Source organism: Vigna angularis, chromosome 11 (assembly GCF_016808095.1).
Source record: "Vigna angularis cultivar LongXiaoDou No.4 chromosome 11, ASM1680809v1, whole genome shotgun sequence".
NCBI classification, from domain to species: Eukaryota; Viridiplantae; Streptophyta; class Magnoliopsida; order Fabales; family Fabaceae; genus Vigna; species Vigna angularis.
The window spans coordinates 4,450,910-4,522,998 of NC_068980.1; the positions used below are offsets into that span (position 1 = coordinate 4,450,910).

The window sequence follows — 72,089 nt, forward strand, 5'->3', positions numbered from 1 at the left end:
CCACAAGACAATGAATATAATTTTTTTTGTCGAAAGTTATATTTTTTTTACCATTTTACATTATTTTTGCCTCCCTAAGCATAATCTGTAAAGACAGTGTTGCTACACTTTTTTCTTTTAAATTCACATATATATGGATGTGAATTATACTATGTAAATGGGTCAAATTTAATGTTACAAATTTAAGCTAATTTTTATCAAGACTCTCTTTTATTAAATTTATAAATAATAGACCTAAATGTATATAAATTTTAATCATTTAATCCTTTTATAAATATCTTTAATTGGTAGATATTTTATTTTTAAATTTTATTCTGATAAAAGACACTTTGAGAAAACTTGTTTCTATAGCCAATATTAATAAAATTTTCAATTATAATAAAGATTGGTTAATTTCACTCCTGTATAAACTGAGGAGGGAGTATTGATGTGTTAATATATACTTTTTTTTTTCTGTGTTATAAAGAACTTGTTGATATATATTAGTCTGAGAGGTAAGAATCTTCAATGAGAGGTGTCATGATAAGCATTATAATTAACAGAGACTGTCATGTATATAAAAAAATCTTAAAACAATATTACTTTATTGATAAAAAATAAAAATAAAATTAAAAAAGTGTCATTGAAAATTATTTGAACAGTTACATTTATAAAAATATAATTTAGAAATATTTTATCACATTACAATTTTTTTTTTCTCTCAACATGCAAACGAAGATAAAGAAAGAAGACAAGAAATTATGCTGGAGACCAGATCGATGATGTGGGCCACATGAACGAATTTATAGAGAAAAGTGAAGCAATAACAGCAACTCGCTCAAGAGTTTATCTATTAAATAAGTATATAATTTTTTAAGTAAGATATATATACATATATAGACTTCACATTCTTTATAAACAAAAAGTTACTAAAGCAATGGGATAATTTTAAATTTATTTATAAAATAATTATTTTATTTTTAAATAACTTTCATTTTGATGTTTTAAAAGTTATTTGTCATATTTATGAAGTTTTGGTTTTTTTATTCTTATGTCATTTTTTCGTGTTTATTAACTACTATCTAAATAACAATAAAATTGTTGTATTTAGGTATAGTTTATTAAAAAAAAAAACTTTAAAAAGTATCTGTGTGGACTTATTTATTTATTTATTTATATCACTCAATAATCATTAATTTTCAGTTTTTATTTTGTACTAAATCAAACACGGGTGAAAGAGAGAGTTGGTGTGAATGCTTATTGAAATCGATCGAATTTAAGAATCATAATCGTATCTAAATTAAGCAACTGTGTAAAATATCTATTAAAATTATTTACATGGAAATAATGATATGTAAAATATGTATTAAATTGTGGTTATAATTATAATTTTTAAAGTTTACTTCATGTTGTAATATTAAAAATTGAAAACTCTTATCATTTATCATTGTCCTCTAACATTCTCATGTTTCAACTTTTGAGCCATAGACACAGATACATCACTCTCTCTCTCTCTCACACATACACAGAGAATGGTTTTGTGTTGTGGGCTCCCATTCCCATTCCCAACAGGTTAAGCCTCACGGACACCATCATCATCACAACGCCACCTTCTCTCTCTTCCTTCTTTCTCTTCAGATTCAAATTTCTTATTACATTATATATATAATGAGAATTTCTTATATATTTAAATAATACATATACACAGACACAATAGTATCTGTGTTTACGTTAATGTAATATAATATAATCCAATTATGAATTAATATTTTCATGGTTGCATGTAAAGAGTCACCTATAATCTGAAATTAATGAACCTAACTTTGTTTCTATTCAACTTAAGTAAATACATATTTTATGTAGAAAGGTAGTACACGTACTCAGATGTAATTAATAGTTTCTATATAAATATTAATTTTCTTACAAAAAATTATCACCAAATTATAATTTATTTTTTATTTATAAAAAGGAAGAACCGCGGGGAAACAAGAAAACAATTAACTAATGAATAAAACAATATGAGAAACATGTATAAGCCACAGGGTGCAAGCATAGAATATTTACCGTATTTGATAACAAGATTCCAACTCATAAATATCTTCATAAAATACATGTTTAATTATATTATCACGTGGAGCAATTTGTTAGCCACAGGGTGCAAGCATAGAGCATCTGTCATTTATTTATTTATTTAAAGATCTAAACTTTTACCATATTTAGCCATGTGGAGAAGTTAAATGATTAGTGCATGCTATAACATAAATATCTAAACGAACTGCTGAGATGACACTTTAACTAACATAAATTAACTATGATGTATATTTAGTAAAAAAAAAGGTAATTGATATTTTAACGAGAGAAAAGCTAGTAGTTAAATATGTGAAATTTAAGAAGGTTTTCCAATAACATTAGCAGTGTAGGAAATGGCAGGGTGAAGAAGCAAAGCTTCGTGAAGGAACAAAATATATATAGATAGTTGTATATGAGATTGAAATGAATAAACGGTTGGTAAAAAGTTGACTTTTAAGTGTAATAATCTTATAAGATGAAGTTTTCATGTACATTTATATATATTATATATTATTATGAAATGATTTAATTTGTAATAATAGTGAAATAAGAAAAGGAAGGTGGTTTAATTTGACTTGGTAGATTAACAGTGTTAGTTTGATGAGTAGATAGTAGGTACTGGTTTTGCTAGCTAATGGGTATTGGTATATATGGTGAACGAAAGCGAGAGACAGAGAAAGTGGTCCAGCTTAGTCTATGGCTGACTGACACCCTCAGCAGCCGTGTTGATAAGGAGAGAAATCAGATTCAATTAATTTTAACATATTCACTCCCAAACTATTCCTTATTCTCTCTTCTCTTTCACATTTCTCCAACATTTCTCCTCTCACCGCAATTCACATGTACGTCAAACAACCATTTTTCATTTCTTCTCATCTATATGCGTGTACCTTTTCTTGTCTCAAATCGTGAAATTAAATCAATTTATTGTCTTTTAACTTCTTCCTTGTTATGCCACTTTGTTTTGCAGTGCCTGCGTCACCGCTGCTTCAAAACTTTTGAGCTAGCTTGTACTTTCGGAATTTGCGAGGTTGCTTGTTTAGGACACTTCAAAATTCTCTTCGGTTTCAAACATGATGTCTGGTGAAGCAATAACTGTCCCTTCCAACCTCAGAGATTCCTCGGTTCAAGTTCACGACCCAATCTCAAACCCTAATCCTAACCCTAATCCAAACTCTTCGGTTAAGAGAAAAAGAAGCCTACCCGGAACACCAGGCAAGTTATTATCCAAGTCCTTCTCTTATGTCAATCAATCAATCAATCTCCGTCTTTGTCTTGTATATGTTATTTTTTTCTTATATAATTCACAAAAATTATATTAATTAATTCTGGATTAGTAAATTAATGGACCAATATAGCAGATCCGAATGCCGAAGTGATTGCTCTGTCGCCAAAGTCGCTGATGGCCACGAACCGGTTCATATGCGAAGTGTGCAACAAGGGTTTTCAGAGAGACCAGAACCTGCAGCTGCATCGGCGAGGGCACAATCTGCCGTGGAAGCTGCGGCAAAGATCAAAGGAAGAGGTGAGGAAGAAGGTGTACGTGTGTCCCGAGAAGAGTTGCGTGCACCATGACCCTTGCAGAGCCTTGGGAGACCTCACTGGGATAAAGAAACACTTCAGCAGAAAGCACGGTGAGAAGAAGTGGAAGTGCGAAAAGTGCTCCAAGAAATACGCTGTTCAATCTGACTGGAAAGCCCATAACAAGATTTGTGGGACTAGACAGTACAAATGTGACTGTGGCACAATATTCTCCAGGTATCTACTATCACTGTTAACACATGCTTCATCATATCAACCTCATTCTATTAATTACTTCATGTATGTCTCCACTTGATTTGATGCATGTTTAATTATTATATGATAATCTCATCAGTTCATCTATTTATGAGATGAAATAATTCTTGAATTTAATATGGCCAATTCTTGAATTTAATGTATGTTGGGACGTTTATTAAATGCAATTAATGTTTTGAGCTGAGAAGTGGAGAATGTTGAGGAATGATGTAAATGGTGTAGGGAATTAATTATTGTAGTTGTTTGACAAATCAGGAAGGACAGCTTTGTAACGCATAGAGCCTTTTGTGACGCTATGGTGGAACAAAGTGGGAGACTTCCGGCAATTTTATCAAACCTCGGAAACGATATTTTGATGAACGCGCAAGGCCCGAGATTAATGCCTCAGGGACTACAACTACACGGGTTTCATTCAGAGTTTGGTGGGCCAGGTTCAGAATCATACATGGGAAATTTTGCTGATGCTGAGCATGTTGAACATAAGCTAAGGTTGCCGATATGGCTAGACCAGACAAATCTTCAACTCAACCATCCTCTTGGCGTTGTTCCAGGCAATTCAAGTGTATTCTCAACCGGAACAACTTTGCCGGAAACAAACAACATGTTCGGGATATCGTCGTCACAGGCACAGTGGACAAATTACCGATACCCCGAAGCATCTTTTAGAAGTGCCAGTGTTTCTGTGCCTCATGGACTGAAGCTAGAGCAAGAAGAAAACAAAGGGGAGTTGTCGCATAGCGTGAGCTCTTTGTACCCAAGTCACATGGAATCTATCAGGATGGGTGGTAATTCACCTTTCGACAACTCTAACTTTGGCCTGTTAGACCCGAACATGTCAAGCACGTCAACCAACAATGTGGTCGAAATTCAGAAGATATTCAAGCAAGGAAACGAGGCTGAAAACTTCAGTCTCATGGTGAGTTCCCAGGCAAGAAGCAACATGGAAAGTGGGTTCTCCTTGAGTTGCAGGAAGAGTTTGGAGCATATGGTGATGCCTGGCATCGAAGAGTGGGAAAGTGGAGAAGCAGAAATAATGGAGAAGCAAGTACATTCAAGTTCAAACACTGAAACGAAAGATTTCATGGGTGTGGGAGATGGGTCAGTGATGAACCTGCAAAGGCAGTTCCTTGGACACTACTGATGGAGTTGGGTTGATTGCATGATGATGATGATTTCGAGCATTAGAGTTTAGAATGAACAGAAGATATGTACCTCAAAGTGACGATAACAAGGAGCTGATACCGACCAGCGAGTGATTGGGTGGGCATGCACAGTGAACAGGGAGCTATCACGTGATGAAATCGATATCATAAAGGCATCCCGTGAAGGATGTGGGGGCCATTGCGTTTTCGAACAGACAATATATATTCTCTCTATTCTATGCTACCTAGCTTCTTCTATTGTATATTCTAAGTAACAATTTCATTTCCCTCTTTCTCTTTAAGTTTCATACATTCTGCATATCCTACCGAGTAATGCTGTGTACTATAGGGCAAACAATAATAAGTAGACACACGTACACACACACTCTTTTTCCTCCCTCAATGTTATCTTGCTCAAACACTACCACTTTCAACTCTCTTTTTACTTTAAAACCAATCTTACAAAATCTTTTATGGTCATCAAATTTCTATTTTACAGGTTTTGGAAACAGTTGCGATATAATATGTGTATAAAATAACGAACACTGTTACGATTTTTTTACCACTACAGTGTTTTAAAAATAAAACACAGGTCTTGTTACGTGTTTTTACGACGATGCAACTTTAGCAGCTACAGCATCTGTTGTCCATGACCTACTTTTTATTTGTTTTCTGTGACCTTTGGGAGGCTGTGAACTACTTCCCCCCTCAAATAAAATACTCACAAAGAGGCAAAAGCTTTCTTTCCAGCTATTTCATTTTTGTTGTTTTTCACACACAAATATATTATCTGATGTACAAAAGCGTGACCACTGATTCAACTATTAAACGAAGTCATGTGTACACTACTTTTCGTATTTAAGCAGGACCATATATATATATATATATATATATATATATATATATATATATATATATATATATATATATATATATATATATATATATTAAAATTGTGGTCACATATTATTACAATAAAAGTTAAATTTGAAAGAAACGTATGTTTCTTAATTAATAAACTAATTAGTCAAGATTATGATGATATATGCATGCAAAACTTTGTAAAGAAACAAAATGTAACAATTAAAGCTTTTTGGTTGCAATTCTTGTAATTTATTTAAAGCTATTATAAATATAGCAAATATATCTATTATGGAAATTAGACCACAATTTTAGACCTATAGAGTAAAATTTTATTTTCAAGGACTTGAACATGAGATAAAGAAAATTTTGTATGACCGTCATCTCCTTCATTTGATGATTTAAGAGGGGAGACGATTCTGATACACTTTCATTTTCCCAAAGCTCTCCATGACAAAGTTTTTCACGTAATCTCTGACATTTCAACCAGTAATAGAATTTGCTTACCTTATTGATTTTTCTTTTCTTGTTTTGTTTTTTTCGTAGACAATACTTGATCTGAATAATAACCAGTCAATTATGTATATCTGAAAGGTATACATAATTTCGAGTAAATAAAACTCTTCTAAAAAAGAAAATTAAAAAAATAAACTTAGGTAAGTAGCTTATAGATAACATATTATGAATAGTCAAGTTTAATTTAGAGAATATATTATTGAGTGTCAACTTTATTAGCATTTGATTTGATTCGAAAGAGAATCGCCAAGTCATAAAATATTATGACCTAAACATAAAATAAATACATTTCTGTTTTCGGTTTGTTTTCTGGAATAGTTTAACTATTCTATTGTTGAAATTCTTTTAAAACATTATTACTTACAAGAAATTCCTTTTTATGATCGTTAATTTCTTGAAAGCTTTCTTATAACTATTATATCATTGTTAATTTCTTGAAAACTTTCATATGACTATTATATCTTTAAAAGATGAATGGTGAGAATAAAATGTAATGTGTGTAAATTCTTTTTTATTATCGTTAATTTCTTGAAAGCTTTTATAGAATTATTATATCATCGTTAATTTCTTGAAAGCTTTCATATGATTATTATACTTTTAAAAGATGAATGGTGAGAATAGAATGTAATGTGTGTAAATTCCTTTTTATCATTGTTAATTTCTTGAAAACTTTCATATGACTATTATATCTTTAAAAGATGAACGGTGAAAATAGAATGTAATGTGTGTAAATTCTTTTTTATCATCGTTAATTTCTTGAAAGCTTTCATATGACTATTATATCTTTAAAAGATGAATGGTGAGAATAGAATAGAATGTAATGTAATGTGTGTGTGAATAGAATGTAGGTTGATAAGTCCTAAATGATTCGGAGTCAACTCTTGTTTCATAAATACGAAGTTGATTTTTTTTGCACGTCTTCAAGTTTATGTAGAGTGATAATTCTCTTTAAAAACATTTTTTTATGTCTTCAAGAACATGAAGCGAGTCCTTATCCTAATGGTGTCTCATTATTATAAATGCATGGTGGATAAATTGTATCACAGATTGCAAATGAAACAAGGACAAAAGATAATATAAAAATAGTATACATATACCTATAAGATGAATAAAACTATAATTCAACAATTAATTAATCTTCCTCAGTACTTTATTGCCCTTTATTCCATGAATATATATGTGGTTGCATCAATGACTATAAATGTCTAGTACAATAATTAATTTTATTAGAGTTTGCAGACAAAATGAGGGTACGTGGTTTCTTGAAAATGTTTGTCCACTTGTCATATTTCATATTTTCTGCTCATCTCTCAATCTCCAATTTAAGAAATATAATTTCAATTAAAAAGTTCAAAATGTGGTTCTTGAATAATGGATCATTATAACCGATTCCAATTTTGTTCAGTGATAAGTTTGACTTAAAGCTTTAAAACTATTTTTTATTTATATATCACATTATTTAATATTTTTTTTATAATGCTATAATGGATTAGAGGAATTCATGGTTCTATTTCATAGGTTTCACAATTTTTTTTGAATTAACTTTTTATTTATTTTTGTTCTAACCACAATTCCAAATTTTGATTGACATAAGACACTACAAAAATTACGTATTTTAGAAGGGGGGGTTTTACCGAGGGTTTTGAAAACCTTGGATAATCTCTAGAGGCGATTTCCAGACTATCATTCATTTCCACTCAATGCTCAATAAAAACAAATGTTAACACCACCACTACCAAATTTATACACATTATGTATCATTCTGAATCTATTTTTAGAAGAACATGTAAAAAAAATTCAAAATATCTCAGTTTGAAAATGGATTCCTAACAAAAATGTGAACGAATGGCTTCAACATTTTTACCTCTAAGCCTAAAAAGTGAGCATGTATCCACATTATCATGAGAAGAATAACTAATTCCACTAGGTTTGTACAATTTTTGCAATTAAACATAAAATAGAAAAAAAAACCTTTAGAAACAAATTAATATAAACAAAATCACTACAACAAAAAAAATTAAAAAAATAAATAATTATTAAAATTATAAAAAAAATAACCACAAAAAATATTAAATTACGGACAAGCTTTTATCAATAAAAACAAAATTTACCAATAAAACATAATTTACTGATATTTTATCGACATGTTTTAGAATTTTAATTAGTGATAAATATTTTTCAATAATGAATCTATGGATAGAATGTTTTAGTAAATAATAATATTTATTATTGATGAAAATATCCATTAATAATGGTTATGTCAATAATATTTATTGATAATTTATAATGTTTATTATCGAAGCATATTTTTGTTTGTAAATTTTGTTGATAAAATGAATGTTAAAATTGTTGTTTTTGGTTTTAACAATGTTGTTGATAAATCCATTAATAACTAAGTTTTTTAAATATTATTAGTAAATTCATTGGTAGTTGATTGTTTTGATGATTTATCGATAATTCACTTCTTATAAAATTTGTTCGTAAATTCATAAAAAAATGTATTTTTTATAAAGTTAGTTCATGTTACTAAATTTATTGATAAAATGGACACTATATTTTTTAATTAAATTTGATAAAATATTTGTATAAATTAATTAGAAATGAGTGAGAAGAAGATAAAAAGGAGGAGAAGGAGGAGGTACTAGCAATAGTCACGGAGATGACAACAACTGTAATGGCGATGACAACAGTGAAGTAGTGACGCGCCAACGACAAAGGAGAAGAAGAAGAAGGAGGAGGAAGAACCAAAAGTTCTATTGATGACAAATTGAGCAATGATAGTACACACTAGTGATAACAATAGTGGAAAATATGGATAAGGAGGAAGAAGAGAAAAAGAAGAAGAAAAGAGAAAAAAGAATAAGAAAGAATGAAAATATTAAATCGTGATATGTATACTAAATTTTGATGATTATTGACTAACTTTAGATTTATGTAATTTCATTATTTTTTGTAGTTATTATAGTCTTAAAATAAATTTATATATTATAGAAAACAATAACAAAAAATGAGGTGGTGATGGATGATAAAAACATGTTCACTTCTGTGGAGGGGCACAATTGAGAGAAGAAAACAATGTGACGTGAAATGATAACGGTCAAGTTGAGATAATGGTGAGAGTGAGTTGCTTGGTTTTTTTATGTGTCACATAGGTTTTCTTTTCATAAAAAGTCTTGGAGGGAACAATAATGATAATGTATGGGTAGAACTTGATATAGAAATAATGGATGAAAGGTGGTGCATCCATGGCTGATGGTTTAGAGGTCAATTCACAGAACCGTTTGGATATTATTTAAAGGAGACATATCTTTTACTTGCTTTTCGGGTTGTTACACAGCTATATGCGTGCATCATATATATGAAATCATTTTTCAAAATTACTCATATTTTTCATATCCTCTTATATACAAATATTTTTAATAATATTTTATTTTAAAGTATGTAACTCAACCTAAATATAATACTTTATCATTGAAAAAATTACTATATGATTAAAAATATAGATAGATCGAGTAATTTGCTTCAATAAGGAGAAAATGGTTATATGGAACTAAGGGGCATTGTGCATAGAAAGTTTAATCAGCTTTAATTTCACTTTTTTAAATAACATAATAATTACTATAATGTTGTATTATTTATCAAAAGTATTAGATATGTTTTTTATTTTCAAATTATTTTTGCAAGTTGGTTTCATTCTTAAATTACAATATATATATATATATATATATATATATATATATATATATATATATATATATATATATATATATATATATATATGTGTGTGTGTGTGTGTGTATATATATATACATACATATATATATATATATATATATATATATATATATATATATTTATTGTATTTTATAGAAATTATGTATAATATGCTTTTTAATATTTATTGTTGCATTATAATTTATAGTGAAACTTTGTTTTGTCATATGATAAAATATATGATAAACATCCAAGTGCCACTATTTAAAAATTTGTTTTACATTATTTTATATTTAGTTTAGAAGAAACACATAATTTTTTTAAAATAGTTTAATAGCAAAAAATATATTTAACGTTATATTATATCACCTAATGGTAACTAATCAATTTATCTAAGTAAATTAGAATTGAAAAATAGAAATCGCGGTTATATATATATATATATATATATATATATATATATATATATATATATATATATATATATATATATATATATATATATATATATATATATATATATATATATATATATATATATATATATATATATATATATATATAGAGAGAGAGAGAGAGAGAGAGAGAGAGAGAGAGAGAGAGAGAGAGAGAGAGAGAGAGAGAGAGAGAGAGAGAGAGATACTGTGCTGATATTTTTTTAATATGTTAAATCTTTCTTTGCGTAGTTCAATTAAGATAATTTTATTAAAGAGTTAATAGTTGAAATAAAATTTGTAAGCTTCCTGAATAATTTATGTATTTTTATTTTAAAACAAATTCCTTCTAAGACATGTTCAATAATTTAAAGGTTGTGTATATATAATTAATTTTGAAGTGCCAAACTTATTCATAAAAAAAGGATGAAATATAAATTAATATTAGAGTATTTTTCAATAATTGTTATAGTTATTAATCTAATATTTTAGAGAGATGAAATAAGGAAGATATTAGAGTTAGCAAACATAAGAATTTGTTTTGGCTACTAAGAAAAAGCAGACAAACATAAGAAGAAAAAGACAAAGCTTAGAAGTAAGAAAGTAGTATGGCACTCGTTTTATTTGAACAAATACATAGCAGTTAGTTCTTCAATTGGTTGGTATATTCAGACACATCACCTTCCTATATACCCAGAAACCTCAAAAAGACAACACCAAGAACAAGAGCCACCACCCAACTTCCTCTTATACCAATTCTCATACCTCCAGAGGTCACAGTGGGAACAACCTGCGTTGACGATGCAGACGATTCTTCGGAGGACGGCGGCTTCACCTTCGCCGGTTCAGGGGCCCTCGCCGTCTCAGTAACCGGCGCCGGCGGCAGAGTTGGTGCAGCAACGATTGTCTTTTTCTTAGTGGGGAAAAACTCGGAAGGAAGAAGCACCTTACCTACCTTATAAACAGCAAGATGCTTATCCATGTATACGATCCCATTGATGGTGGTGTTAACTTGTCCCGTGGAGATGTTAACGCTGCCCCCGTAACTTATCACGTCGAGCTCCACCTTCCCGGGCTTGTTTCCGGCGAGGGTTCGAACGGGGTTGGTGAGGGTGTCGAAGCTGGCGCTGGAGATGAAGTCCGGGAGGACGTGGAACTGAACGAGCTTCAGTTTCTGGCCGTCGGAGAGCGTGTTGAGGAAGCCCGGTGGGAGCTCCGAGAAGGCGCCGTCTTCGGGTGCGAGAATGGTTAAGCCACCGGATTTTATGGTTATGAGTTGGGAGTTGAGTTGGTTGATCAGTTGCGTGGTTTTCATGAGGCGGAGGAAGATGTTGAAGGAGTTCGTTTGTGTTAGAATTGATGCTATGTCGGTGGCGCCGGGATTGTTGTCGGTGGGAGGCGGCTGGGGTAGGGTGGGAGTCAAGGGTTTTGTTGGGGCGGCGGCCGGCGCGGTGGTGGGAGATAGAGCTGTTAGAGCGGTTGCATGCAAGAGGAGAAAGAGAAGTGCAATGGGAAAAGGAGAGTGTTTTGTCATTTTGGAAAAATTAAGGTTGTGGGGGTGTTAGTTGGGTGGCTCTAATGATGAGTGTATGTTTGGTTTTTTGATGTGTTGGAGAGATGAAAGGAAGGGGATATATATATATATTGAGGATTTTTGTGAGTTGTATTGTTGTGTTGGGATATAATTAAGGTGTTGGATCATTTGAGATGAACAAGACGTGAGAGTTGGATGCATGTGTATGGTTTATGTTGGAAGAGATTAAGGTAAGGTGTCATTGAGGATTGAAACAAGGGAGCACTTTTCTATTTGTTTTGTTTTGGTTGAGAAGGCCAATAAATTATATGGGAGTTAATTAGATGCGTATATTGCTTCTAATTTAGAAAGCTTTATAAAAATCTAAACAACCCTTTTATTTAGTTCTTGTAGTGAAGAAAATCCAGAGTTTATTTGGTCTCTTTATCCTCGTGTAATCTTAACAAATGTGTCTAAATATCATTATTTACAATTAAGATAAATGTGGAATGATAAAACAAAGTTGAAAATACAAGTACATACAAATAATGTTTAGGTATTTTTTAAGATGTTATTGTATATTTTTAGTTACGTGTTAGTTTTAAATGATAAATTATTATATCTAAAAAAAGAAATTATACATTGAATATTTCACAAGAAATGATTGACTAACTTAATTTATTGACACAACTATGAGCCTTAATATCAAACTTTAGATCTCATAAATATCAAAGATTGATTAATGTTGGAAGTCCACTTAATTTAGAGTACAAACCTTACTTTACAAGCCGGTTTTGTGGGGTTGAGTAGAATTAAATCCACTTCTTAATATGGTATCAGAGTTAGGTTAGAGTCTATCTTAGCGATATTTGTTGTTTGTTGACATATTACTTCATCCGTTATCGGGTTGTTATCCACTAGTACAGTAAGGGGAAATGACATCGGTTAATTTTGCTTTTAGGCATCGTTTATGCAACTGAGGCATATACGGACGAGGTAAAAAGGGTAGGCTTTATGCCTCGGTTCTAAATCGGGTTAAAATGAGATAGGATTATGCCTCGGTTCTTAGATAACCGAGGCCATAGCGTGTTTTTTTTTATTTTTTCGGTATGCATTTGGATTATCTCCTTGTTTCACCCTAAGAAGGATTTCTGACTGAGTTAGACAAACATTGCAGTCCCTGAAATAATCTGATGTATTTTCTCCCTCTTCGTTGCATTGAAGAGAAGGAATACTTCTTGGATTTGCCAAGAGTCTTCTTGCCACCACTTCTCTCTCTTCGTTGCATAGTCCAAGCAAAAGGGTTATTGAATTTTCCTTCCCTTTCACAGAACCAAATCTCAGAAGATCAATAAGAAGTAGCACCAATGCTCTACTATTTCTTATCTCTACCAATCCCTCAAAGCAACCAAGGAGTGAAGCAAGCACTGCAAGTGCATCATCTGTTATGCCAGCCTTGTCATCCATCAGCAATTCTACCAGCACAACAACTACACCAGCCTTAACAAAATCACTCCCAAAATAACACAGAAAAAAAGTAACTTTTTAGCTTTTGTAAGAATCAAAGGCTTTTGGGTTTTGATGCAATGAGCATTGCGGAGGTTGTTATCACCAACTCTGAGAACGATTTGGGGAAGAAGGAAGGCTTCTGCAAGGCCAAACCAGAACAGACAGAAGAAAAGATGAAGGTTGATGCCTCCCCTTCTCGTAGAAACGCCACCGCTGCAGGACATCCTCGCCCCGACTTCGCCACGGCCTCGTCGCCACCTCTTCGTGCCTCGCCAACGCCATCGCTGCAGGACACCCTCGCCGCGACCTCGCCACGACCTCGCTGCCACCTTGCCGCCACCTCACCGCAGTCTCACTACGGTCTCACTGTGACCTCGCCGCCACCTCGCTGCAACCTCGCCGCCACCTCACTACGACCTCGCTAATCATCTCCATCTTCTCTGTCAACCACAACCACCGTGAGCGCCTCCACAGAAACCAACCGAGAATCGCGCTCTGAGTATCTATTCAGCAAGCCACCATGACCAATGCTCTTCCGGTGCGTCACCATTCATCATCTCCATCCACCATCGTCGTCGCTGCCAAGGAACTCCGTTCAACTCTTAGATCGGCGAACCTCCCATCATCTCCAAGGCACCATCTTCTCTGCTCGCCAAACACCTTAGATCGGCGAGCCTCCCATCATCGCCGCCGTTGTACTCGTCTCCACCATCGCGCCTCCCCTCTGCTTTCGACGCTGGCCACCATCGTCATCTCGCCGGAGCGCAAGCTGCTGCAATGGAGGAAAGAACCTCCTCGCGCCGTGGCTGTCAAGTGGGAGAAGGGAGATTGCTCTCTTTGTTTCTGCTAGAGGAAAGAAAACCGCATAAAAGCTTCGTGTAAAAGCTTCGTTTTAGAAATGAACAGTAGGGTAGATCAGAGTAGGCCAGGTGCGAGTGAAAAAGAGGAGATTTGACCGAGGTAATATGCCTCGGTTCCACCTTTAACCGAGGTAATAGGCCAAAACACAGTTTTGCAGAGGCGTAGGTGACTTTTTGGTAGAGTATTAGGCATTGGTTGTATTTTGAACCGAGGTAATATGTGCTATACGCTTCGGTTCTCACTGAACCGAGGCATATAAGTTCGTCAAAACTACAAAATTGCCACCGCTTTCTGATAGGCTTCGGTTTTCCTTAGACAAAAGTCTATTGGACGAGTTAAAAAGCATAATTTTTACTAGTGATCGGACCACCTATTATCGGGTCGCTATCGAACCACTCATTACGCTCGAGATATATATACCTCGACGTGAGAGGAGTGTTAGAAGTTCCACATCGACTAGAGATAAAGTCAATTTAGAGTATATAAAAGGGTGCAAACCTCACTTTACAAGTTGATTTGGGATTGATTTAGGCTTACAGTCTATTTCTTAAAAATTAGAAAATTAAATTATATTATATTAAAATACATTAAATGATTTTGTGAAAAATATTTCTTATATGGTAACAAGAATCATACTAAAGTAGTAGATATTATGTCTAAGTATAACTTAACTTTTTATGAAAACAAGAAAAAAAATGTTACAACAACATCTAGGAAGTATAATATGATTTTCTATTTCCAAAGTCTGTCAAGTGATATATGTAGGGTGAATCATTTATCATCTTAGGTATTGTTTACTTTGAAGTCTAAGGTTCTATCACAATTTTATCTACAAAAAACATCTCGTATGGTAAAAAGATGAACAATTATTTAAATTTATCATATATTTCAACTTCTAAAAGACGTGAGACTATTGAATGTAATAAAAAAATCTTTTTTACATAAAAAAGATTAAACACATTGAAGTTAATTGTTGTTTTATTTGAAAAGAAATACCATATATGAAAATATTTATTAACTCAAGTAATTAATTAACAAATATTTTTATTAAATTTTTAAGGAACCTATAATTAATTCTATTTGTAATATGTTTAATAAATACTTATGTGCATTAGCTTAAAAAGAATCTTAGATATTGTTAAAATATCATTAAATATTATTAATTATAATATTATATATTAATTTTAAATGTGAGGGATTTATGTCCATCTCTTTATATTTTTTTATTTATAAAATCTTATATCTTCAACATATATTAAGGAATCATCCTATTATTTTTTTTAACAAATATAATTGTGGTTTGTTTTGTGGATTGTCTCATGTGTCACGGACAGTATAAGGATTTTTTCTTTATGACTGTCCTCGTGCACTGGATCGCAGTATGTAACTCTGAATAAAATATGAAATTCAGATGTGGTAATTTTGTGCAAAGAAAGAAAGGAAACAAATAGAGGTTGCAGTGGAGCCCTCATACATGTTGGAAACAAATAACTATTCTATAAATTGGGCACGCAATAATTTGACACTATGGGCCATTACAATGAAATGGAGATACAGTTTATAAAATACATAAAATTCAATGATTCATACATAAAGTAAACGACACATTTTTTTATTAGATAGATCAGAATATCTTTGTTTAATAACAATATAATTAAATTTTAAGTTATGATAAATGTAAGTGTTTTTAATTAAATTTTAATTTTAATTTATTTTATCAAGTACTTAATTAAAATTTTTGTATTTTTTTGTTGATTCATTTTTACGGGAATATGACTCTTATTTTTCATTATCATCTTACTTACTTTTGACTACATAAATTTATTAAGAAATGTGAAATTAAATTGTTAATATAAAAGTGATATTATAATTCATTAATGTAAAATAACAAATGTTTAATTGAAAACATGTTGAATAATAAAAATAGTGTTGTCTTAAAAAAAACATACAAATCTCATTATCTAATATATTTTTAATGTATACAAGTTAATGAAAAGATTGAAAATAGTAAAACAATACTCAATTGAAAAATATAAAAAAAAAATAAGTATTCAATCGGCAAAATTTTTAATAAAAATTAATAAAAAATATTTAAATTTATTAAGACTTAAAATCTAATTAAACCTTTGATAATATTTCTTTTATTATCTAAAAAAGTATGTTTTTATCTGTTAAAAAATATTTAGCACTTGAATAGATTTGGAAGAGAGTGATTAACGGGATTTGAGAGGATTTGAAGATAAATTTTTATGGATTTGGAGATAAGTAAGGGATTTGAGAGAATTTGAAGATAAATTTTTATGGATTTGGAGATAAGTAAGAGTGAATTTGGAAGTAAAGTTTGTGAGAATTAGTGTAGGATTTGATTAACGTGACAGATTAAAAAAATTTATTTCCAAATTCATTCTTATCTACCTCCAAATTCACTCAAATAAATAATAACAAAAATTAAATTATCTGAAATCGCCTCCATCAATCTATTGAAATGATCGAGGCATTTAAAATAAACACTAAGAGTAATTTTCTGTATTTAAGAATCAATTTAAAATTTTATGACAACTGTCAGTGGTCATGATAGGATTGTTGATTTGGGTAAGCATGGTAAAAAATAAAACATATGTTGGACTACATTAATTTTGCTGCAACTTTAAGTGAATAGATTTTAATTCATCAATATTAAGTTTACCACTTCTAATTCCGAGATTAAAGTCTAAATCTAATCAAATTTAAGTTAAACATCCAACACACTTATAAAATCTAATCAATATCTTTGTTTAATAACAATATAACATGAGAGCCGAACGAGTAAAGAGAAAGAAGTACCTTCAAAATCGAATACATGTTTCACCACGGAGTGAGTACAAAAAAAGAAAAATAAAAATGAAAAAGAAGAAAATAATCGAAAAGTGCTACAAAAAGTTCACGATTCCCCTTGAATCCAACCAATGACAAAAAAGCAGGTGGAAATTAAGAAAGCACGACAACATCGGAGCCCAAGTAACGTGGTTGGCGTAGGTGTCACGGTGACAGTGAGAATACTGCTGCTGCTGCAACTGCAAGGGAGAACCAGATTTTGAGTTTCAAATTGGTAGCAGCAGAGTGGGAATCAGCAGAAGCAGGACCATCTGTAGATGTCTTAGCAGAAGAAGCCTTAGCCTTTGCAGGTGCAGGAGCAGGTGGTGGAGGCTTGGGAACGAAGAAGTCCCTGGGAAGAAGAACCTTGTCCACTTGATAAATGGCAAGCTGGTGATCGGAGTACACACTTCCACCGACTGTGGTGTTAACAACGCCGGTTGTCAAGTTCACTTGGTTCCCGGAACTTGTGATGTTCAACGCCAACCTATCAGGGTCATCACCGGCCTGTGTTCTGACGGGGTTGCTCAGAGTGTCGAAGTTTGAGATGGAAACGAACGTGGGCAGGACGTGGAATTGGATGAGCTCGTTCTTCTGTTGGTCGTTGAGGGAGTTGAGGAAGCCAGGTTTGAGGCTTTGGAAGGAATTGTCGTTTGGTGCAAACAGTGTTAAGCCGTTGTTTGAGTTGAGGAGCTGGGCGTTGATCTGGGTTGAGACCTGCGTTGTGGTGAGAAGACGGATTAGGGTGGTGAAGCCTCCTGCCTTTTTGAGGATTCTGATGATGTCTGTGGGGGCTGAGGATGGTGATGGTGCTGGGGTTTGAGCTGAAACGGTGGTGGTGTAGCAGAGAAGCATTAGAAGTGAGAGAGAGAGGAGATGGTGTTTCTTCATCTTCGTTTTCATCATCATCATGATCACCATCTTTTGTGTTATGAGAATGAGTGAGTGAGATTTGAATGTGTGAATGGAAGAGTGGTCCTTGGTGTGGGAGTGAGGGAAGGAGTGTGGAATTTATTGAGGTGTTCATAAGGATGAGGTTAAAATTAGGTGGAATGTTTGGTTAGCATTTAGCAAAGCTTTGGTGTTAGATTATAAGGTTGGACATTATTGAAAGGTGGTGTGTGTGTGTCAATGGAGAGGCTATTAGCCACTTGGATTTTGCTTGGAAATGCAGGAAAAACAGTAGAATCTCAAGTGGGGTGTGGGGGCAAAAAAAGATGGCCATGATTGCTTTGCGTTGGCTTGTAAGTTGGAAATTCTTCTGAAACAGGTAAGAGAATCAAAGTGTTTGCTGATATCTTAAGGAACAAGTCCCTAATTTATTTATTTATTTATTTATTTATTTTTCCAGTTTTAGCAAGTTTGATGATGAATTGGGTTGGGTGAGTTTGATGCATTGCTACTTGCTCGGTGTTCAATGCCTGTGGGTCATTGCGTTATTTGTTTTAGCTCATGAAATTTTCTCCTTGTCCTATGCATACAAAGAAGGAAATGGTAGTTATTTTACCCCTTCTCTCTGCAACTTTTTCTTTTATTACAACATATGATCAAGTGTGGATACTTTGACATCATGGCCATCGGCCCATAAACCAATGAGACAAAGTTTAATGAGGTTTGAAAGGTTGAAAACTTATGTTAAAATTAGCAACTGCTATTTGCTTTGATACCTAAAACTAACACCACCAACACTCATTTTGACTTCATCTCTTCACCATTCCACTATGGAAATTTAAGTCGCCAGTGGTTATTTGATTAAGATACTGATAGGTTTAAAGTTACATCTTTAATCATTTATAAAATATAAATCATCTTGGTCAGACGTCAGCAAACTGTGCTTAAAGGCTTGATTTGAGTTGACACCAATTTCAATCTTATGTTCTTGAAGAACAATAGTGAAGAGAGAGAGAAAAAAAACAAGTAAATTTTAGCAGTTTTCATTATGAATGATTTATGAGATAGAAATAATGTATCTCTGCAGAGCAAATCATATCTCATTATATAGGAACAGGAAATTATCTGAATCCCACTTTGCTAGAGAGATGAAAGAGGGATCACTCTTGAGCTGCACTCCATTTTAATTGGAAAAGGGGATTCACATATGATTGCGAGTCTCAGAAATTTAAGTGTTAGCGTAACTGCACCAAGTACAAAGATGAAAACTTATAACTTTTTACAGAGCAGAGAACCTCTTTTTTTTTTTGAGGAATCAAACCAGAAAACATAAGTTTTAACGAACAGAGTTTTTGTCATCTGACATGCCTGCTTCACTTGCTTAATGCTTACACCATGAATTACTTAAAAGAAAGAAAGTACTCCATCAATTCAATTGGTGGGCAAAAAGTGTGGTCCCAGACAATTAGATAAAAAATTTAACTCTTCTGAGATGTTTTTCTATTAAATAAAATCATCTGAAACTAAAATGAGCTTCTTGTTGAAATTTTACATAATGTTTCGTGTTTCGGTATAATTGTTGGGACCGAGACGCGAACCTGATGAACGACGTCTTCACCTTCTCGCATGCAGTTATTTTTATATTTTTCACTTGCACAGGGTTCTTCGGGGAGAATGGAGTGGTACCTGCGAAGGCACTCCAACACTCAAGTCAGAAAAAAGAATGACAGAACCTTATTGGTTCAATAATCAAATTAATATTTTCTCTCTCTTTTCTCAATTATCAAAAACGTATCTCTTTCCTTTAGGTTTTTCGTATTTAACCTAGAAGTAAGATGAATCGTTTACCTAAAAATCCGGTTAGTTGGACAATCCAGTCACTTGATCGTGATCCTCGTCTTTGATACTTGGTTGGTTAGTTCCGTAACTTGCGCTATCATGGTTAGACATTTGTAACCGCTTCTTCCTTAGTTTATCCGGGTTAATTGACCCGTCTGAATAAAACTGACCGAGCGTCTGTTGACTCTTAGCTTGATTGGGTTAATTTGACCTGGTCGTTTGGTTTAAGTAACGGACGATCGCTATTAAGACGATCGATATTAGGGGCGGCATTGATGAGCGTATGGTATGACCATTATCTCGCTGACATTATCTTCTATGATATCGCGATCGTTCTGTCTAGGAGGTTGACGATCGTTCGAAAGTGATCGTTTGACTATTCGTTAATATCTGGCATGTTTACTATTGCTAGCGGTCCGGATAAAAGCGATCGTTCAGTCGGTAGTTCGGTTTATTATTAACAATCGCTCGACTCAGATATTCTATCATACATTTCGGATATAATGTTTTGGATGTTTCTAATCAACGAGTATTTATCAAAGACACTCTACTCAAATCCATAATCTAACTAATTGAAGATTATAGTAAAATTTCAAATTTGTAATAAATATCATCAATTATCATCTTATTTTTAGCTATATTTATAAATATTGAGTTCGACTTAATATTACTAAAATTGTAATAAGATCCATTATCTTAATAATAGAACTTACTAATAAACTTAATTAAACACTATCTTTAAGGTTAATTAAAACTACGATTACCCGACTTTCCTGTTTTCGTGGATAACCGTCCATTGATGCGAGATCGTACAGTCATATAATAGCCAACAAAATTTGAGTGCTCCATGGAAAACGAGACCATGTTTCAGATTTTCAGTTTCTCTCATCAAACGCAGCTAAGGCACTGTCGCATTACACAAGCCTGCTACAGATGTTTTCTATCAAATCTTTCACACTTGTTTGAATATTGATATTAGATGAGTAAAGACAAATAAGACAATTTTATTTTTATTAATTTTTTCAATATTATATTTAAACTATTTATTATTATAACAAAAAATATCCTTAATCAATTATAGTCTTTGTTTTAGAATAAACCCTTTTAAAAATTTCACTACATAATCTTCCTACTGATTTCATGCCATGATTCGTTATGCTTTTTGTGTCTTTCTTTCTTTCTTTACTTCATATCCATAATCAATTATAGTTTTTCTTTCTTTTCTTTTTTTACTTCAATTTTGAATTATACAAACACCATCTACCAAGAGTCTTTATGGAAAAACTTCACATTTATTCTTCTTCTCATTTGATTTTTTATGAGAGAACTCACATTACACAAAAATTTAATAATAACTATTATATATATATATATATATATATATATATATATATATATATATATATATATATATATATATATATATTCGTAACAGTTAAGGGAAAATAAAGAATTTGATGAATATAAAAAAAATTTGACCAGTTGGAAGAGAAAATGAAAACTTGTATAATAAAAGAAGAGTAATTAAAATTTAAAAACTAAGAAAAGGGAAAATAATTTTTTTAAGTTTACCTTATAAACTAAGGATTTATATGATTAAATGTTTAAAATTGATAACCAAACATTTTTATCTAACAAAAATCAACAATAAACAAAAAGTTAAAATGCAATGAAAATTATCAAATATATATTCTAAAAAAATAATTTAATAAAATTAATGTTTACATGAGAAAATCACACCAGAAAAAAAAATGTATAATTAAAATTATAATAAAAGAATATATTAAAGATCTAAGTAAACTTGATAAACACTGAATAAGTTAAACAATTAGTAAAAACAATTAATAATTGTGTAATAGAGGAGAATAGAAACAAAATAAAAAAGAAAAAAACAAAAAGAACATTAAAAATGAGTTATTTAGGATGACCAACAAATATATAAATATTTTTTTTTCATGTTTAATTTAAGAAATCAGATATTATTCTGAAATAAGAAAAATTAAAGAAGAAAAAAATGACAAGTATTGTTGGCTGGCAGGCACTTGCTTCTTTAATGAAGTGACATTTAAGTCAATGAAATGCAATTTAAAATTCATCCTTTTATGTTAGTTTGTTTTCATATCCAACCTACTTTTTTAAATGCCAGTTTAAAATTTTATGAATAATCAAGCAGTATAATAAATTTTTTTATAAGGTGAAACTAATAAAAAATAAGATAAATGATAAGAATATAATTAAAAAATAATATTATTTTAAACTTTAAAAATTACAGTTAAATACAAAAATACTTATAAGGAAAATGGAAACAAATGAATACAAAGAACTGAAGTATTCAATTGGTATGAAAACGAGAGAAAAAATATATCTCTTTTTATCTTATTTTATTATTTTAATTTCTTATATTTTAATTAGTTTTGTTACAGCTTAAAAAAAGTTCAAGAGAAATAGTAAAAATTATGTTAATAGTGTTTTCATCTATGTAAAATTGAATATCATTGATTTTTGTCCCTGCATTTGGTAATTGTCCAAATTTCCATTAGAATTGTTATTTGTCATGTAGATCCATCCATGTATATTAACATTGTAGTGGTCTGAATCAAATTAAAATTAAACGTGTATTTTAAAAAATATTTTGAAGTAATTAAACATATATTGTAGTTTTAGGTTCATATAAGATTCATATTGTTAAATTTAATTTAATTTAAAGAAAAATAATATGATTCTATTTTAATAAAAATTAGTACTAAATTAAATATGATGTGAGAAGCGATTGTGAAGGCCAAGTTGTTGAAATGCATGCTATGGCCAAGTGTCCTGCAATCTGCGTGGCTTTCGTTTCATGGTCCCACGACGTCGTTTTTTAATTTAATTAGGTGATAAAGTGAGTATGAACCCTAATAATAATATTTATGGTGGGCGTGCTGCTTAAGAAATACTCATCCATGGTGCTTGCAAATTAATCTCTTTCATACTCGCTCATAAATTCAACAGATTCAGAAAAAATAAATAATAAATAAATAAAGATAAGGAAGAGATCATTGTCATTTAGGTGGTAGATGAATGAAATTGAAGTAAGTGATCAACCGTTGAGTTCTGCTAGTATGAATTTTTCATTCTGAAATTTTAAATTCCACATCAATTATTAATTGTTTATTTTTATAGAATGTCAAATTTTGAATATCTTTATTTTACTTTTACCTTTACTTGAAATATTGATTCTATTTAATATACATATATAACCGAAGTTGTTAGTGTTTACTTTTAAATCTTAATTAATACTAAGTTAATTTATTTTAATAGAAAATAAGTAGTGTGTTTACTTTTAATTTTACACAAATTTAATTTCATTAGCCAGGTTGAAGTTGACTTAGAGTTGACCAAAGTAATGGAAAAGAATATGAATAAAACAACAATATTTGAGGTTGTTTTGAGAAACTAAAAAACCAATGTATAAATAGAGTGTAAGGTTTGTTCGTTGAAATTCGTTGTTTATGGGTTTTATTTTATTGGGATAAATTGAGAAGATTATAGAGAATTGATTGAACTTCTAATATAAAATATTAAGGTTTAATGTTTATGGGTTTTATTTTATTTTATACCAATTAACTTTTTTATTTTTACGAAACTTTCAATTTATAGTTAAATTCTTAAAAGATAAGAAAAAATTGTCATGGAATTTTGTTGTGTTTTGGTTTCATATATGAAATTATCTGGTTTTGTTCCATAAAGTCTTGAGTGGATAGTAAGTAGTAGACAAATATACCAATGCTTTTTTTTTCTTCCAACCACATGATGGCGATGGTGGTACCATTTGGGATGTTTAGTTCAATCCCACTAATCAATTAAATGGTTAAGAAACTTTTATTTATCATTTTTTTATAGTGATTTCATGTATGCATATTATTTTTTTTTATAAATTCTATATTTTCACAATTATTTTTTATATTAACATAGTAAAATTTGTTAAAAAATAATCTTAAATCTAATTAAATCCTACCAAATCAATTTTATGATAAGATTTGTATTCATTTATATATTTTAAATTAATTTTATTTTTTAATATAATTTATGTAAGTTTTTAAAATATTAGACATGTGCTTTTTCAAAAGAAAGAAAACGAGAAGTACACAAAATGAAAAAAGAAAAAAGAACAGTAGGTTATCATGCTTCATTTAAACTAAATAAGTTTGTAATGGTTGAACTTAAATTTTTAGAAAAATAGAATCTTATTCATATATATATAATTATATAATTATGGTAATAGAACTTAGATAAGTGTTTTTGTGTTTAAATTTTTTTTCTATGAAAGGTTTCATCTTATAAAGCATTTTAAGATCATCCACACTATTGGTCATAAAACCTTTAGAAATATTCTCAATCAAACTACATCCACCAAATTACCATGGATAGTGAGGAAGAAAAAACAATTAAAACAATACATTTTTTTAGCATTTATCGTCTTCCAAATGATCCAAAAATATTTATAAAACATAATGTTCTTCACATCCACCAAATGTGATCTACAACTATTGACAAAAAAGTTAGCACCCTTTGTGCTTAAATTATTAACCACAATATTCCACTTATTTTATTTCCTTCACGTACTATTAGTATAATTTTCTTAGTTTTATGTTTAATTTTTATGATTATAGAAAAAGGTTATTAATTATACTCTTCTTTTACTAACTGTTTCGGATGTGTAGGGCTGTGCGGTTCTCAACTCTCCAGCTCTCCTTCGACCTTGTCTCAGCGGTGGATCTTCGTCTTTAAGCTTTGACTTTCCTCTTCTTCCGGAGGGGTGGAGACCTACAAAAGATTCTCCGATGCCAAAGTCAGTTTCAGAGCAATGGCTTTCATCAAGGGATAGCAATAAATGTGCATGCAATCTAACCTCTCTCACCACTCACCGTGAACCTGTATTTATAGTTTTTGCTATGGGCTTGGGATTAGTGAAAAGTTAATCACGGCCCAATAGCCCCTAATTTCCACTTACCTCTAAACCAGGTTAACTACAGTGATTAGCGATCTGGTCGATCAATGTGATACGGGCGTCCGCCCAAATGAAACGGGCGTTCGTCCTTCCTATGGACGACTCGATCGCTACATTGGGCGGACGATCCTCAAAGCGATCCCCAGTCGCTTCGTTGGGCGGACGAACTCCTATGCGGTCGCCCGACACTTCGTTGGGCGAACGAACTGCCATATGGTAACCCGGCACTACGTTGGGCGGACGAACTTCTATACAGTCGCCCGGCACTTCGTTGGTCGGACGTTCTTCTCTCGACGTCGTCCTGCAGAATGGTCGGCATAGGCGCCGAGATGGTCGGACGACCTCTGGGGGGTGTCCGTATGCGCGACGCCGAACATTTGCTGGTGTAGGAGAGTTTGTACGGGCTAGGTTCAATCCGTACCTACTTGGGCGGCCAAGCCTAGGTCGGTCGAACATTCGTCTGTGGCGGGTGTGACATAGGTGTCCTTTGGGCGGAGCCTGTCTCGTCATGGGCGTCCTTGGGCGGCCAAGCCTAGGTCGGTCGAACATTCGTCTGAGGCGGGTGTGACATGGGCGTCCTTTAGGCGGCGCCCATCTCCTCATGGGCGTCCTTCGTACAGCACTCGGTCCTTGCTGGTACACAAGCCCCCCAAGTCCTAGTGCACGTAGTGAACGTAGGATTTTGGATACGGCGCGCTTTGGGTCAGGGAACCGCAATTGGGCTTTATCCAGTGGGCTTTTTGAATTTGAATCTTAGGCGGGAACACACGTGGCGCGTTCTCATTGGTGGGAGGTCAAGAGTTACCGAATCTGGAGCGTTGATCGTGCTCAATCTAGACGGTCAGGATGCACCCAACGGTTACTAATTATCTCCTATAAATAGTGGATTAGACGCTGTCATTTTCACTTATTCTCCGTTACTCAAGAGCTCAAGATTCTTTTTCCCTCAGGTAATAAATGGCATCTGTTTCCATCGAGTCAGGTTCTGTGGGTCGTCGGGCGGAGTCCGGGAGGGGTCTGCGCGAGGCGACAGTGGCGATTCTCCTAGCTCTGTTTCTTCTTATTTTCTGGAGGAGGCGGTTGGGTCTTCCGGGGGGGTCCTGAGTCACCGGTCGTAACAAACGACCGTATCTTCCACGGCGTGGCACTGTTCTTGCTTAAGGGCGGTATTCGCGTAGTCGGGTCGCCCTTTGAGCCGGATGGTCAAGGGACAGTGGTATCTGAGTTGGCACCTGTCGTTCCCAGCCGGTATGCTTCCTGTTATGCTTATCGAAAGGAGTTAGAATGGAGAGTCCGCCATACCCATATCGTCCGGGATGTGGAGGATTCGAAGTTAATCCGTGCCGGGGTGACTTTATTAAATGAAAGGGTCTTTCATGATGGGCGGTCTAGTCCATATGATTTCTTCTTCATGTACGTGACCTTCTTCACCCATCTCTTTATCCGGGTGCCCTTTACTGAGTTTCAAACGGCCATTCTTCGAGAAGTTAATGTGGCTCCCACGCAGCTGCATCCCAACTCATGGGCGGCTGTGCAAGCGTTCATTGCGATGTGTTCGGCAGTAGGTGTCACTCCCACCATCCCGGTCTTCTTTTATTATTTCGCTGTCCGCCCTTCTTCTGGCGGTTGGGTGTCGTTCAGGTCAGTGCGGGACAGAACCCTCTTTCGGCCCTTCTCCGACTCTTTCAAAAATTTCAAGCAACATTATTTTAAGATAATCGTTGACAAAGCCGGCCTCCGCGAGGTTGAATGCCTTAGTCTTGAGGATTGTGGACCAAAGGCGTTCGGTACGGTCTTGTCACATTTGGTGTGCTCGTTTTCTCGCATACTGACATTAATTTTTCTGAATTTCTTTGTTTTTTGCAGAGCTGATGACGACTCCGGGCCCCCGTAAATCCAGCTTCCTCACAATCAAAAAGAAGTCCGGTGCGAGTTCGTCGACCGCCCGGCCAACAAGTATTCCAAAAGTGCCGCGCCCGCCTCCTGCCGGTGCTTCGACTGGACCGGCCCCTCCTACTGATAAGGCCGGGGGTTCTAACCTCCCGCCCAAACAGGCGACCGTTCAGGTAGGTCCATCCTCTGGGGCGGGCATGACATCCGCGGATCCTACTCGAAAGAGAAAAGATCCTACTGCTGAAGGACGCAAAGACAAAGAGGGCTCTTCGTCTCGGTCCGCTTCAAAGAAGGCCCGGAAGGACAAGGGCAAAGAGAAGGAGAGGGTGTTGGCCGTTCCTCTTCCCGGTGGCGTTTTCAGTCCGGATTTCAGCATGAGCGACCGGGCGAAATTCCACATGAGCTCCTCTCAACGGGCGCTCATCGAACCCCTCTCCGAGCTGGAGTTAACAAACGCCATGCTAGAGATGTCTACCCGGGCGTCCGCTCTAGCGTGGTATCTGGGGAACTTTGCTGACCGCCCTGGTGTGGCGGAGGTCCGGGCTGAGCTTGACAGGGAGAAGAAAAATGCAGCCTCCCTTCAGGTGACTTTAGAAGAGATGGTCCTCAATCAAGATGAGTACGACAAGAGGATCGAACAACTGGAGGCCGACCTAGAGAAAAACAAAAAGGAGTCCGCCGAACGGTTGGCCGCCGCCCTGGCTGAACAGGAACGCTTGGCGGATGAGAGTCGCCGTAAGATCGAGCTGCTGGAGGCGGAGGTAACCCGCGTAAAGGAGGCCGAATCGTGCCGTGCAAAGGCCAATGAGGAGCTCACTCTTGAAGTGACTAAGGCCAAGGAGCAGATTGCTGAGTTGGAGTCCACCATCCTCTTTGAACATGAGGAGGGCTTCAACAAAGCCCTTCGGCAAGTGACACTTTTGGCGGGCGTCCAGGATCCTCTTGCTCTCGGCGTGGATATAGAGAAGGACGTTTTCGACGGCGTCCTCGTGGATTTGAATGCCGCCGAAGAACATGAGCCTACTGCGGAGGCCGCCGACGGGGGGAAAGATTAGGAATTTTTATTTTTGCAATTTTTTGTGTAACCGTCGACCGTCCGTCCAGGTGTTGGGCCGGATAGTCTTTTGTAAATCTTTACGCCTTTTGATTAATACACTGAGCTTTTGACCTTCGTCCATTTCGTTACTTATGTTGTTCTTATAGCGATAACTTCTTTAGTTAATCGTCCGGCCTTGGTTGAGACTTTCCGAAGCGAACAGGATATATTTTTTATCTAAGTTTTTTAGGGCGGATAATCTTTTCGCGATGTCGCCCAACCAAGCCGAGAGTTGTTCTCGTTGGAACACTGCGGCTTGGAGTTTGGTAGGGCGGACGGTCCTCTCACGATGTCGCCCAACCAAGCCGAGAGTTGTTCTCGTTGGAACACTCTGCGGCTTGGAGTTTGGTAGGGCGGACGGGCTTGGAGTTTGGTAGGGCGGACGGTCCTCTCACGATGTCGCCCAACCAAGCCGAGAGTTGTTCTCGTTGGAACACTCTGCGGCTTGGAGTTTGGTAGGGCGGACGGTCCTCTCACGGTGTCGCCCAACCAAGCCGAGAGTTGTTCTCGTTGGAACACTCTGCGGCTTGGAGTTTGGTAGGGCGGACGGTCCTCTCACGGTGTCGCCCAACCAAGCCGAGAGTTGTTCTCGTTGGAACACTCTGCGGCTTGGAGTTTGGTAGGGCGGACGGGCTTGGAGTTTGGTAGGGCGGACGGTCCTCTCACGATGTCGCCCAACCAAGCCGCCCTTGTGCCTCGGTCGATCGAGCCGGGGGTCGCGCTGAAATGCTTTTTCTACTTCAAATTTCTGCAAGATGCTTCGTATGAGATAACAGATATTTTGTTTGATTGATTGTGGGATTACATCAAAATTAGTTGAGATTAGCTGAAATAAAATTTCAAATGTGTGGCGTTCCACGTGTTGGTGATGGGACGTCCGTCCATGCGTTCCAGCCTGTATGCTCCGTTTCCGAAGGCTTCCAGTATCTTGAATGGCCCCTCCCACTTTGCGGCGAGTTTTCCATGTGCCGGGTTTCGGCGGGCGTCACCCGCCTTTCTCCATACTAAGTCTCCCTCCTGGAAGCTCCTAGGCCGAACCTTGGAGTTGTATTTTCTTTCTACCATTCGCTTGCATGCTTCGGCCCTCAGTGCCGCCCGGTCTCGCCGTTCGTCCAGGGAGTCCAACTCGATCCTCAACTCTTGGTCGTTGAGGTTCAGGTCTTCAACTCCCCGTCTTAGCGACGGTTCACCCAGCTCAACCGGCAACATGGCGTCAGTACCATAGGTTAGGTTGAACGGGGTCTCGCCAGTGGTTCCATGAGGTGTGCATCTATAGGCCCATAGGACCTCGGGTAGTTGGTCGACCCACGCTCCCTTTCTTTCTCCCAAACGCCGCTTGAGTTCTGAAACTACGGTCTTATTCATTGCTTCTGCTTGACCATTGGTCTGGGGGTGCTCTACAGAGCTGGTGATGTGCTTGATCCCTAGTCCTTTAAAGAATTCGGCAAGTTTTTTGTCGATAAACTGTCGGCCATTATCTGTGATGATGGACTGAGGGAGTCCGAAGCGACATATCAATTTCCAGCAGAACTTTTGGACTTGGGCAGCCGTGATGCTTGCCAAAGGTTCAGCCTCTACCCACTTGGTGAAGTAATCCACCGCCACCAAAAGGAATTTCTTTTGTGCCCGTCCCGCCGGGAATGGTCCAACGATGTCCATTCCCCATTGGGCGAACGGCCAAGGGGATGATATTGAATGTAGGGTATGTGGTGAAAGGTGGGGAGTGTTGGAATGTTCTTGACAAGGGATGCACTTCTGGACGAACGTTCTTGTGTCCGCCTCCATGGTAGGCCAATAATATCCGGCCCTTAGTAGCCGGGCTTTTAACGTTCTCCAGCCCGTGTGGAGACCACAAACGCCGTTGTGAAGTTCGTCCATGACATAGTATGCCTCTTCAGTCCCCAAGCACTTAAGGAGGGGGGAGGAGAATCCCCTTCGGTACAAATCATCCCCCACGATAAGATAACGGGCGATCATCTTAGCTTCGCCCGGACCTACCATCCGCCCCTCATCCTGGCGGCTCATGATTTCCCGGATTCCTGCCCGCCAATCTTGTCCTCCGCTGGATACCGACGAGCATTCCACGGAAGGCTGTAGTAGAACCTGCCGTACGACAGTAGTCAACTGCCCCTTTTCCCGTCCAGAACTGAGTTTGGATAGTACGTCTGCCCTCGTGTTTTGCTCCCTGGGGATATGCTGTATATCAACTTTGTCGAACGCTTTGGCAAGCTCGGTTGCTCTCTGGTAGTACCTCAAGAGGCGTTCCTCTCTGACTTGGAAGTTGCCATTCATTTGGCCTACCACTAGTTCAGAGTCCGTCCGACAGGTTATCCTCCTCGCCCCCATGTCCTTTGCCAGCTCGAGGCCGGCCACTAGGGCCTCGTACTCCGCTTGATTGTTGGATACTTTGAACTTAAATATCAAAGAATGCTCCAGTAGAAATCCGTTGGGGCCTTCAAGTACGATGCCGGCCCCGCTGATCGAGCGGCCGGAGGCCCCATCTACGTACAAGTTCCAGTCATCCTGGCCGGAAGCGGGTAGTTCGGTCGCGAAATCCGCCAAATGTTGGCCCTTAACTGATCCCCTCGGTTCATAGCGCAAGCCGAACTCTGAGAGCTCTATCGCCCATGCTACCATCCGTCCGGCTAGGTCTGGCTTCCTGAGGATTTTGGAGATTGGGAAGTCTGTTCGAACTATGACCTGATAACTTTGAAAATAAGGACGAAGTCGCCGGGAGGCATGTAATAAAGCCAGGGCCACCTTTTCTACCCGCTGGTACCGGGTTTCTGCGTCCAAGAGGGTGCGGCTGACGAAGTAGACTAGCCTCGCCTGAGGCTGTTCCTGCATCAATACGGCGCTGACGGCCGTTTCGGACACTCCTAAGAAGATGTGCAAATCTCCGCCTGGGACCGGGCGACCCATGACCGGTGGGTTGCTGAGAAGGGTCCTGACGTCCTGGAACGCTCGTTCACACTCGTCGTCCCACGCCGGACCGGTCCCCTTCTTCAACTTACGTAGGACCGGCCTCATCCGTTCCGCCAACTTGGGGATGAATCGGGATAAAGCAGTGAGGCGTCCGACCAGTCTCTGCACTTCCTTAAGGGTTGTCGGGCTCTGCATTTGCAATACCGCGTCGCACTTGTCCGGGTTAGCCTCAATCCCCCTGGATGTTAGCATGAAGCCCAAGAACTTGCCGGCTGTTACCCCGAACGTACACTTTGCGGGGTTTAAGCGCATGCCGAATTTCCTTACTTGGCGAAAAACCTCCTCGAGGTCATTGAGGTGTCCCTCTCCTTCAGCTGACCGGACCACCATGTCATCCACATATACATCCATGCACCGGCCTATCTGATCACGGAAGATCCTATCCATTAGGCGCTGATACGTCGCCCCCGCATTCTTCAGGCCGAACGACATAACCTCGTAACAGAAGTTAGCCTTTTCCGTAATGAATGCTGTCTTTTCAATGTCCGGCCCGTACATGGGTATCTGGTTATAACCGGAATACGCGTCTAGGAAGCTCAGCACTCGGTGCCCGGAAGCGCCATCCACCAAGGCGTCGATGCTTGGTAGAGGGTGTGAATCCTTCGGGCAGGCTTTGTTCAAATCCGTGTAATCAGTGCACATGCGCCACTTCCCGCTGGCCTTCTTGACCATGACCACATTAGCTAGCCATGTGGTGTAAGTGACTGCCCGGACGAAACCTGCTCTCCTCAATTTCTCCACTTCTTCGTCCACAGCCTTACGCTTCTCCTCGCCCATTCTCCGCTTCTTTTGGGCTATGGGGCGAGCATTCTGGAAAAGCGAGAGTTTATGGCTCATTATTGCGGGATGGATGCCCGGCATATCCGCCGCCGTCCACGCAAATAGATCCCGGTTTTCCCATAGGAGTGCCCTGAGCTCCTTTTCCATCTCAGGGTTTAGCCCCCTGGCGATGAGGGTTGTTTGACCGGATTCCCTTCCTATCAAGATAGGTTGGGTTTCCCCAATAGGTTCCAGGCGGTCCTCGGTGTTTGTTCTAGGGTCGAGGTCTGCCATGGCCACCTCAAAACCGGCCGCCCGCCTTCTTTGTGGACGGACGTGCAACTTCAACCCCGCCGCGTAGCACTCTCGTGCCGTCTTCTGGTTCGCACGGACCGTACAGATATTTCCTTTCTAGGAGGGGTATTTCATCGTGAGGTGGGGGGTAGAGACGATCGCTCCAAAAGCGTTTAAGCATGGCCTTCCGAGCAGTACATTGTACGACGTGTTAGCCTCCACCAGCAGATACCGGACCCTCTTCTCCTCGCTAGATCGCCCGGTCCCCAACCTCGTCCTCAACTCCACGTACCCCCTCGTGTCAACTCTCTCTCCTGCGAATCCCACTATCTGCCCATCGTAGGGGATGATCAGATCCTCAGAGATATCCATCTGCTGGAAAGTCCTCCAGTAAAGGATGTTGACCGAGCTTCCTTGGTCGACCAGAACTTTGCTTATCCCGTACCGTGCTATTTCTGCCGTTATGACCATCGGGTCGTCTTGGTCGGGATCAGGGGCGTGAAAGTCCTCGTCCGAGAAGGTGATAGGCGGCAAGGAGCGGCGTGGCTTATCGACCAGATGGACGGAATGGAGGGCTCGAATATGCCGTTTACGGGCGGAGGAAGATGACCCTCCTCCCGCAAATCCTCCGGAAATAGTATTGATATGCCCCCTCAAGGGGCGCTCCCTACTGCGACTCCGACTTCGGCTTGGGCGCCTCTCCTGCCGGGGCCACTCCGCTTTTGGATTTCGCGGCTTATCCTTACGGTAAGCCGGTCTCTGTGTAGGTCGTTGGGTCGGTTGCGGCGGACGTTCGTCTCGGACGTATTTCTTGAGCTTTCCCGCCCGAACGAGTTCCTCTATTTTGTCCTTGAGGGTCCAGCAGTCTTCGATGCTGTGACCCATGTTTTTGTGGTAGGAGCAGTGTTTGCCCCGGTCAGCGTTCTTTGATGTTGGGAGTCCTTCGTGCTCCGTTATCAACTCTGCATTCAGGGCCTCCCGGAGAATTTTCTCCCTTGAGGCATTCAAAGGTGTATACTGTTGAAAACGGGGTCCTTTCTTCTGATCCCCGGGTCTAAGGCCGAACGTTTTTCTTATCGACGAACCGGTTTTACTACCGTCCGTCCTTTCTCCCCTAACTTCTTGATTCTCTTTTTTGTAGGAGTTTCATCTCCTCCACCCTTATCTCGTCAGCTGCCCTCTCCCTCAGTTCCTCCATTGTTTTAGGAGCACGCCGGCATACACTATCCTTGAACGGTCCCGGCTTTAGGCCCGGCAGGACATAGTGAAGGGCGAGTTCGGGGGTCAGGCCTTTTACGCGACGGACAGTCTTCTGGTACCTATCCATAAACGTCCGTAGTGTTTCGTCCTTCCCCTGCTTGAGGGTCATTAATTCAAACACGGTCAGATCTTGATTGCTGCTGGCCGCGAATTGTTTGATGAACAGTTGTTTCAATCCAGTAAAGTTTTCTATTGAATTAGGAGGGAGGGTGTTGAACCATTCCAGTGCTTCGTCTTCTAACGAGAGCGAGAATGCTCGGCACCAAATGGCGTCGTTGCCTGTTCGGAACGCCATTGCGTTCGAGAATGTCTGGATATGGGACGTGGGATCCGTTGCCCCGTTATACATTTTGAACTGCGGAGCCATAAATTGCTCCGAGATTTGGACGTTCATTATGTTCTGGGTGAATGGAAGTAGTAAGGTGGACGAAAGCTCCGACTTGACTATCATCCGCCCGTCCTCGGCAGCGCTCTCCGCCTGCACAGATTTGACCTTGCTTTCTTCTGCCTCCGATCCGGAAGGCCTCCAAGTCTTATCGCCCTCGGTATCTGGGGGCGGGCGCTCTCCTTCCACCCCTTTTCCTTTATCCTTCACTCGTTCTCCCTCGTCCAGTCGCCCCATCTCCCGGGCTATCCGGGCTTCGCAGTCGGCTCTTACCGCTGCCATCTCTTCTTCGTGACGTTGCTGCATCTCGTCCATTTTTTGTTGTAGCACGCGCATCATCTCTGCGGTATCGTCCATGCTCATGTTTCTCGTGGTCACCATTGGGTTTTTTGAATCACACGGCCCCACGGTGGGCGCCAAATGTTTCGGATGTGTAGGGCTGTGCGGTTCTCAACTCTCCAGCTCTCCTTCGACCTTGTCTCAGCGGTGGATCTTCGTCTTTAAGCTTTGACTTTCCTCTTCTTCCGGAGGGGTGGAGACCTACAAAAGATTCTCCGATGCCAAAGTCAGTTTCAGAGCAATGGCTTTCATCAAGGGATAGCAATAAATGTGCATGCAATCTAACCTCTCTCACCACTCACCGTGAACCTGTATTTATAGTTTTTGCTATGGGCTTGGGATTAGTGAAAAGTTAATCACGGCCCAATAGCCCCTAATTTCCACTTACCTCTAAACCAGGTTAACTACAGTGATTAGCGATCTGGTCGATCAATGTGATACGGGCGTCCGCCCAAATGAAACGGGCGTTCGTCCTTCCTATGGACGACTCGGTCGCTACATTGGGCGGACGATCCTCAAAGCGATCCCCAGTCGCTTCGTTGGGCGGACGAACTCCTATGCGGTCGCCCGGCACTTCGTTGGGCGAACGAACTGCCATATGGTAACCCGGCACTACGTTGGGCGAACGAACTTCTATACAGTCGCCCGACACTTCGTTGGTCGGACGTTCTTCTCTCGACGTCGTCCTGCAGAATGGTCGGCATAGGCGCCGAGATGGTCGGACGACCTCTGGGGGGTGTCCGTATGCGCGACGCCGAACATTTGCTGGTGTAGGAGAGTTTGTACGGGCTAGGTTCAATCCGTACCTACTTGGGCGGCCAAGCCTAGGTCGGTCGAACATTCGTCTGTGGCGGGTGTGACATAGGTGTCCTTTGGGCGGAGCCTGTCTCGTCATGGGCGTCCTTGGGCGGCCAAGCCTAGGTCGGTCGAACATTCGTCTGAGGCGGGTGTGACATGGGCGTCCTTTAGGCGGCGCCCATCTCCTCATGGGCGTCCTTCGTACAGCACTCGGTCCTTGCTGGTACACTAACACATCTAACATAGAATTTGGTGAAGAAAAAAAGATAGAAGAATGAAGAGAAATATATAAGGAACAAAAACGCAAATCAAATAAGAATATTAATATACTAAGAATGGCTAATTTCTTTATTTTGGCTTAACCAAATATTAAAAAAAACATGAAAACATGGAAGAAATAAAGCTAATCAAGTCAATCATTTCTCTTGTTTAGTCAAAATGGACAACAGAATAATATTTATGAGAGATCATGTCTTACACCTTAGCGCAGACTCTCGTCTAATGAATTTTATTGATAAAGAACATGATAAGTGTTTGAAGATTTCATTTTTAATAAAACAAAAAAATATTTTAATAAATAAAAGAAACAAAATTTATATCAAATGCAATTAATATATATATCTTATACCATTCTAATTAATTAGATCATGTTATTCTACTTCATTGTAAGACAGATTATATTTTTATAATAACTATTTCTAACATAATTGTTTTTTTATTATTTCAGTGTTTGTTGGTTACAGGAGAACACAAAGGAAATAAAAGGTGAAAACGAATTAGTTTTTATTTTAAGCTGTGGTTTTTGACAAGGGCTCTATGACTATGCATTTCTAACATTTTTTACGTCAATTTTGAAACATGTGAATGTTAGAGACAATTTTTGATTGAGGGAAGTAAAGTTAACATAAGACACAGACAAAAAAACTGCTACATGCAATGCAACTGAGTCCAAATAAATACGGTAAAAAGAACAAAAAAGTAGGGTGAATAAATATGGTCTGAAACAGGTTGGTCAGTTATAGTTGCTATACCTGTGTTTGTGTCTCCCCTACCTAAACCATACTTAGATTTTGTCACTAATCTTAACATAAGCAATTTCCAATCTATAATATACGTCTTGTTATTGTTTTAAGTCATGAAAGTCACCACTTACTGTTTCTCCTTCTCCACCATATCCTACTTTCCTTTTTAACTACCCATTTTTGACCGCCATTGCTATAATAAGACCCCAGTTCCTATGCTCCACCCTTCACCATTGACTCGCCGACAGACCAAAACGACAATCTCACCGACAAACCATTTTTTCTTTGTTGACACACACATCTGACACCTGGAGTGTCTTTTTCTCACAGCAGAATAAATGACAAATAACAAATAAATCATAAATGTACATATATAGCTTGTTAGCTCAACTCTTCACTCTACTTCTTCTCCCTTTTGATTCCCTTCCCTCTCTCCAAGTTTTATTACCTCTTGCAGTTCAACCACTTTTACTTCCCATTTATATATCTCTTCGAAAAGCGGCATTTGCATTTTACACGCATGTGAGGCACGGCACAAGTAACAAATCAAGCAAAGCAAGATCGCTTTGCATTGTGTTAACAAACAAGGCAACCCCATTGTTTGTTGCCGTTTTGGTTTCAATAAAGCCTCCTTCTTTTCTTGTGGGTTTGCTCCTTTCTCTCCGAGGTGCCAAAACTCTACCAGACAAAACATGAGAGCGACGCGTGTTGTGTTGGTTTTGTTTTGGTTTCTCAGTATTCACACTCCCGGGTTGTTCTGTGCCAATGTGGAGTATGATCACAGAGCATTAGTCATCGATGGCAAACGCAGGGTCTTGATCTCCGGTTCCATTCATTACCCTCGTAGTACTCCAGAGGTTTCTCTCTCTCTCTCTCTCTCTCTCTCTCTCCCTCTCTCTGTGACTTCTTCGTGGTTTTTGAACTTAGAAGGGAAATGTTGCAGATGTGGCCTGACCTTATTCAAAAATCCAAAGATGGAGGATTGGATGTAATAGAGACTTATGTTTTCTGGAACATACACGAACCAGTTCGAGCACAGGTTATGATTGTTCTCTTTCCATTTTGTATTTTTTATTTTTATTTTGCATTCTCATATGGCTTCCAGTATCAGCATTGCATTTGTTAAAGCATGAATTATTGAGCAGTTTGTTTGTGTGATTTTGGATGAAAAGACTAACAAGAAAAAATTGGCAGTATGACTTTGATGGGAGGAAGGACTTGGTGAAATTTGTGAAGACAGTGGCAGCGGCTGGTCTCTATGTGCATCTCCGCATTGGTCCATACGTTTGTGCTGAATGGAACTATGGGTAAAGTTTGTTCCTTTTGTGTTATATTTTCTGGGGGTGTTCATGTCTAATTGGGGGTTTCATTTTTCAACAGTGGTTTCCCTCTTTGGTTGCACTTCATTCCGGGAATCAAGTTCCGAACTGATAATGAGCCCTTCAAGGTAACCCTCCTCCTTCTGCTTTGTGGTGCTGTCCTTGGATTCGAGTTTACTCACCAACAACTTTGTATTCAGGCAGAAATGAAGCGGTTCACTGCCAAAATTGTTGATATGATGAAGCAAGAGAACCTATATGCGTCACAGGGAGGGCCTATTATTTTATCTCAGGTTTCTCTTCTTTTAATTTAATCAGAATTTAATCATAATTGGATTGATAGTTATAATAACTATCTTGCATGTCATACCTAACACTTTCTAATCAAGGGCAAAAATCTTTACATTGGTGGTGCGTACAGATTAGTCTCATTTAATAAAAGCACGTTCTTTTTGTTTAAAAGAAATTACTAACATCCAGATTTTGAGGTATGGCTGTAAATTGCAATAGTTTGTCAATATGCTAATGTTAGTACTTTCAATTGCCAGATTGAAAATGAGTATGGAAACATTGATTCTTCCTACGGTGCTGCGGGAAAATCCTACATCAAGTGGGCAGCAACTATGGCTACATCTCTTGATACAGGGGTTCCATGGGTCATGTGTCAACAAGCTGATGCTCCTGATCCAATTGTAGGTTTTCTCCTGTTTATTTTTCAACATCAAGGGTTGGTGGTTTATGTTTTACTAGATTGTTTGTCTTCCTTGAAGGAGAAATCAGGGTGTTCTGTCTACATTCTTTTTACATTATTGATACTGGAACAACCCGCAGATTAATACATGCAATGGATTTTACTGCGATCAATTTACACCAAACTCTAACACAAAACCAAAAATGTGGACTGAGAATTGGAGTGGATGGTTAGCATCTTTTTCTATTTAAATCAGTTAGTTATTTCAGTGAAATATATCCCTTGAAATTCATCTGATTAGTTTTTGTATCTGATATTAGAGTCTATTTTTTTTCGCTATTTTCTGAACTTTTTTGGAATAAGGCTTTGTTTCTGTTGTTTTAAATTCTTTGGAATGGTAGGTTTCTTTCATTTGGTGGCGCTGTTCCTTTCAGACCTGTGGAAGATCTTGCTTTTGCTGTGGCACGCTTTTTTCAGCGAGGAGGAACATTTCAAAATTACTATATGGTAATGCAACCTTACATGTGACGTCTGCATTTCATTTGATATCATTCTTCCAGAAAGAATATGATACCATTTAATATTGCTTGCTTTGAAACAGTACCATGGAGGGACCAACTTTGACCGAACTTCTGGTGGACCTTTCATTGCTACAAGTTATGATTATGATGCACCAATTGATGAGTATGGTATGCACTCACTCTTCCTTCATATTGCATTTACTTTGTTAACATTGCAGACATCACAGTTGTGCTACCAACTGTCAGTTGAGGGCAGCTTAGCTTCCATATGCATTGAAGTTGGATGAACAGTATTTTTGCATGTACAATTTATTAATATTTATATAAGACAAATTACACTGGACAAATTTGTGTGGGATTTTAAAAATTATCTCTACCATATGCTTCAGGAATTGTTAGACAGCCTAAGTGGGGTCACCTTAAAGATGTTCATAAGGCCATAAAGCTTTGTGAAGAAGCATTGATAGCTACTGATCCATCAATTGTATCCCTTGGTCCAAACCTTGAGGTATGAATTGTTTATGTTGAACATTTTGGTCCATTAAACTTGCTACTTCATGTCTTTGGATGGAATTTCTTGATAAACTTATTTGTAATGCTCCTTATTTATAAATTTTATGTAAGTTTCTTTCCCTTGAAATACTTGGTGATAATGGAATGCTAACTTGATTATGAATTGGTACACTGGCTCGTTGTCACAGGTTACACTGGTAACCTCCTTTTGCAATAATGCTATTGCATGCTGATGCTTATCTTTTTTCTGCATTACCACGTATATGCTTTATGAAAAATTAGTCTCTCCATAATGTATCTTTTACTGTCTAAACCACAGGCTGCAGTTTACAAGACAGGATCTGTATGTTCAGCCTTCCTTGCTAATGTAGACACCAAATCTGATGTAACCGTAAATTTCAGTGGCAACTCATATCACTTGCCTGCATGGTCTGTGAGCATCTTACCAGACTGCAAAAATGTAGTGCTTAACACTGCAAAGGTTCGCCTCATCAACTTCTTTTTCATGTTAATGTGGCTCCCAAACATTAAATTAAATGTGTTGTTGGTTGATTTTCGCAATCTAATAAATAGTTTAATTGACTGGAGTTACTTTGAAAGTGCAATGAATATAGTCATTTTGTGATTAATGCATCTATAGTAAAAAAAAAATTGTTTTTTGCTAGTCCAAGAAGCAAGTAGCATATAATTAGAATCACATTTTTCATGGCAGATTAATTCTGCTTCTTCATTTTCAAGCTTCACAAAAGAATCTTCAAAAGAAGATGTTGGTTCTTCAGAAACTTCTAGTACAGGATGGAGTTGGATAAGTGAACCAGTGGGTATTTCAAAGGCCGATTCATTCTCACAAAATGGATTATTTGAGCAAATAAATACAACTGCTGATAAAAGTGATTACTTGTGGTACTCATTAAGGTAGATAATAGGCCTACATGTTGAAAGACATTTCCTCTGACCTTAATTCTCTCTGCCTTGTTAACACTGTTATTTGTTTTTTCTTAAAGCATTGATCATGACGATGGTGCTAGTTCTCAAACGTCCCTGCATATTGAGTCGCTTGGTCATGGCCTTCATGCTTTCATCAATGGGAAGCTTGCAGGTAAATAGAAGTAAAACAATTACAACTGATGATATATCGGGGTAACTATGTATCTACAATACAAGCTCTTTCTTCCTGAATATTCTTATGTTTTTGTTTATATAATTGAGATTCATATTTAATTGCTGGTTATGTTGACCTTGGTAAGTCAGAATTGAAAATTGCAGACATGTTTGGTTAATTATAGATTAATTCTTGGCTAATGAATAAAATCAATTTAAATCAAATTCTATCTAGCTGTATGACCTTACAACATTATAATGTGTCTAACCCAAATGAAAATCAAATCTGTTGAATCAAACGAAACACTAAGTACTGGCCTGTTGTACAGGATCCGGAATCTCTATATTTAAATAATGCGGAGAAGAGGATCCACCAAATCTTAACATGATCATAATCTTGAGTCTTTAAAGATGAGAGAAAATAAAATCTAAGGTTAATCTGAAATCAATAAGGATATAAGAACGGTTGCTCCTTGCTAAAATGTTCGGAGTTTACTCTTTCAATTAAGTTCTTCTTGAATTAATTAATTTTAATTATCTGCCATATATTGAAAACTTCTCAGGGAGTCAAGCAGGCAACAGTGGCAAAGCTAAGTTCACTGTGGACATCCCTGTCACCCTAGTGGCTGGAAAGAACACAATTGATCTCTTGAGTTTAACTGTGGGACTTCAGGTTAAATTTTCCACACCATACTATATAAACAAATTTACAAGATATGAAATTATTTTTTTATAGTATGCAATTATGCATTGGCTTGTTAGTTTCTGTTCCACATTATCATTCTTGCTCGTCCAGTGATTTATATCAGTGATCACTAACATCAACTAATTAAATCTTATACACAACAGAACTATGGAGCATTTTTTGACTTATCAGGAGCGGGGATCACTGGTCCAGTGATACTGAAAGGTTTGGAGAATGGCAATACACTTGATCTCTCCTCCCAGAAGTGGACATATCAAGTCAGTTTTCTCATTTGGTTAAACTCCATTTTCTCCTTTGTATATTACTTAATCAAGTAAACATTGGTGAGATTCATGTAATGCTTAAAGCTATCCATAAAGTGTACTTGTATGTTACAATCATTTTCTCTATTCCCGCCAATGAATTTCATAGATCAATAAACATGATAGAAGAAGAATAGTGCTATTTTTTAGTTCAGGAGCCTAGAAGATGTAAAACTGAAGTAAATTGGATTCCATGTTTCCGTTTTGGTTAAAATCATAGAATGCAGTCTTAAATTTTTATGATACAGGTTGGACTCAAAGGTGAAGACTTTGGCCTGTCTAGTGGAAGTTCTGGACAGTGGAATTCGCAATCTACCTTCCCTAAGAACCAACCTTTGACTTGGTACAAGGTAATATGATTTTCATTTCCTTGTTTTACTGGTTATGAATAAGGAAATTTAAAATTATTACAACTCCCATATCTTCATATAGTTTTACCAGCAATGTCTTCAGCTGTTATCTTCAACTTGCATTAGCATACAATCATTAAACTGAAGGGAATGGTATATGGGGAAAAACACTTCTGCTACTAACTAATGTAGTTCCTGTTGGATTAGACAACCTTTGCTGCTCCATCCGGCACAAGTCCAGTAGCAATTGACTTCACGGGAATGAGGAAAGGTGAGGCTTGGGTGAATGGGCAGAGCATTGGCCGCTACTGGCCTACATTTGTAGCTTCAGATGCTGGTTGCACAGACTCTTGCAATTATAGAGGACCTTACAGTGCATCCAAATGCCGCAGGAATTGTGGAAAACCATCACAGACATTGTAAGTGATGGATATCATAAATGAGTGAAGTTGAAAAACGAAAATAATCTTTGGTTGATAATATCACTGAGGCACTCACTAATCCTGCAGGTATCATGTACCACGATCGTGGTTGAAACCAAGTGGCAACATCCTTGTTTTGTTTGAGGAAAAGGGAGGTGATCCAACACAAATATCTTTTGTCACAAAACAGATAGAAAGTTTGTGTGCACATGTATCTGATTCTCATCCACCACCAGTAGAATTGTGGAACTCATACACAGAATCAGGAAGAGAAGTAGGTCCTGTACTATCACTCATATGCCCTCAGCATAATCAGGTCATCTCTTCCATTAAATTTGCAAGCTACGGAACCCCACTTGGAACTTGTGGGAACTTTTACCACGGACGCTGCAGCAGCAACAAGGCTTTGTCTATAGTGCAGAAGGTGTTATTTAGCTTCCACTTTCTCTTGTTACATTGATATGTTTTCGCTTTGGTTTAGACTGACTCATGAAATGATTTAAAACAGGCCTGCATTGGATCAAGCAGTTGTAGTGTTGGAGTGTCAATTGATACATTTGGAGATCCTTGTAGAGGAGTTGCAAAGAGTTTAGCTGTTGAAGCTACCTGTGCATAGACAGAGACATGTTGCTACAAGAACACTCCTCAATTGTCTCAAGATGATTCCTGCTAATAAGTCACAGTAGATTTGCAATCTAGGAACATCCATGAAAAATTGTCAACTATAACTGTCTAGTCTCAAGTCAAATGCAATAAAAGAAAAAAGTCTTAGCCGATGCAGATACGCCACAAATGGCATTTTTATTTATGAAAAAGATGACTGATTTCCCAACTTGCAAGACAAGTTGTTCTCATGATTGGTGTGAGGAAAGTGAACAGTAAAATGTTGAAACTAAGGAATACAGACTTTTCTTCATGAGACAAGTTGGATTGACGTAATCGTATGGTAAAATTTACTGAAATGTAAAAGGATGTGTTGAGCATTTGAAATTAACAAGTTTGATCGGTAGAAATCAACTCCATGCGTTGCAGTTTCATCAAGAAATTAACAAGTCTTGGATGCATACATATGCATTACACACATGTGACAATTTGTTCCTGAAGAATGTCTTATTTGTTGTGACTGATATCAGTATTACAAGTTAGTATAGCAAACTGTGAAAACATAAGAAAGAAGAAAACCCTTCTTCGAATATAAGATGTGATTTATATTTTTAAAGTATTAAATAATATGTGTAACAAAATGTTACATTAGTTGGTAAAAAGAAATAAAAAAATCTCATATTTGAGTCTAAAGAAAACTATACTCCCCAAATAGTTGACTTCAAGATTAAAATTTCGACCTCTAAAAAGTGATTTTGATATAAATGGCTATAAGTTATTATTAAAATTTAATAGTTGAAGAAATTGGATTTTGATTATAATTGTGATGAAGTATTAAAATTGATTTAAAGTAGAAAAATGCGTTTATGGCGTGGCTAATAATGAGAAATGGCGTGCAAGAAACAGTTATAAATTGTATTTATAGTCTGAAAAAATGAGTGATGCCCAATGTGGCCAACCTGTTACCGTTGTTGGATTCCTCCTAAAAATTGAACAAATTTTTTAATTGCTATACTGCCCCTCTTTTTAGCTTCGCACTTTCACAATATCCTGTATTTATTCATTTTTTTCTTCACTCTCTTCCTGCCCGACCGATCGATTTCCTCCGCCTAGGGTTTTTCCGCATTCCGATTTTCCATTCCAACTTTTCTCCTCCCCATCCACAACTCCAATTGCAATAGGGTTTTCCTTTCCTTCGGTTTCCTTCTGTGGTAATTGCAACTCTCTCGATTCAATTTTGGATTTAGGGTTCCGAGTCTTACTCTAAAGGCCGTCGATTCGTGCTGGAATTCTAGACTTTCGGAACCGCAGGGATAGGGTTCTTCCATTTTGACATTTTCCCCTGGAGGAAAAGAGGGAGGGGTAAATTATTGAACTTTTATTTATAATTATAATTATAATAATAATAATAATGGACTCAGCCGTTGACGTTTCTCTTTGATGGCGTCCAGAGCTTCTGTTCTCTTCTCATTTCTACTTTCCTTTATTTTATTAATCTTTAGTTTTTATTTTTTATCATTTTAAAAAAAATTTCCTGTTCCTGTTTGTGTAAAAGGTCAACGAATTGTTGGTGGTGAGTTGTGGGCTGAGCCTACAACCGTTACTATAAACTGGAGTTATCGCAATGTTGGGTGTGAATCGCTGCGGCTTTAATTTCTGTAGCCGTTTTCTCCACCTAGCGGAATGGCATCCCTTAGAATAGTAATGTTAAACGGGGCTTGAGGCCCTTCTCTTCCTCTCATATCAGGTAACCATCTTCTCTTTAAGGGATAAGTACAATCCATGTTTTTGTGATTGTGCTTAATCCTTGCAACTGTCATTTGATGAGATTCCTATTGTGAAAGCAATTTGCAGGGTCAGCAGAGACAATTTAGTAATTAGGATATTGACTTTGGCCGTTTGAGGTGAGTTACTGCTGTGATGGGAGATTATAAGAGATTTTCATTTTCCAAAATGATTGGCTGCTGTGGTTGCTTCGGATTTGTGAAAAAACCTAGACGGCGTCGGGCTAAGCGTAGCATCAACAATTTCCTCTCCCATGGCCTATTATATGATGGAGAAACTGAAGGTGATGAGTCGTTTAGTGGTGATGTTACTAGTAACGCCACCAGTGGAGATGATAATGAGGCGCATGCTGTACGGAATCGTTCCGAGGATATTTTGAACTTTAGAGCTGAGAATGGCATGGTTTGTAGGCCACATCCTGTCAAGGAGACTTTTGAACTTGTTCGCTCAGAGGTAGCTTTTTAGTTTTTTCTCAGTTTATAGTCAAACGTAAAACGTCGAGACTAGGTTGACTAGTTTTGATATGCGAGTGATATTGGAATCATTATTAGTGAACAGTGAAGTCATGTGTGTTTTGATCACTTTATGGTATCCAAACCTTTGCCTGAATATTTGTGAAATTTATTTAATATAGTTAGAAAAGAATTGCTTTTAATTTTTAATGACCCGTACATGATAAAGGGAAGTTGGGTTTCACACTATTTTACCATTTTTGGTCATATGACATTTTATTAAGACTAAACATTGAAATGGTTGGTATAAATTTTTTTCTGTCTAGTTGTTGATTTGTTCTACTTTCCTGCATTTGCAAGTTGTAACCATAAATTTAGAGAGATTACTTTACATCTTACATGGCAATCTTGGTCTCGAATTTTTCGTCCATCCTTACCTGACAGTTGTTAACTGTATTCAGGCAAAACGTCTGTACTGTGATGAATATCTTGATTTTTTTTTTTTTATCACGGTCTTTATTTAAATGTTTTTATTCCTTCAGGATGAACATGGGAACAAGATGATAAATGAATACATCCGAGAGTACAAAATTGGTTCTGGAAGCTATGCCAAAGTGGTAAGCTTAGTTTTTGAGAAGTTATGCTTCGTCCTCATTGGATCCACTGTCCTGAGTCCCTTCCCTTATACAAATTGCAGGCTCTTTATCGAAGTTGCTTTGACGGAAATCACTATGCAATTAAGGTGTGAACACTTTTTGGAGTGAATATGCAGATTATTTTATTATAGCAGGTTTTTAACAGGACAGTAGTCATTGCTCCTGATAGTCGGGAAGTGTGACACTGGTAGATTGTTGAGCCAGCTAAATTGCATTCTATATTACTTTAAGAGACTGAAAAGAACATAAGAACTCAAATCAAAAGCTCTCTTCTTCATGACAACATGCATGTGTGAAATGTCATTATCGTGACAAAGGGCAAAGATAGTCATTTATTGAGGTTAACTTGTTTGAACTGCAGTCCTTTCACAAGTCTCATTTACAAAAGCTTCGCGTTGCACCCTTTGAGACGGCCATGACTGATGTTCTAAGGGAGGTATATATTTAGTATCATTCTATGAACAATTAGGGAGTTCTCATTTCATGGTCGGATCATTGGCCTTTTCTTTTTAACAACTTCAATCATAATTTGTGGTAGAAATAGGTCCACGTGTGAATTTTCATTGAACCTGATAACACGTTGGTTGTTACCTGGCCGCTATTGGCTAGCCACCAACTGCTTCATATGGCTCTTTAACTTCACTAACAGTATATGGAAACTGTTAGGATATTTATCCTATTTTATCATCATTATAGTGTGTCAAGGGTTACCCTATTTATCATGATTATATTATGTCTAGGATTACCCTATTTATCATGATTATATTGTGTCTAGGGTTACCCTATTTATCATGTATTTGTGTATCAATTTATTCTTATAAATAGAAGATTGTGAGAGGGATCAATTAAGCCCTCTAGAATTATTTTACAGTTTCAATCTTAAGTTGGTATCAGAGCGGGTCGATCCCGCTCTGGTTTCTGTCTCGTAATATATATTTGTCCGGCGCCACAGTTCTTTGTCGCCCGCCGCTGCCCGCCGCCGGCCACCGTCAACCGTCGGCCACCGTCGGCCGTCGCCGGCCACCGTCTCCGGCCACCGTCTCCGGCCACCGTCCGGCCACCGTCACCGCCGGCCACCGCCCGCCATTGCCGGCCACCGTCGTCCATCACTGTCAAAGTTTCCTTCGTCTAAACCCTTAGGGTTTTCTTGTTCTTCGTTAGTACTATTCGTCTTCTTCAGAAATGGCGTCTGGCAGTACTCTTTCCTTCTCTGGAAGTCCATCCATTACCTCCGAGAAGCTAAATGGAAAAAATTATCTATCATGGTCTGCTGCCGTTGAAATGTGGTTCCTTGGCCAAGGGCATTATGACCACCTTGAGCGAGATGGAAGCCATGTGCCTACTGAAAAAGCTGATCAGTGGAAACAAGCAGATTTCCAGTTGTGTGCCCTGTTATGGCAATCAGTGGAACCCAAACTTTTTGTATCTTTGAGGGCTTTCAAAACTTGTCACTCCTTTTGGAAGAAAGCCCAAAGCATTTATGCCAACGATATTCAACGTCTCTATGACACTACGAATAAACTTGCATCTCTTAAAATGACAGACCATGATATGGTGTCCTTCATGACTGAAGCCCAATCTGCTGTCGAAGAACTTAGGATGTTTTTGGAAGTAGATCCATTAGAGGATATAAAAAAGAAACTAGACAAATTCTACATGGTGTTGATCCTTCGTGCCCTACATCCCGATTTTGATCATCTCAGAGATCAACTTCTAACTAGTCATGAGGTCCCCTCTATGGAAACATTGACCACTCGCCTTCTGCGTGTCCCAGTATCTCAAACTCAAGAAGCGCATGAACTAGTGGAACCATCTGTCATGGTTGCCACACGAGGAAGAGGAGGACGTGGCACTAGAGGAGGAGGACGAGGAGGTCGGGGACGTACTCAATGCACATATTGTAAAAGGATGGGTCATACTCAAGAGAATTGCTACTCCTTACATGGTTTCCCTTCCAAAACCGCCAATATTTCGAAGACTGAAACTTCCACTTTGAAAACTGAAACCTCTACTTCTATGTTTCCTGAGGATGAATATCAAGAGTATTTAAGGTTAAAGTCTAACAGCTTGGCACAACCATCTCAATCTCCCAATACATCAACAGCCTGCGTTTCTCAATCTATGGAATGTCAAAATTCATGGGTAATTGACTCAGGTGCTTCTGATCACATTTCTGGTAATACCTCTTTGTTCTCATCTATTTCCTTTCGAGAAAAACCTCATTTCATAACCCTTGCAAATGGATCTAAAACTTCTTCCAAAGGAGTCGGTCATGTTTCTTTGTCTCCCTCCCTCAATCTCAACTCAGTCCTTTTTGTCCCTAATTGTCCTTTTAATTTAATTTCCTTAAGCCAGTTGACTAAAATGTTAAATTGTTCAATAACCTTTGATCATAAATCTTTTGTTATACAGGAGCGTGGTTCGGGGAGACAGATTGGAGAAGGATATGAAGCTGGCGGATTATACCATTTTGGATCTCGTCCAAGGGTGTCTTGTGTTGCTGCTCTTAATCCTAAAGTACTACATGATCGACTTGGCCATCCTCATTTGTCCAAATTAAAAAAGATGTGTCCTGAACTTAGTGGTCTCCAAACCTTAGAATGTGAGTCATGTCAATTAGGAAAACATGTTAGATCTTCCTTTCCTAAAAGGTCTCAATCAATATGTAATTCTAGTTTTTCCATCATCCATTCTGATATATGGGGACCTAGTCGTATCTCCTCCTTTGGTTATAGATATTTTGTTACCTTTATTGATGAATATTCAAGATGTACTTGGGTTTATCTTATGAAAAATCGTTCTGAATTGTTAGCTATCTTTACATCCTTTTTGAATGAAATCAAGAATCAATTTGGTCAAGTAATCAAAATATTAAGAAGTGATAATGCCAAAGAGTATTTTTCATCCTCCTTTTCTGCCATCTTGAGTTCCCATGGTATCTTACATCAGTCTACTTGTCCTCATACACCACAGCAAAATGGTATAGCAGAACGAAAAAATAGACACTTGGTTGAAACTGCTCGTACCCTTTTGCTTGGTGCCCATATTCCTGTCCATCACTGGGGGGATGCCATCTTAACTGCATGTTATCTTATTAATAGGATGCCCTCCTCCTCTCTTGATAATAAAGTCCCTTTCTCCATTTTGTTTCCTAATGATCCTCTCTTTCATACATCTCCCCGAGTGTTTGGCTGTGTATGTTTTGTTCATGACATGTCTCCAGGTCTAGACAAACTCTCCGCTCGCGCTCTCAAATGTGTCTTCTTAGGCTATTCTCGACTTCAAAAAGGATATCGGTGTTACTCTCCTGAAACTAAGAAGTATTACATGTCTGCCAATGTCACATTCTTTGAACAGACTCCTTACTTCTCTCCATCTGTTCAGGATGTTTCTATCCTCCAGCAGGTCCTTCCTATTCCAATGGTTGAGTCAAATAGCTCCACTGTCTCTGTCATTCCCAGTCATGATCACAATCCTTCTACACCTGTTTCTCCACATACTGAGATCATCCCACACAGGGCCCCAATGGATAGTCCACCTCCCCAAGACAATGGTGAATCTCCTACTTCAGATTCTTCTCCCTCGTCACCTCCTCCCACGCCTCCTGGTGCAAATGATTCAGCATGGCCTATTGCCCTCAGAAAAGGTACTCGTTCCACTCGGAACCCTCATCCCATTTATAATTTTCTAAGCTATCATCGATTGTCGCCCTCCTATTTTTCTCTTTTATCCTCAGTGTCCTCTGTTGTTATACCCAAGAATGTGAAAGAAGCACTTGATCATCCTGGATGGCGACAAGCTATGATTGCAGAAATGCAGGCTCTTGACCACAGTAATACTTGGGAGCTGGTGCCCCTTCCCCCAGGAAAAAAGGCGGTTGGTTGTCGATGGGTGTATGCAGTTAAAGTTGGCCCTGATGGTGAAATTGATCGGCTCAAAGCTCGGCTTGTTGCAAAAGGTTACACTCAGGTTTATGGTCTTGATTATTGTGACACTTTCTCTCCTGTAGCCAAGATGACTACTATTCGTCTCTTCTTTGCCATGGCAGCCATTCGTCACTGGCCACTTCATCAATTGGATATCAAGAATGCCTTCCTACATGGTGATCTTGAGGAAGAAGTTTATATGGAGCAACCTCCAGGGTTTGTTGCTCAGGGGGAGTCTGGTATGGTATGCAAATTGCATCGATCTCTATATGGCCTCAAGCAATCCCCACGTGCTTGGTTTGGAAAGTTTAGCTCCATTGTTCAAAAATTTGGGCTAAAACGCAGTGAAGCAGACCATTCAGTTTTTTATTGTCATTCTTCTCTCGGGAAATGTGTTTACTTAATAGTATATGTTGATGATATTGTCATTACAGGAAATGATGCTGTTGGAATATCTCAACTAAAAGAGTACTTGTGTAGACATTTTCAAACCAAGGATCTTGGAAGTCTCAAATATTTCTTAGGCATTGAAGTAGCGCAATCAAAAGATGGAGTTGTAATCTCCCAAAGGAAGTATGCTCTTGATATATTACAAGAAACAGGCATGATTGATTGTAGACCGGTAGACAGTCCCATGGACCCAAACCAGAAATTAAGGACAGAAGAGGGTGAATTATTCTCCGATCCAGAGAGGTATAGGAGGCTGGTTGGCAAACTGATTTATCTCACTATTACAAGGCCAGATCTATCCTTTGCAGTTGGAGTGGTTAGTCAGTTCATGCAGGCTCCATGTATTGACCATTGGAATGCTCTCATTCGCATTCTAAGGTATGTAAAGAAGGCTCCCGGGCAAGGATTGTTATATGAAGATAAAGGAAGCATTCATGTCTCTGGGTATTGTGATGCAGATTGGGCAGGTTCACCTATTGATAGACGGTCTACAACAGGATATTGTGTTTTTCTGGGAGGAAACATTATTTCATGGAAAAGTAAGAAACAGAATGTAGTAGCTCGATCAACCGCGGAAGCCGAGTATAGGGCAATGGCATCACTAACATGTGAACTTATATGGGTGAAACAATTCCTTCAAGAGGTTAAATTTTGTGACATCCATACTATGAAGATGTATTGCGACAATCAAGCTGCTCTCCACATTGCATCAAATCCAGTGTTTCACGAGAGGACTAAACATATAGAAATTGATTGTCATTTTGTTCGTGAAAAGTTGTTGACCAAAGAAATATGTACTGAGTTTATTGGGTCAAACGATCAACTCGCAGATGTATTGACCAAGTCATTAAGGGGTCCTCGGATTGAGTTTATTTGTTCCAAGCTTGGTACATACAATTTGTATGCTCCAGCTTGAGGGGGAGTGTTAGGATATTTATCCTATTTTATCATCATTATAGTGTGTCAAGGGTTACCCTATTTATCATGATTATATTATGTCTAGGATTACCCTATTTATCATGATTATATTGTGTCTAGGGTTACCCTATTTATCATGTATTTGTGTATCAATTTATTCTTATAAATAGAAGATTGTGAGAGGGATCAATTAAGCCCTCTAGAATTATTTTACAGTTTCAATCTTAAGTGAAACTACTAAATTTTCTGCTCCTATAGATTTTCTGTTCTTATGGAATGTATTGTCGTCTGTGATTTTTTTATACCATAGCATGCATATAGGTCAGTTTTGGAAAATGGAAGCTTTTTTTTTTCCTGGTTCTTTTTTATGTTCCATTTTCTTAGAATTTTAGCTTAGGGCATGACACAACCCCAAAAGCTAGCTCATAGGGTAAGGGTTGTTCCCCATTCATATATTCTATCTAGGCACTATTCCTAGTTAGTGTGAGACTTGAGCTTTTCCTTATATGTTCTTAAAATTTGTTCTTAACCTAATTCAACCTCAAAAGCTAGTCATGTGCAATTTGGTTCTTCCAATAAATTTTAATATTTTTAATCTTTTACCAAGAGCTTGCTTTTTATTTTTCTTCCTATGTTGTTTATTTTATGATTTATTATAATGTTTAACTCATTTATTGGGATGTTCTTTACTGTCCCTGCAGTATTTTAATAGGCATACATTATTTTCAGGTACTGATTATGAAAATGGTGGAACATCCTAATATAGTCAATCTCATTGAAGTTATTGATGACCCAGAGTCGGATGACTTCTACATGGGTACCAAATACTAGTGTCTTGGTTTTTTAATTTGGATAGATTGTTCCTGTAATTTGTTCTTATGTATTTGAACCTGAACCTCAAGTTTTAATAACAATCACTATTAAGTACTCTGTTTAACTACTGTTTTTTACTTTTACAGTACTTGAATATGTGGAAGGCAAATGGGTCTGTGAGGGTACAGGTCGTCCTTGTGCATTAGGTGAAGAGACCGCTAGGAAATACTTGCGTGATATAGTCTCAGGATTAACATATCTCCATGCTCACGTATTATCTCTCGACCAAATCTTATTGTGGTTAATGATGACTCAGTGCCCCTCTCACACAAACGCACATTTTGACCTTCAATCACATGATTGTAGTTTTTATAGTTATTTTAGTTCATGTCTTTCACATTTCTATGCTTCTTATGTAGAAAAAAAAAACATTTATGAGTTGAATTGCAAATAGACACTGCTCAATTTTTTGTTCAGGCGATTTGTACGTACGTTGATGTATGTTATCCTTCTCAGACTTTCAATCAGTTTTGTCTGTCAACTTGAAGCTGCTAATATTTATTTATGTTTGCCTATATTTGGCTGAAACATATTTTTCCATATTAATAGAAATACATATATTAGATATGTGTGCTTAAAAACTGGAACCAGCATATCATTTATTGGACATGCACAGACTCATTGATGTAACATGCTTCAAAATAGTTTGACTATGTTACTATGATGATTCAATATTTGTTTCAATGCAGAATATAGTGCATGGGGATATAAAACCTGATAATCTGTTGATTACTCGTCATGGCAAAGTAAAGATAGTGGATTTCAGTGTCAGCCAGGCTTTTGAGGTGATCTAATTACTATACTCAAAAGTTCTTGAAAAGATGTGAAAGCTGATTATTTACTCCAGGCTTCTCATATTATTTTACTTGTGTATTGGAAATTTGATACTTGAAAGGACGTTATTTTTTGAGGGAGTTTGAAATTTGAATGGTTAAAGGAAAGCTGGTGAATGTATCTTGTAAGGCGTCCTTGAAAGCTGGAAGTCATTAATATGTGAATTACATAATTTTAGAGGCAGAAGCCTTATTTTTGTTGGGTTTTTTACTTCATTGTGCTGATAGCACACGTCTCTGCAACAAATCCATAGGATTCTGACTCCATTCTTGAAACTATCATGGAAATAGGTCCATAGTTTTTATTATGACACTTAGTTTTCTTTCTTGGGGGTAACTATAAGAATCTAGCTCGTATGAGAATGGGGGCAGAACCTAGGAAGTTGAAAATGATCAATCAGGGAGAAATTTTCTTACTACTAATTAATGTGTTCGACATCTCCTAGCACATTCCTGTGATATATTGGCGACATCATATGTGTAGATATAATATCAACTAATAAGGAATCAATACCTTACCTTGATTTCATTTTGCAGGATGGCAATGATGAACTTCGTCGATCACCTGGCACCCCTGTTTTCACTGCACCAGAATGTTGTTTAGGTTAGAGGTTTGCTTTCAAGCTTGCAAGGCCCTTCTTTGTGGACTATATGAAAAGTACATCATCTCACTGCAGTTTTGTTTTTGATATTATTTAGGTCTTACTTATCATGGTAAAGCTTCTGACACGTGGGCCGTAGGAGTTACTTTGTACTGTATGATATTGGGTGAATACCCATTTCTTGGAGATACACTTCAAGATACATATGACAAAGTATATTAACTTAACCTCAGATATTGTTACGTAGAATTCATGTTACGGGTTTTTATCCTATCACAGAAATCTAAGCTTGCTGCTTTCTTCCTTGTCCAGATAGTCAATGATCCTTTAGTTCTGCCAGATGACATTAATCCCCAGTTAAAGAACTTAATAGAAGGATTACTGTGCAAAGGTACGCGGCATTCAAGTTTTCACAGGCGTAACTGTATATATTTCCTGTGATTTTGCTGACGTAATTTTATCATCATCCTAATTTTTATTTTTGGGGGCATCATTTTATATTGTTCCCACCTTACCTGTGTCATGCAGACCCAGAAAAAAGGATGACATTGGGCGATGTTGCCGAGCATGTCTGGGTTATTGGAAATGATGGGCCGCTTCCTGGGTACTTATGTTGGTGCAAACGCAAGAGTCTGTTGGCTGCTGATTGTGATGAGAGCAATATACCCTTGCTTGATCCACATTGATTTTAAGTTGGGTTTCTTATGTACAGTGTGAGAAGGCCCATTAATTTATCTCCTACTTGGACCCCACGGAAGGAGGGATGATATGATTAAAAGGGAGTCTGCAAAGAATCCTTGGAATTTAAGCAAATACAGCTCATTTTGTCGACGATAAGTAGCCAAACTAAATCATGTTTATTTTTGTGTTATGAAAAGAAGCATCTGGTGTCTGCGGACATAGAGGTCTTGTATACGGCTCTTTCGCATAGAACGAGTTTTTTTTTTCTTTTTTGTCTCAAACACGTGCCGAATTGTGTTCAGTTCATATTCTATACATCATATATAATATATAATATTACATTCCTTGGAGTGTTTTGCTTACATAGATGACATGCTTTGGTTTGGTTTGGTTTAAGATTCAAAGAATTTGATTATTCAACGATCCACGCTAAGCTTGAATTTAGGCTTTGATTGTCAAATTTACGAAACTCCACTCCTATCCTAAGGTCTTTTTCTGACAGTGGATTCTTGCCAACCCCTCCTGGAAGAGCAACTGGCACACTGTATTGTATTTACTTTTAATAAGCTTTTAGATGTAATGGGATAAAGTTGTTATTCGTTGCATAAGTTCGGTTCTGGTTGTCGTAAACGCGTGGTACTCTTGAACAAAAGTCTTCTTCATCCACGCAAACAAACAAAAGTAGACCCAATTTTTGGCTCTATTGCCGTCACCACCTTCTCACCCATTGTTTTTATATTTAGGGTTTTTACCATTTGACTTCCAATTTAAAGATCTTCAACCATAACTGCAACTCCCATTCTCTACGTCTCTCTCACTCACTCTTTTGCCTCACCCAATGCATGGAGGACCAAACTCCTATCGTTTCAATTTGAAACCAAAACGTGCATTTTTGGTCACTAGGAAAGCTTCCTTCACCAAATTTCAACACCTTTCTACTCTATATTTTAAGCTTCATACGGCACCAACAGTACATAAAAAAATTGAAAGAATGGATTAAACAAGAGCCGTTCAGAAGAATAACTAAATAGATAAACGTATATATGATGGTGTTGTTGTTGGGATAAGGTAAAAGTAGATGAATAAAAAAAAAAACAAATAACCACGTCAAACTGAGACTGATTGATAAGACTTGTGTCTGTCAGCCGAATCAACCTTCTCTGCATTCAAATACACCTTAATTTTAATTTTAGTAAATGTAATAAATTATATCTATCAAAAGCTTAAAAACTATCAACCATAACCATAACAAAAAATTGTAAATCTGTTTAGAGAACAGTAATCTGTAAGCATTTGTATGTGGATATGGATAAACCATTGACCAAGACCGTGTTAAATCAATGTTGAAACATGCAGAACGTGAATTTAATGTGAAACACGAAAAGTATAATCCAGATTGACAAACCCACATTAACTCTAAATTAAAGTCGTAGATTCTGATTGACTAATCCTCCAATCTTAGGATGATTTATTTGGATGACAGAAAAAGTATATAAACTACAAAAAAAATATTTTCTTATGAGTAAAAAAATGTTTAGCAATATACATGACAGGTGAAAGTACAATGTGTTGCAACAGTTACAATTACAGCACAGCAGTTACAGTTAGAGTAGTATTCTACTTGAACTGACATGACATGATGAGTGAAGAAGATTAGTGCAGAGGAAGGAAGAAGAATAGTAAGTTTTCGAATTTGTTAATTGGAAAGAATAAAGTTGTTGGATGGTGGAATGATGTTGACATGAAAACGAAAGTTGAACAAAATGAAGGGGATATCGAACATGTGGCCTGTAATGTTCTGATTAGATTAGTACAACAAGTGATAAGGTTTTTTGTTTTTAAGATCATATTAGTAACTAAGTATTTCACGCACGCTACTACCATGTAACCTTATCGATCATTCTTCTACAACCATGCATGTCTCTCTGTCACTATAATATGCTTTCATTTTAGCTTTCTACAAATCTAACACAAGATCTTCTTATCCAAGTGCCAAATATCACACATGCATGAGTTTATTTATATTTTAGCATACAACATGTCACAAACAACATATCAACACATACAAATTTTTTCATGATTGAGTTTGGTTATATTGTGTTCATACAAAGTAAATAAATAAAGGATATGTATTTAATCTCTAAATTTTGATACAAGCTTAAAATTGCTCTTTGTTTAAACTTTTATACAGTTTAGTCCCTATATTTGGATATAATTTGGTTTTTTAATTTTTTTAAACTTTAGAAGTACATAGATATAATCTTTCTAACTAATTGAGTTAATCAAATGATGTTTTATATTGATTTTTCACTGCTTACCACATTTGACACGTTTTAACTTACGTTAATTTGGAAGATCGTTTAATGTGTAAAAAATAATATTATCATATTAAATTAAAAGTATTACATTCATTTATTTTTTAAATGTATCAAATTTGAAGATATGGATAAATTTTATTTTTGTGTTCAAATTTAAGAATTAAAAATATATTTAACTTATAAATATATTTTTTTTTCATAACTTACCGTTAATAAATCAAATAATATTAAAAGAATATTTTTGTCTTTAGAGGTTGTTTTGAAGGGGTGAATGAGGAAGAAAAGTCACAAGAAGAATAGTGGTAGTGTTTATAATTTTTCTGGTGTTTAAATCCTCTACAAGGAAGCATGAATGATTAAAAAAGAAAAAATAAAGATGAGACTTAGATTTGTTTGCAATCTGTTAAAAATCAGAAAAAGAAAATGAGAGATTCTTTATACACAATAAAGGAGTAAATATCATTATTTTTTACATATTTTTTCAAAAATGTTTGTCATTTTATGCACTAATTTCTTTTCTTTTACTTTTTTATAAAATCTAATAAAAATAATAATTTTTTCTTTCATTTGATATCTTTTCATCATACAACCTGAAAATTCATTTCACTTTCTTTCCTAATTCATTTAATATCTCTCATACAAGGTACTTGCCCACATTATTTAGTATTTATGTTAATCACGCAATTCCTTGAGGGTTTTTAATCACTTAATGCATCTAAAGAGATTTCTTAGGAACAGACTTTTCTTAAAAAATGATATGGCATCCATATAAAAATGGATAAAAACAATAGTTTCTTTTCAGTGTTTTTCGTGTTATTTTTATATAAGTAAAACAATAGCAAAAGCACCTTGAAATTATATCCAAGTTTAGTTCCATAATAATGACTCATAATTTTAATTTTTATATCCAAATTAGTATCTTATTTTATAACATATTTAATTCTATCTCCCTTCTACCTTAGCGTTTTGAATTTGTATTCCACTAAAAAAAGTTAAAGACGTTCCACCAATAAGATAAATTAAAAAATAATAAATCAGTTCTAAAATAAAAAAATTTACATTTTGTTGATTTATTTTAACAATTGAAGAATCTAAACAAACTATGTAGTGATCTATAAAAAAATAGATATTCCATTCATTATTTATAAGATATCAATCACATTTACACTTATTTTTAAATCTTGTTTACAAGTTATTAAGCATTAATGAATTAAATGTATTAACAACATCATCCACTAAAAATAAAATATAAAAAATATAGTGCACTTGGATGCTTAAAAGTATACGTTAGTCATTAAAAAAATTATTTTAGTAAACTCGACTAAGAAGCTTACTAAAAAACTTTATTATAAAAAAATTATTTTAATTTAACTCATTCACTAATAAAAATATATGTGCATGTGTATTCTCTTCTTTTCACTGTAGATAGTTAATTCAATTTAAAATAACTGAATTCAAATGAAAACTAATTAAAAAATGATAAAAATTAATTTTAATTTAAAAAATAAATAAATTTAAATAACAGTTTGAGGATAAAATTAAAAATGTAATATTTTTAAAATAATAATTACTTAAAGAATAAATTTATTAAAGAAAATGTAACAACGAAAAGTAAAATCTCTTTATTTATATATAGGTATAAATATTATAAAATAAAATTTACATATAATCTAAATTTATCTCATCTCTTTACATCTAATATGAAGAAACTAATCAACAAATTAGCATTCCACATAAATTATTTTAAATGTCTTGTTTATTATAGAATTAAAAGTTTTGATACATAATTTAAAACTGAAAAAGTTAGAAAGTAAAAAAAATGGTGAGGTTAATTAAATCGATTAGAAATTAAAAATATAATTGAAGAAAGTTAGAGGTCCGACAGGAGAGACAGAAGACAATGTTGAATGAGTGAACATCTTTTCCTAAAAATAATTATGTCAGTTGTTGTATCGCTATCGTGGCTGAACTATGTTACTATGTATTCCATTAATGAATAAAATGTTAAGTTTTCCTTTAAAATATGAGAGGGCATTGGGCATAAATACTTGTACAATTTTAAACTTTTATTGCATTTATCACTTTTCTTTTGCATTTTCAGAATGAATTGCCAAAAAGCAACAGGCCTTTTCAAGCTCCACAAATGACACAATCATGGCTTTTTATTTATAAATAAATAAATAACTATATATATATATATATATATATATATATATATATATATATATATATATATAATTTTTTTCATTTTTCATTCACATTATTCTCTTCTTTCTTTTAATAAAAAAATCGTATTAGATTCTCTTCCAACTTCTCATGTTCCTATTGCTTTTACGGATTCTTCCATTCATATGTATCTAATCATATAAATACATTATGTGGTATGATTTTTATCACGAAGAAAAGTGAAAAAAAAGGAGAAAAAGTATATATACACTTTTATTTAGTTTTTAAGAAAGATATAATAAAAGAAGGAAGAAAAAATGAATGAAATAGAATAATAGAAGGTTTATGGTTTTTATGTTATTTTGTGAAAAAAAAATGAAATAAAAAAATTAGAGTAAAAAATATTTTTGATGGTATAGAAAGTTGAGGAAAAAATACAAACTGTACGTAAATTATACAAATATTGTTAAGAGAGAACAAATATGAAAAAATAAGGGTATATTTGGTCTCCATACATTAAATAATTCATTCCAACCTTTTTTTTTTTAATTTTAAGTTTGGATGTAACAAGATAAAACATTATAATAAATAAAAATTAATTAAAATTAAATTAAATTTTACTAGTATTTAATTAATATTTGATAATACTTTTTGAAACGAATTATTTATTTACAAAATTTATCATTTTAAATTAATTACTTATAGTTTAAAAAATACTTAAATAATATTTTATGAATAAGAAATAATTAAATATTAGTAGTTTTTATCAATGACTATCGATTAAGAATATATATTTAATAATATATATTTAATGTTTCTTATAGATTTTATATATGTTTTTTTTTCTTGGAAGAATTCTCATTGAAAAAGTGTTATTGTTTTAGAGAAAGATCTTTGATTCATTATAAGATTTACTGTTTAATTAAGATGTTTTAGAGTTTAACGTGTCATATATAAATATATATATATATATATATATATATATATATATATATATATATTAGATTAAGTATTTATAATATATTAGGCTAAAAGTTAAATAAAAAATATTGTTATAATTTTGTATTTTTTTTATATATTTTTTTTTCAAGAAAGAATTAGGCAAATAAAGTATATTATTTTTTTCTAATGTTTTCTTACTCAATCACATTTTTATCATTCAAGAGATGGTTATATCATTCTAACAAGAATAATGCATAGAATAACTCTCTTGGTTTGGATGAATCTTGCTTAAACCAAATTTATATTATGATATTGATATGGTTTAAAGTTGATAAATATTAGATATAAAAAGATGAAAAAGTCTAAAGATATTAATTGATTAATGATATGGATGTGTTTTAATGATTATAAGCTGTAAATTATTGATGATGACCAATAAACATTGAGTGTGATTGATGATATGGTGAACATGTGATACATATGATGTTTTATGTGTCAAAAATTACTAAGGACATATATTAAAATGTGATATAAACATTAAATTCAGTAGTAGTAGTTGAATGAGATATTCAAACATAATTAAATATCAAGTCAAATAGATAAATTTATCATGTGATCGAGATATGTGATGAAATATCATTACTCACCTAGAAATATCCAAAGATATTAATCTCTGAACTTAATTGTTATAATAATGTACATTAGTCCATTAACTAGAAGTAATGTTATAGAAATATATTAATCTCTTTGCCTAAAGTTAATTGTTATAATAATGTACATTAGTCAATTCTCTCTAGTTATATTTATATTGATATTGAAATTATATTATAATCATACTTTTGATATAGAAGGATGTATATCTAAAAACAGTGATAAAGGATAAAAATATTATACTTTTCCTAACTTTTATAATTATAATAATAATAATAATAATTATGACAGATCTTCTAAATATATTTTGTAACATCCCAAAATCTCACATTTGAATTTTCATAGTTTATATATTGTAACATTTTATTTACGGTAACATCCCGTAATCTCACCATTAAACTTTTTTCTAGTTGATATATGTCTATACATGTTGTAAACTCATATTTGAAAAATCCTAATTATAATTTGAGTTCTTCTACTTTATTCTTCTATCTTTCCCTTCCTTCGCACTGAGTCAGACGATATTCTTCCATCTGCTCTCGTATAACGAATTATACGATCATCGCACATACCCAAACACAAACAAGTAGGGGTGAGCTAGACATAAAAGCATGTTATTCAACCTCACACGACATGCAAAAATAATCACTCAAACATGGTAAAATGACATCACAGGACTTGTTACTTTATAAACCGACTCGACTTGTTACTTTATAAACCGACTCGTCCGGACTAGAATGATTACCGAGCTATGGCGGGTCTTGCACTCGTGGTGGCTTATGAAACTTGGGCTCCCCCACCCTACCACACTTACGAGGTTAATCCGTTATCACTCACCCTGGGCCATACTGGAAGCACCTAAGACTAGGACCTCCTGCTACTCCTCACCACATGGTTTAATCCTCTCTACGTGAAAAGAAAGACCATTGGAGTTTCAGGATGACCCCCAAAACTGAGCTACCATGCAATCATTCTACACACCACCAGGGCACCACCATGTATCCTCTCCTTGCGGATCATGGAATTTCGTCCATGAACCATACTGTTACTTTGAAACTTAACCCACGACATGAATAACCGGATATCATCATATTATCACAGTGAATCCAACATATCTCATACATTCACATGTTTCCCACATAAATCACAAAATAAATTAACAATTCTAAAATATCACCATAAATGGTCACCGGAGAAGAATCAAATGTTTGACGAATCAAACTCACCATAAACGCCAGTACATATGACTAGTCACAACTTACTGGATTAGACCAGGGCTGCTCTATGATCAAGGATGTACCAACTCCGGTTTTTAAGATTCCTCTATCCTACCATCACAATTATAATTCATAATTCCATATCTACCACAATAACATGAATTCATTCCAACAAGACATTTTGCACAATAGTTTAACAGTACTTAATCTGTACAACAAGATTTAAGTTAAAAACCTGTCGAGTAGACTTCCAGGAAAGAGAGGTGCGTCACAATGGACAACTTAAGTACCAAGTCTTTCCTTAGCCAAAGTGTTCCTCAACTAGTTTTTAACAAATTTCTTATTTACAGATTCAAAACAACAGCATATAATACTAACACCGAAATTCAATATAGATAGGCATACAGTAAGCATTAACAGTATTCACACATAATTTCAAGACATGCATACTAATAAACAATACTAAATCATAATATAAAAGCAGAGAAAGGTTAGCTCCCCCTACCTCTATTCCAGACTTCTCTTGCTCCGAATTTGTTTCCCCGAAAAACCCTCCAGAGCCTCTACTCTTCTTGCAACTAAAAATTTCTTCCTAACTCTTTCTTCTCCATTTCTCAAGTTTGCTCACTTGATTCTTCCTCTCTTTGTGTAAAATAGTCTCCCTCTCATGGCTATTTATAGTCTAAAATTTTTACTATTCATCAATTTTTTAATATTATTTATTTATTTTTAATTTTTTTTATATCATTTTATTAATTTCTTAATCACCACAATGGATTTATAATGGATTCTCCAATATTGACTTCAAATCTGAATGTTTTCTCCATTATCAATATTTTAAATTTTTATTTTACTTTTTCTTTTTTTTTTAGAAAAAGGTAGAAAAAAATTTGAACCCATCACCAAACTTTCTACCAATTAAGCTACCAAAATTTCTTATTTAATTTTTCACATTTTATAAACTTATTATATTTTTCATTCACAAAGAAATTTATTACTAAGATAAATATTGTTCATGAGTCTTACATATTTTGTGTGTGTTAAAATAGATTTATAAAACTTTGAAAAGATCGAATATATAAATTATATTAAAATAAAAAATATCTATATATTATTATTACTATGTGAATAAAAATAGAAATCAAGATCTGCTAAATGTAAACCAAGTTCCCCCACTATATATATTACATACATTTATAACAATATCTTTATTTCTAAGATGTTAGAATATTTGTTTGAAAATTAGAGTAACCCAGGTAAACGTTATCAAACACACAAAAATATAATAGGTAATTTACTTCTACTATTATTATGTATTAAAAATTTCTTAAATACTAAATGGAAAGAGAAAACAGAAAAGATATAACAGATAATTTATTTAAAGTTATATTTGAAAATAAAAAATTCAATATATTCTTTAATTTTGGTAAAAAGGAAAAACTTTAAAGGACCATTATATAATAAGATAGGATTGTTATTTTTATAGGAGATAAATCTTCTTAAAACTCGATATCAACGTTAAGCTGTTAACAAAAATTTTAGAGTTATTTATGCAAATATCAGTACTTTCTTATCATGTTGTGGGCCCGCATTATAAACCTATGAATAAAATTATATATAAAAAATCAGTGTCGAATACGTCAAACAGAACAGAAACAAATGTCAATAGATCATGAAAAAAATCAATTAATAGATTATATTTAATTAATACACCGCAAATCCTTCTCACTAAAAACTTATAAAATTACAAATTCAAAGTTACTATTCATAAATTCAGAAATGTCTTGAATTGGTTATAATTATAATTACATTAAATTATTAACATAATTTCAAATTTTATATACTTAGTTTCACGTTAAAAAGTAATTATGTAAAATAAATCTTTTGTTTAATGTAATATCTCACTTAAATAATATAAAACTATTAAAGAAACATCACAAAATAAATAAATTAAAACAACTAATTAAGAATGTATATAAAAATTTTCATACAGTTATCTAAAATAATTATAAATCAATTTTATATACACAACTCTAACCAAAACTATTTACTTATTTACATATAATTTATAGATTTTAATCTAAAATAGAACTTTAACTGTACTAAGCAACTAGACATTTGCTATTTATCTCCTAAAACATGTCCAAAGAAACATCATCTTTTTTTGTTCACACTTATGAGGTAATCATTTCAAATCATACGACAAACACAAGCAAACAACAACACAAGAATGGTAAGTTAATATTATAAAAGAATCACATCATGTAATTATAAAACCTCATATAACACAACTCATCTCCAAATCAAACATAAGCATACAAATAAATTTTAGACTTGACCAATTCAAATATATGTATTGATGTCAGACTGTGACAAATTGTACACTTATAGTGGTGGATCAGCTGTCCTCCAGCTACCACACAAGATTAGTCATTCAACCACTTGGACAAAGGACACTAAACCATAGATTAGGACATCTTGCTACTCTTCATCACATAATCCCCTTCCCTATCTGAAATGGAGTGGTTATTGGAGCGTAGGATAATTTTCAATATTGAGTCCCTACATCAATACATTACTTTACTTGAAAATAATCATCAATAATTTCACCTTAGAAACTCTTTCCAAACCAGATTTCAATACATACATCACTTCATACATGAACCATCATATAATTCCATTTATATTACTACACAAGTTTTAAAGTATCAAGACATATCCGTCCATAAGACACAGAAGAGAAGAAAACAAAAGATATCAACTTTGCACACTGGACGCCCAACACCAGGCTATTGGCGCTCAACGTAGATCAGCTCGTGCAACGAGAGCTAAATCAGAGAGTTTTACAAGCTCAGCGAGAATTCTTGCCCAACCTCTGAAACTCACTGTCATTCTTCCCTAGTAACTCACCTAGCGACCCCAAGCTCGCCTAATGAGTCTGCAGAATTTTACAGAACAACATTTTTGCAGAAAATGCACCCCTCTACTTCTAATTTTTCTAACTCCAAACATACCTCCAATACACATAGATCCAATCTCGCTATTATAAACCTTAAGTGTAATTCACCAACATATTTATGACTAAGCTTAACTCCTACTTTGATCATTTTGCTAAGAATTCATACTTTCTAACATTAATTCACCACTTAAAAGCTGATAATTCACTTTTACTCATTTCTAAATACATTTTGACAAACCAAGTATCCAAACAAGTCCTAAATGGCCTAAAAATTGACCTTAATTAAACTTTAGGTTTTCCCATCCAGCCATTATCTCATAATCTCACCAATCAAAATCCCTTTATTCAACACAAAACTAGCATACAATTGAACTTAATTACTACTTATTTATTCAACATCATCTTTTTGGTTATCTAAGGACTTATACAAGTTTCAATTAACCATAATACAGCTCCAAAATCTAAGTTTTCACTATAAATTCATTCCTCTAAAAATTTACATACCTAAACTCCATTCTAGACCAAAAAACAGTCCAACAACATTTCCCATTTACTATTATCAATTGTATAAAAGGTTTGTACCCCCAAGGAATTTAAAACATCAACATTCAAAGTTCGAGACAATACAATTCACAATCATGTACATAAACAATTCAACAATACTTCAATTTCACACATCAAACCACGACTATTATCAAATAATCATCTCAAATAATCAATCACCTATTAACTCAAACATCATTCTCACTACATGATCAAACATTAATTCATATTTATTAACATAAAATAAAACAAATATTAGTTTTCCTTAACTGGTTGGAAAGCTCAAACAGCTCTACAAAGCAAACTACCTATGCCTCAACTTAAATAACTCTATCTGTACCTATAGACCATAGAATCATGATCAGGATAGGTTCTTAGAACCACTGATCAACAAAAAACTAACTTACTTTATAAAGAAAACCAATCATTTAGAAATGGAGGTCTTGTCACCTTGATCGTTTATGTGCCTCTTGGTCGTTAAACATATGTCTCAGAAGTTAGAACTCTTATAGAAAAGGAGAAGAGAACTCAAATAATTGAATTTTAGAGAAATTATTAGTGTTTTAGATAATGAAACACATTTATAAAATTTTATTTATATTATTGAAATTTTAACATTAAAATAATCGATCTCATTATTTTAAAACACATATAAACTCTAATACTTTTTTTCTAGGTTCTTACATTTTATATTAATATTTTAAAAAAAATCAAAATAAAAACTCTCAAATATTAATTTTATCTAAAATTATTCTTATAAATTTAATTTGATCCAAAATTAAAATTTCAATTCCATCCAAATCCAAACTCGCATACATAAATCATCCATACCTTGTTATGTTGGCTTGTTTCTTAAAAGATATACCCACTCAAATGATTATAATGCTTACATAATCTGTAACCTTTTTCCCATGATTTTAAATTTAAAATAAATATCTAGAAAAAAATTGAAACAATTATTATAGGAAAAAATATTCCGTTCGGATAATTATATATATATATATATATATATAATTTTTTAAATGTTGAAAATAAATTATATAACTACAAATTAATGTTCAACATCAATATCGAACGAAATAATTCATATATATAATAAAATTTATTAAATATAACAATATTCGACATATCTGAAAAAAGAAAATTAGAAAGAAGAATGGTTCTTCAGTTTATAAATATTCCACAAATTACAAAGACAAACTATCTTTTTGCCTTCAAATTTTCAGATTATTTCTTTTATGCACGATTGTTTTCTCTTTTCCCCTAATATTTGAAATCATCTGCATTTTATATAATAATAATAATAATAATAATAATAAGAAGAAGAAGAAGAAGAAGAATATAATTGAAGGCATGACATGCCGAACTCAAAATCTGAAACATCACGCCTACTTTCGTTTAATTGGATAAGTTTATCAAATTTTTATTAATACTTATATTCTCATGTCTCTGAAATAGTTTAAATATTTTTATTATAAGTATTCTTAATATTTGGTTCTACATATGACAATTGAAATAGATTCTACAATATATTTTATTCCTGAAAATCTCCCATGCTAATGCTGAATAATGTTTCACGTCATCCTGTAAAAAAAAAATTGTAAAGTAATAGATATTTAAAATTACGTGTTCGATATGTTGCTAGATTTGCCTTTTCTTCTATCACGAAACTACTGAAAAATTAAAATAGAATAAAATTACATTTTTTAGATATTACAAAATAAAAATATGGTAAAAAACTAAAATACAAAATAATGTAAAAGAGCCAATCATTAACCTCCCTATAGACACGTATAATTTAATTTCCATACAAATATAGAAAAAAAGAAAAATATAATATTGTCTTAAAAAAGTTGAAAATATAAAGTTTATATATATGTATATATGTAGTGGCCTCGGGTAGGCAATAGCTATCAAAGTTTATGAAAAATCGTGGCAAGTTGGGATTCATTTCACGCAGACACAAACGTATGTTGTTATTCCTTTTTTTGAAAAGAAAATGAGGTTTCGGAATGACTTTTTGGGTACACATTTGGGGCTTGCAAATGGAGACTCAATCTCTGAGACAAAAGTGACATTCATATCGACTAGTCAAAACTTTGGTGCTAATTTCCAATTTCCAATCTTCAATCTTCAATCTTAATCTTTTTTCGCATGATGTCGCATTCCAATATTATATTAATTATCAAATAAGTTTTTTTTTTTAACATCAATCCCATGTGTTACACTAGTTGTCGATGTTGTTCTTTGTTTTCTACTCCCAAAATCCAAAGTAACGTGGCAAATCAAAGCTCACTTTTATTTGAAAATTCAAATCATTTACGTTATTATCTTTTGCACCTGTACCACAGAAAATTTATATTCTTTTTTTAACACGCCTCGTCGATTGTTTCAATGATCAAAATTCTTAGTATATTAGATGATAAGTTTATTCAACATGGGTATTTAATAGAGTTGGTTAATCTCGGATAAACTAGAGTGACTTTTATTTTAATATATATTAATACATATTAAAATATAATGCTAAATATATATATATATATATATATATATATATATATATATATATAATAAATATATTTAAACATAATATAATTGTATCGTGTGACTACTCAATCAATCATAATTCAGATAGTCAACTATCAAAAATGATAAGATTGTTTTAATAGATGAGAAGTATATCACTAAACCAAATGACCAACTAAATTACTTTAATGACAAGTTGTTGAGTTCAGACAGTTAAATAACATATTATTTGATCTCGCATCAGATTCATATATCTAAACAGTACCAAATCAGATTAATTTTAAAAATAATTAACTCGAGATTAAAGTATGATTATATATGTTTGAATTGTGTTTAGATTAATTTTAATTAAAAATTATCACAAAATTTATAAATAACAGTTTGAAGTGAGAAAGTAAGTTACACAATAATTATAACCTTCATTAAATATTCTGTTAATACCATCTATAGCATTTAAATACATTAAAAACTTCTCACTAAACAACACTTGATCCTTTGACGACACAACGAAAATGGGACTACTGAACTTGACCCACACCCAAACAATAATGATTTTGGTATAATATAATCTAATTTTGAATTTTATGAATAAGAAGTAAAACATAAGAATCCCTGGGTAACATTGAAATGGTAAAATAGTCAAACGTGTCTCTTTTTTGCGTCTGCACAAATGGTATAGAAAACTTGATTCGTTCCAGCTAGGGAACTCAAATATACTATTTATCACACATATGTTATAAAAAAGAAAATACGATACTAAATTCCTTAAATAAGGTTTAAAGTTTGAGAGATATAAATTAAAAAGAAAAATAGTACTAAAATAACAGAGTTTATGTTGAAAGTAGCAAACATGTAACATTGGTGAAAGGACAAGTGTTAACAGAAATCGAAGAATTTAACCACTACGGACGCTGGGCAACAAAGTTGATGTTATTCATGAACGACACAGCCTTTGAAAATCGAACCCAACCCATTAATTTCACCCAACAACTTCAACTGTTTGACCTCGTCAAGTTTCGCCCACTTCAACACCCTATCGGTTCAAAACTAGTCAAAACACGTGAACCTAATTTGCTATTCAATTTTTTAATAATAAGGTTAATGCAATGAATCGTGATTAAGAGTGCCATAATCTGTCAATTTATTTAGTTTTAACGTGCTTCCACGCTGACCCGTTTAAGATAGGTCAGGGCAGGTTGTTCACTGTAGAAGCTAGAAATATTTACGCGTCAAATCATGGATAGCCGGAATATTGGTGGGTTTGTCAATTTTATATTTTAAAACTTTTATTTTATTTTTATAAAAGTATATTTTATATATTTTTTAAATGTTTAATTAATTAATTGATTAACAACTTAAATCGAATAAATTAGAATAATTATTATCTTTATATCTTAAATTATTTTATTATAATTAATAATTGAATTTTATATTATAAGTATTAATATTTTAAGTAATTATATTATAATATATTTACATTTTTCAAATAATATGATAAAAAATATTTTTTCAATTAATATTTATTTTAAATTTAATTTTAAAAATAAACTAAATTGACGAGTAGTTCAACAAAATAAACTAAAACGAGTTGACAAATCAAAAACTTCTAATATAAAATATTAAATTTCACTATTGAACTATTTACCTACAGTTTTGTCACCCTAATTTATGACAATTTATATGTACCAAAATTACTTAATTTCAAACTGTTTCTTGGTTTAAACTACCAATAACATAAATTAGTTAACATAATAACTTACTTTTAAATGATAGCAGTAACTCTCTCATTTTGAAAAACTAACATCTCTTAAATAAACTACATAATTGTTTATATAAAATTAGTCGTAATAGGAACTCTTGAAGGTTTAACTTTTCGTCCTTTCTTTTTGGTCGATCCTTGAGTTGTTATCTTCTGTTCAGTTTTCAATATCTTATATTTGTTTAACTCCATTTAAATGATACTTACAAAAACACTGCGATACTTAAGTAAAAAAGAAATATAAATTAATAGATTTTTACTTATCATTGGTCTAATTATAGTCCAATCATATCTTAAATACGATTATTAGACTAATTTGTGTTAATCTCTATTTTGAATTTAGACGATAATGTTTACATCTTAACATATCTACCAACAATTAAATGAAGAATATTTACATGAATTTTTATGTTTGGAGATAATGACTAATCCCTTGTGTGAGATGAATTTCCTTGACAGTCATTTTAGCGAGGATTTTGTTGAACAATTATGTTCTAAGAGTATGACCAACAAATCTCTATCTTTTATGTTAGATTGTTCGACTAAGCTCATACTATACAATAATAATCTTCTAAAAATCTATTTTAACTCTATAATTACATTGTACTATTTAATCTATTTATACAGATTCATAATTAATATATATAAATATATATATGTATAGTTTATTATATCTTAAAACACTTTAATAAATATTTTCTACAATATTATGTAAAAAATACAGCAATTGTGTGGATTGAAATTGTTTCATCGGTTTAAATTTAAATACCCGTAATTGTTTTTATTCATATAATATATATATATATATATATATATATATATATATATATATATATATATATATATATATATATATATATATATATATATATGTTTTGACATGAATTATATAGATTTTCATAATAAGAGATAAATCATATTAGATGAATCCAATGATTGAAAATATATCTTGGCTAAATATTTGTTAAAGAAAAGTCTTAATTGAAGTTGAGTTTGAGAACAAAGTTGATTCCTTATTAGTTAAAGACAAACTCAAATATATTTATGAAAATTAAATTAGAATTATACAAAATGAAACCAAACGTATTCTAATTAAATTAAAAATACTCTAATAAATGGAAAGTTGAAATATTTTGGTTGAGCTAAATTAAAAATAATTTCAAAATAACCATAGATGGACTTACATTAAGTTCTTTATTATATGGGTTAACAGTCTCAAAATCATTATAAATGAATAAAGTAATGTTGGTCCTAAAAGATAAAAAAAAAATTAACACCTCCATTAAATTTCCTTCATAATTAAATTAAACTCTAGTAAAAAAAATAGAGCTTTGTAATGAAAATATTCAATTATTTAAGAGAAAAAAATAAAAAAGAATTTCCAATATTATGTAAATTCCCAAAAAAGTTCACTTGTCTTTTTTTTTTTCAATTATTTGTATATTAACTTATTAAAATAATTATATAAGGGTGGAGGAGAGCAAATTCCTCTCTCGGTCACTTATAGTTATTTTATTCATTTATATATTTTAGAATACCAAAAAAGTATATTTTAATTAAATATTACCAAATTGTATTGTCTTTATAAAAAAATTGTAATTGTTTTAATTGAATATCGTAATACTTTTTTTATACTATTTACTAATTTTTCCTATTTACATTAAAAATGTATGAACTAACATTAAGTTTTTCATCTTCATTACGAAAATGTCATAAGTTATTTTTGATATTGGACTTATCGAGGGCTGATGTCAAATTGGTAACTTTATAAACATTTTTGTTTTGATGTAATAAAACATATAATGATACAATGTTAATTATATACAACAATAAGATTAAATGTGACACATAACACTAAATAATACATTAAATATAATAAATAATACTTTTTCCCTTTATTTATAAGACTCAAATTTTATAAGACTGAAATTAAATAGTGGTGATGGTATTTTTTATAGACTGGAACAATAAATTTTTTATGAATTGTTTTCATATTAAAAACCCTTTAAAAGGAAAAAACTTGCATTGTCAAGATATTAAAAGAGAAAGAAGAATATTAATGACAAGAATAATTTAAAAATATGAATCGAAACAAATTTATTATTATTAATTAAATTAACCAATTTTCTTGATGATTTGAATACTTGAATGTTCTAAATAGAAACACAAAATCTTATGATAACGGATGAATTTAAGACCATTTTCGTTCAAACAAAATTTAGTTTAAAGCAAGTGTTTTAAAACTTTAAAAATTTATCAATTGTCCTTTCTAATAGTATTCGAACTCTCTACTGACTGTATTAGTTAATTAAAGTGATTCTCTGAACTAATTTATTTTTTTTACTAAAAATTTGTATTATTTAATTATGTCATAGGTTTTTAGAATTTCATAAACTTTCCAATTTTTTGTAATTAGTACTTAAATTAATCTAAAGTAATATTACAAACAACCTTTCTTATAAAGAAAGTTATTTGAAATTACAACTGATTCATTGATTGAGTATAATAACTATTGATACTAAATTGATAATTTTTTGTATTGAAATTTAATTTGATGGATGTTTGATGTTTGGATTTATTTTTGAATTTGACAATGACTTGGAAGCATCAAAATAAGTGTTTTTGTTTATTTTTGAATAAATTTTGTTTTCTTTGAATTAAAAATGTGTTTTAAACATGCTAAAATAACTAGTTTGCTTAAATGCAGTTTTTGGTGAGTTTAGTTTTATACATAAACTATTATTTTTTTGTCTCGCTTGAACATTGAGTTGTTGTTTAAACAAAGTAAACTCTCACTAGAGATGATCTTATACAATATGAATGATTGTAACATTTTTTTTTTCTATGAGTCACTCAAAAAAAAAAGTTTTACTTAAGTGATATTTTTAAATGTTTAAATCATCATTAGTTCAAATATTAAATATAATAACAATACAATATTATAATTTATTAATTAAAATAATTATGAATAATATACAGTTCTAATATAAATTCACTTATTATTTGTTAACTATTTCGTAATTACTATATTATCTTTAATAAATACAATTTATTTTTTATCTTAATAATATATCAATAACATGAAGTTTACTTATTAAAAGTAGTATATTATATATATTGAGGGGATACATTAAATGCAATATTATATACTATATTTAATACACATAGTAAATACTACTATTATGTGTCTTTTAAATGCACCCAATTTAAATGCATAATAGTGAAGGTACAAATATAGTGACATTATATTGAATATATATTAATTATATTATTTTTGAATATGTATATGAAGATTGTATTAATTATAGATGGTATTTAATAGGAAGAAAAATAAGAGAAGGAAAAAGAGGGAGAAAGTGGAAATACAGAAAGAGGTGGGGTTAGAAGAGGAAAGAAGAAAAAAATGTGTGTTGTGTTATAGTTATTATATTTATTTATTTATTTGTTTATAAGGTATAGCTGGTAACTCGCACATAGTACCTCACTCATTCCATTCCGTGTCCA

The 72,089-nt window shown here is 34.5% G+C and overlaps 7 protein-coding genes across 11 annotated transcripts in view; 4 read left to right on the forward strand and 3 right to left on the reverse strand.

The window, feature by feature from the left end:
• The first annotated feature begins 2,721 nt into the window (after positions 1 to 2,721).
• On the forward strand, positions 2,722 to 5,388 carry LOC108334427 (zinc finger protein JACKDAW). Of its 2 annotated transcripts, none has more exons than XM_017570266.2 (4): positions 2,722 to 2,891; positions 3,020 to 3,264; positions 3,408 to 3,807; positions 4,102 to 5,388. In XM_017570266.2, exons 2-4 carry the CDS (start codon positions 3,123 to 3,125, stop codon positions 4,985 to 4,987), a joined length of 1,428 nt encoding a protein of 475 aa, XP_017425755.1. In that variant the 5' UTR covers positions 2,722 to 2,891; positions 3,020 to 3,122; the 3' UTR covers positions 4,988 to 5,388. The 2 variants fall into 2 exon arrangements, with proteins under 2 accessions (XP_017425755.1, XP_017425756.1); XM_017570267.2 differs by having other exon boundaries at positions 2,723 to 2,891; positions 3,411 to 3,807.
• A 5,714-nt stretch (positions 5,389 to 11,102) lies between these two features.
• Positions 11,103 to 12,170, reverse strand: LOC108333549 (fasciclin-like arabinogalactan protein 11). The gene has a single exon (XM_017569013.2). It carries the CDS (start codon positions 12,045 to 12,047, stop codon positions 11,199 to 11,201), a length of 849 nt encoding a protein of 282 aa, XP_017424502.1. The 5' UTR covers positions 12,048 to 12,170; the 3' UTR covers positions 11,103 to 11,198.
• A 5,032-nt stretch (positions 12,171 to 17,202) lies between these two features.
• LOC108333245 (fasciclin-like arabinogalactan protein 12) lies at positions 17,203 to 18,393 on the reverse strand. Its single transcript, XM_017568633.2, has one exon. The coding sequence runs from the start codon at positions 18,168 to 18,170 to the stop codon at positions 17,415 to 17,417; it is 756 nt and encodes a 251-aa protein (XP_017424122.1). The 5' UTR covers positions 18,171 to 18,393; the 3' UTR covers positions 17,203 to 17,414.
• Positions 18,394 to 32,113: 13,720 nt separating this feature from the next.
• On the reverse strand, positions 32,114 to 32,881 carry LOC108322383 (uncharacterized). Its single transcript, XM_052870777.1, has one exon. It carries the CDS (start codon positions 32,879 to 32,881, stop codon positions 32,114 to 32,116), a length of 768 nt encoding a protein of 255 aa, XP_052726737.1.
• Positions 32,882 to 36,194: 3,313 nt separating this feature from the next.
• Positions 36,195 to 42,649, forward strand: LOC108334152 (beta-galactosidase 8). Its single transcript, XM_017569817.2, has 19 exons — positions 36,195 to 36,657; positions 36,744 to 36,839; positions 36,995 to 37,107; positions 37,181 to 37,247; positions 37,320 to 37,412; positions 37,668 to 37,811; positions 37,951 to 38,039; positions 38,212 to 38,317; positions 38,412 to 38,499; positions 38,721 to 38,839; positions 39,164 to 39,325; positions 39,557 to 39,759; positions 39,849 to 39,943; positions 40,509 to 40,618; positions 40,795 to 40,908; positions 41,202 to 41,303; positions 41,511 to 41,722; positions 41,813 to 42,149; positions 42,234 to 42,649. Exons 1-19 carry the CDS (start codon positions 36,493 to 36,495, stop codon positions 42,339 to 42,341), a joined length of 2,523 nt encoding a protein of 840 aa, XP_017425306.1. The 5' UTR covers positions 36,195 to 36,492; the 3' UTR covers positions 42,342 to 42,649.
• Positions 42,650 to 43,258: 609 nt separating this feature from the next.
• Positions 43,259 to 53,848, forward strand: LOC108334308 (serine/threonine-protein kinase GRIK2). 3 transcript variants are annotated; one of them, XM_017570076.2, is made up of 13 exons: positions 43,261 to 43,690; positions 43,884 to 44,075; positions 44,173 to 44,566; positions 45,108 to 45,182; positions 45,263 to 45,307; positions 45,583 to 45,657; positions 51,245 to 51,332; positions 51,475 to 51,599; positions 52,078 to 52,173; positions 52,759 to 52,825; positions 52,921 to 53,036; positions 53,136 to 53,214; positions 53,352 to 53,848. In XM_017570076.2, the coding sequence occupies exons 3-13, from the start codon at positions 44,249 to 44,251 to the stop codon at positions 53,507 to 53,509; spliced, it is 1,242 nt and encodes a 413-aa protein (XP_017425565.1). In that variant the 5' UTR covers positions 43,261 to 43,690; positions 43,884 to 44,075; positions 44,173 to 44,248; the 3' UTR covers positions 53,510 to 53,848. The 3 variants fall into 3 exon arrangements, with proteins under 3 accessions (XP_017425568.1, XP_017425565.1, XP_017425566.1); XM_017570077.2 differs by having other exon boundaries at positions 44,183 to 44,566; XM_017570079.2 differs by lacking the exon at positions 45,583 to 45,657 and having other exon boundaries at positions 43,259 to 43,690.
• An 18,197-nt stretch (positions 53,849 to 72,045) lies between these two features.
• The window catches only part of LOC108334257 (F-box/kelch-repeat protein At5g60570), a 2,256-nt gene continuing 2,212 nt past the window's right edge, over positions 72,046 to 72,089 (forward strand). The window contains exon 1 of one of the 2 annotated variants that reach the window (XM_017570007.2): positions 72,046 to 72,089. This exon is cut by the window's right edge and continues 164 nt beyond it. The gene's annotated coding sequence lies outside the window, so the exon portion shown is untranslated. The other variant, XM_017570008.2, reaches the window with a different exon arrangement.

Bases quoted from the DNA above. Each gene is read 5' to 3' on its own strand.
- LOC108322383 (XM_052870777.1), bottom strand. From the start codon at position 32,881: ATGGGTCACAGCATCGAAGACTGCTGGACCCTCAAGGACAAAATAGAG.
- LOC108333549 (XM_017569013.2), bottom strand. From the start codon at position 12,047: ATGACAAAACACTCTCCTTTTCCCATTGCACTTCTCTTTCTCCTCTTG.
- LOC108334427 (XM_017570266.2), top strand. From the start codon at position 3,123: ATGATGTCTGGTGAAGCAATAACTGTCCCTTCCAACCTCAGAGATTCC. The intron at 3,265-3,407 runs GCAAGTTATTAT...GGACCAATATAG, and splicing joins AAGCCTACCCGGAACACCAG to CAGATCCGAATGCCGAAGTG. The intron at 3,808-4,101 runs GTATCTACTATC...TTGACAAATCAG, and splicing joins TGTGGCACAATATTCTCCAG to GAAGGACAGCTTTGTAACGC.
- LOC108334308 (XM_017570076.2), top strand. From the start codon at position 44,249: ATGGGAGATTATAAGAGATTTTCATTTTCCAAAATGATTGGCTGCTGT. The intron at 51,600-52,077 runs GTATTATCTCTC...GTTTCAATGCAG, and splicing joins TAACATATCTCCATGCTCAC to AATATAGTGCATGGGGATAT. The intron at 52,174-52,758 runs GTGATCTAATTA...TTCATTTTGCAG, and splicing joins GTGTCAGCCAGGCTTTTGAG to GATGGCAATGATGAACTTCG.
- LOC108333245 (XM_017568633.2), bottom strand. From the start codon at position 18,170: ATGGTGATCATGATGATGATGAAAACGAAGATGAAGAAACACCATCTC.
- LOC108334152 (XM_017569817.2), top strand. From the start codon at position 36,493: ATGAGAGCGACGCGTGTTGTGTTGGTTTTGTTTTGGTTTCTCAGTATT. The intron at 36,840-36,994 runs GTTATGATTGTT...AAAAATTGGCAG, and splicing joins ACGAACCAGTTCGAGCACAG to TATGACTTTGATGGGAGGAA. The intron at 39,944-40,508 runs GTAAATAGAAGT...AAAACTTCTCAG, and splicing joins CATCAATGGGAAGCTTGCAG to GGAGTCAAGCAGGCAACAGT.